Raw genomic sequence first — 72,089 nt, forward strand, 5'->3', positions numbered from 1 at the left:
ACTGCTTTTAATATTCTTTCTTTATTTTGTGCGTTTGGTGTTTTAACTATTATGTGACAGGAGCTGTTTCTTTTCTGGTCCAATCTATTTGGAGTTCTGAAGGCTTCTTGTATGCCTATGGGTATCTCTTTTTTTTTAGGTTAGGGAAGTTTTCTTCTATGATTTTGTTGAAGATATTTACTGGTCCTTTGAGCTGGGAGTCTTCACTCTCTTCTATACCTATTATCCTTAGGTTTGTTCTTCTCATTGAGTCCTGGATTTCCTGTATGTTTTGGACCAGTACCTTTTTCTGCTTTACATTATCTTTGACAGTTGAGTCAATGATGTCTATGGAATCTTCTGCTCCTGAGATTCTCTATTCCATCTCTTGTATTCTGTTGGTGAAGCTTATATCTACAGCTCCTTGTCTCTTCTTTTGGTTTTCTATATCCAGGGTTATTTCCATGTGTTCTTTCTTGATTGCTTCTATTTCCATTTTTAATTCCTTCAACTGTTTGATTGTGTTTTCCTGGAATTCTTTCAGGGATTTTTGTGTCTCCTCTCTTTGGGCTTCTACTTGTTTATTTATGTTTTCCTGGAATTCTTTCAGGGATTTTTGTGTCTCCTCTCTATGGGCTTCTACTTGTTTATTAATGTTTTCCTGTGTTCCTCTAAGGGAGTTCTTCACATCTTTCTTGAAGTCCTCCAGCATCATGATCAAATATGATTTTGAAACTAGATCTTGCTTTTCTGGTGTGTTTGGATATTCCATGTTTATTTTGTTGGGAGAATTGGGCTCCGATGATGCCATGTAGTCTTGGTTTCTGTTGCTTGGGTTCCTGCACTTGCCTCTTGCCATCAGATTATCTCTAGTGTTACTTTGTTGTGCTATTTCTGACAGTGGCTTGACTGTCCTATAAGCCTGTGTGTCAGGAGTGCTGTAGACCTGTTTTCCTGTTTTCTTTCAGCCAGTTATGGGGACAGAGTGTTCTGCTTTTGGGCGTGTAGTTTTTCCTCTGTACAGGTCTTCAGCTGTTCCTGTGGGCCTGTGTCTTGAGTTCACCAGGCAGCTTTCTTGCAGCAGAAAATTTGGTCTTACCTGTGGTCCCGAGGCTCAAGTTCTCTCGTGGGGTGCTGCCCACGGGCTCTCTGCAGCGGCAGCAACCAGGAAGACCTGTGCCGCCCCTTCCAGGAGCTTCAGTGCACCAAGGTTCCAGATGGTCTTTGGCTTTTTCCTCTGGCGTCCGAGATGTGTGTGCAGAGAACAGTCTCTTCTGGTTTCCCAGGCTTGTCTGCCTCTCTGAAGGTTTCGCTCTCCCTCACACGGGATTTGGGTGCAGAGAACTGTTTATCCAGTCTCTTTCCTTCAGGTTCCGGCGGTGTCTCAGGCAGCGGTGCTGCCGCTCCTGGGCCCTCCCCCACGGGAGCCCAGAGGCCTTATACAGTTTCCTCTTGGGCCAGGGATGTGGGCAGGAGTGAGCAGTGTTGGTGGTCTCTTCCGCTCTGCAGCCTCAGGAGTCCCTCCTTCTCTTTCATTCAGTTATTTATAGAACGTATGTGAAGAAGATGGATTTGAGACTCCTGTTGAAGCTAGGGGAGGAAATAGAATTTATTTATTTCAATATGTTCAGAACCCACAAGAGGATACAACCAGAAAAGTGAAACCATCTAACTTGAGATAGGTAATCATGGAACATGTGAGTAGTAATGTTTTTCAGACTCTTCTAGACACCCCTGCCACTTCCATGTAGAATCTAGGAGTTATCAGTCCTATATTGTCATTTTGGTCGAGATTCCAACGTTACATGCAATGATAGACCTCAAATCTTACCAGCATCCCACCATTCTGCTGTGCAATACATTAGTACACAAGGCTGGGTATAAATCATGGCTGCAAATTTGAAGGACTTTGGGGCAACAATACAGGTGAAAGAGTGAGGCTTCATACCATGCACAATATACAGCTCAAGACTAGAGGTCTAGAAATATATAACATACAGCAGTGGATAGGGTCTCAGGTAGGTGTACAACAGGACTTGAAATCAAGCAGTATGTTCCAGGCATAAAGAAGGGGATGGAGTGTTTAGGGTGCTAGATAAATAGTAGTGCACAAGGGTATTTTGCAACAAGATTGGAGGGGTCTAATAAAACCGATAGTGGGGGAAGATCCTGATACTGAGATAATTCTACGCAGGATTATCAAAGAGATATTCTGTAGTGTCTTATGAACACAGCAGTGTGTGTTGTGTGACAACTATAGGAGGATGTCTGGTACCAGGACCACATGACACATAACAATAGCAGTTTATGTGGAACAGTGGTGATGATGTCAATGTTATACAGAGCAATGTGTGTGTGTGTGTGTGTGTGTGTGTGTGTGTGTGTTTGTGTGTGTGTATAACATGCTGACTTGCCTTAACCTGCAGTGAATGTGAAGTCTGGTGTATTGTAGATAGCAGGGCATTTTAGATTACATCAGTGAATTAATTTAGTGTTGTTTATATCCTGATATCAAGAAGTATATCCAAGCTTGGAAAGCAGTTGAATAGACTGTAGTCTGTGTGAATTTAGCTGTGTTTCTATGGAATATGAGCTGTCAAAGCCTGATAACTAGAAATTCATATGTATTTGAAAATACCCACATAAAATGCTAGGTTTCTCACAGCCATATGCATCCAGCACCTGCAGTACTACATTCACTAAGTCATAGGCCCTCCATCACAACAAACCACTGCTAACACATAGTGTTCAGTATAAGCTCCATTTGTCATCTCTGGCACCAATGTGGATATATTACATTGTTCCTTGCTGAACAAATGCATCTCACATCTGTAGAACTTCACATGTAATGGAATGTGGGGGACACACTTAGACTGGACCTTCTAGGTACAGTATTCCCTGCTTGATAAAAGAACATACTGGAAACCACTGGTTGGGACATGTAGGCCCAGACGTAAATAGGTGTCAGTTTTTTCTAGTTGTTCTGTGCCTTAGAGATAAAGCTGCAGATACACTGCAATGGGTCAGGTCATGCTAATGTACCTCCTAAAACCAAGTACTCATACAGGTCTACGTAGCCAATTTCTCTCTGTCTGCCCCAACTCTAGTTAAAGCCACAAACAAATGACTATCAGGTTATCCTATATGTGCTCCTGTATTCAAAGACTTAGATAAACTTCTAGGTATAAGGTACCTTCCACACAGTAAAACACACACACACACACACACACACACACACACACACACACACACACACACACACAAAGACCACATAGGCATCCCTTGCCTTAGTTCTTCGTACCTACTAGGTAGCCTCTTCTCTCTTACAACAAAAGCCCAAAATGCACATACAATTCTGTGTATAAGATACTGCTACAAGATTTTCCCATCTATCTGAAACCCACATATAAATTATCAATCAGGTGTGAGAACCTTCTAACCCCTTCTTGAATATCAATGCTCTCCAAATTCATACAAGACAAAGGTCAGGTTTTGTTATTTCTTTCCTCCATTTTAAACAAAGCTTCACAGTACGGGCATGGTTCTGTGTTTGTTCCTACACAGTAGCCCATACTCTACATCAAAAAATCTATGATCACATAATAAGCCAGTGTCTAGTCCTACTATGTGTCTCCTCAACTACACTGTACCTCTCACTCACAGATGTGTCTGTTCCAGCTAGGAACATACTTCCCTATTATGGAAGCACATATACAGAAATTCTTATGCAGAAGGAGAGATGCTCTTATTGCAAGCTATCAGGTTGTGCTAGACACAAATTTCCTTGTAAGGACACACATACATACCTAAAGACATGATTACCTTTCTGGTCCTGTTTCGTACAAAGGTTTTCATAGACACACACATACCAACAAACAAACAAGTATACACACATACATATTTACAGGGAGGTATCAGTTACTGCTAGATAGATTCCCATTCAATTAATGTTCCACATTGGCATATAGATGGGGTCTAGGTGTCTATTCCTCTGTATCTAAAACTCTCATACAATAAATGTCTCTGTCTGCTTCTCTGTAGTGTTTCCTCCATAACAGCCAAAGACACATATAACATATACAGAGTTCAGGTTCAGCTCCTGCTAGTACCCAATTTTCTTACAGGAAATGCCTATATAACATTGCAATCCTAGTTATCCATTCCTGCTTGGTAGTCTCTACTCTACAGCAAAAAAGGTTAAAAATACAAAAAGCAGTGTCCAGTTGTCAAGTCCTGTTAGTTAGCCCCTCTACTATCTGTTTATCCATATATTATATAAACATCTAATGATTGCTCTCTCTCTCTCTCTCTCTCTCTCTCTCTCTCTCTCTCTCTCTCTCTGTGTGTGTGTGTGTGTGTGTGTGTGTGTGTGTATGCAGAAAATATAAAATATTTATGGTGTTTTTCTGTGTATGTCTCTGCCACCTGAGTTAGTATAACGTTTTCCTCATGTATCCATTTACTGACAACCCTGGCTCACAAACTAAGAGGTTTAATTGGCTGAGTGTCTGAAAATAGGCTAAGAATTTGCAGTTAGTGGAGCGTTATAGGACCCATTGTCTTGATTAATGATTGGGAGATACAAGCCCGCCTTGAGTGGCTCCAACTCTTAAAGTTGGTCCAGAGTTGTATATTTATATGTAAAGCAACCCAGCCATGAATAGAAAGTGAGAAGCCAGCATTTCCTCTATGTTCTCTGCCTTTCCTCCTGCTTAAATCCCTGGCCCAACATCCATTAATGAAGGCATTGATCACCACAGGTAGGACAAATAAAAATAAAATCTTTAAGCCCCCCATTGATTTTTGTTATGATGTACAGATAAGGACAAACAATACCAGTCTCAATTTGGGAATCCTGTGCTCCAACATATGAGTGCTGGTTCACAGCTATATACTATAGCACTACATATATAAATAGAAATCTGAAGATGAAATAGATGTCCTGGTGAAAAATTAAGGTAAGTCAATTTCTTGGGAGAAAAGATTTACAGGGTGAGTATGCTTCTTTATTTCCATGCATTTTTATTTATGTCCTGATGGTTGTTTTCCCTCCCTTTTCTCCTCTCAATCTTACTTCCAAAATCCCTTCTTACCATGCCTACACACATTCTGTTTCTCTCCACAAAAGGCCAGCTTTCCTATATCAACCTGCCATGACAGGTTTCTGGCACTCCAGACAGAGTCACAGTGAGCTCCCCCTCATAGCATGGATATAAAGGTGAACCAGTCAAGGGTTGTTCATTCCCACAATATCTTTACCAACTTTAACCAGCACATTCTTGTAAGCAAGACAAATTGAAGATTGAAGGTTTTATGGCTGGCTTGGTGTTCAATACCTCCACTGCAAATTTTGGCTGGTTATTGGAGATAACCAGTTCAGGGTTTACATACTCATTCCTAAGACTCTTAGACAGAGTTACCCTCATGGATATCTGAGAGTTTCCATTTCCCTAGGATTCAAAATTGTCTCAGAGGTGAGCAAAGCTCCCATTCCAATGGTCTCTTTCAGTACTCTCTCCCTCAGTCCTCCCCACACCTGATCCTCCCTCTTCCCATCCCCAAACCTATACATACGCAGCTCACTTTCCTCATGGACCTGGTCTGTCTATTTTGGTTTCTCTTCTTAGTGAGAATCATGTGTCCCCAGGGGAGTCATCCTTGTTACTTAGGTCCTTTGGGTCTTTGGATATTAATATGGTTATTACTTTAAGGATAATATCCACTTACAAGTGACTAGTACCTTCTTTATTAGTGTTCATTCTTTTGCTGGCAAGTTTCATGTTGGTGTTGTTTTTAACAGTTGACTTATGCATCATTCGGTAAATTTATCATATTTCATTCATCCATCTTTCCATTGAGGGGAAATATAAGTGATTTCCAGTTTCTGGGTATTATGAATAAAGCTGCTTTGAACAAGTTGAACAAGTGTCCTGATGGTATTGTAGAGTGTTATTTGTGTATATACATAGTAATGGTATACCTGGTCTTGAGGTAAATAAATTCCCAATTTTTTGAGAACATGCCATATGATTTCCAAAGCGACAAGCACTAACATATATAGGATCCAATTTTTCTTAATATCCATTAGATGGTTTACCAGAGATTATTATCTTATGCGTATTTTGACTCTGTCCTCTTCCTCCAACCATTTTGAATCTTTATGCCCATAAATTTATTGTTTGTTACAAGTGTTCATATTGAAAATTTTGTGAAACCAGTTTCTCCTTATTTCTATTGATATGTGCTATCTCTGACCTTCAAGTTATAACTAATGCCAGATGAACTTTGATTGTTTCAATTCCTCATAGCAGTTGTGACTGCTATTATCCGTAAGTCTATTATCCATAAGTTGCTGACTGCTGGAACATTTGCTTTTAACATCACCTCTTTGATTTATCAGCTTTCTGCACAAGGTAGTGTTTCTACACTTAGGTTATTTATAGGAATACTTTCCCATCTTTTTTTGCTTCAAAATTAAGTGAAAATTCATTTTTAGATTGAGAGGATGCTTGTTACAATAAAAACTTTGATTTAAATATGGAAATGCTCTCGGGTATATTTATTTCCTTCTATTTTAGAAATTGGTAATTATTTGTATTAATGTATTTGTGATATATCACATATTTAATTGGAGTATGAATTATTGATAAGGCATTTTATTCAAAGCAAAATTATACTATGCCCTCAGTATTGTTTTGAAATGTTTCATGTACTTGAGAATTTGGCAGCTTGCTTTGGATACTTTTGAATTTTTTTTACTAAAAGATGCAGAGATAATATTTGTCTCTGATATAGTTGCATCACAATGAATGCAAAATGGAAGATGCAGCAGTACAAGAGTCTATGTCAGAAAATACACAAATAAAGCAGACACAAATGTTGCAGAATACAAGTGTAGTGGTACAGATGCACTTGGGTAGATCTTACAAGGCAATGGACTGTCAACATTTTCTGAGTCTACTTGGAAATAAATATGAACTAAATATCATGAAGATGCATCTATGTATGAACACATTCAGGCTTATGTTTCCCCTGTGAGAATGAAGGAATATCTTCCCCGACTGTACCTTTCTTCCCTTAGGAAAGATATAAGATTCTGACAGATTTGACTGTGAATATCTGCAGTTGAATACTTACATAAAAACTTTAATACATACATTTTAAAATCCATCTTGAAAAAATTGAAGGTATTTAAATCACTCTTTTAGCAATGTCTTCCAATCCATTTGCGGTGTTTCTAAAGTCTGATGCTTCATCAACAAGAGCCTATTCGTATGCAAGAATAAGCAGCACTCACAACAATACACTACCTTTCAAACATTTAATTAGAAGTCTACTTTAGACAAGATAGTTCCTGTCCAGAAGGCTAAAGCTCATACAAGCTTTATAAATAATAGCCAGAAATTGGAAAAAGCCTACATTTCCCCTCAGTGGAAAGATGGATAAAGAAAATGTGCCAAATTTATAGAAAGAAGCATAAGTCAACTGTGAAAAACAACAACAACAAATTTGCCAGCAAAAGAATGGACACAGATAGATAAAGAACATATTAGTCATTTTTAAATGGATATTACCCTTAAAGAAAAGCACAACCATGATTTGTGTGTAGCAGAGAGGGGGCAGACTTCGCCATTTAAGTGTAAATGAATTTGCCATTAAGGGAAGGACTATATTGCTATATGTGATAGGTAGTGCTGTTTGCAGGTGTGTGTTTTACCTATATGGAGGCGATACCAAACCAGTACTCACAACTCCAAACCTAAAGACATATCCCTCAAACACATATATGACTAAGAGTAAGATGTACTAGATAAATCATCCATTACTCTCATCTAGAGTGAGATGCAGCTTGGGTATTGTGTCCATTTGCTACCTTGTATTTCCAGATCCAAAGGACTGGGGCATACTTCTCAACTTGGACTTCAGTCAGCAGCTGAACAGGGAGGGGTGAGGAGGGCCACTGTTGCATGCTTGAGTGAGAGGCTGTGTTTAGCCTGGTCTTTTTGACTGTGCTGAGACTATCTGCAGAAAGTGGATGGGTCGCGAGAACTCGAGTTTTCCATGGAAACACAATCCTGGGCACAGGTTGCAAAAGATTTCCTGACACCCTCGTGCTACTTGCCACCAGAACTTCCATCCAGATTAAGAGAGAGTGGCTCATGATCCTCCACTTGACCTACTTCCAGCAGTTCATAAAGGAGGAGCTCTGGAGGGACTGAGCGGTTTGCTTGAGTATATGTCTTTGCTTGGCATGGTTCTTCTGGCTGTGCCATTGGGAATGGTGGGATTCTCTGCAGGAGGTGGGCAGTTCACTAGAGCTCGAGTACTCCATGACCATACAACCTGCAGCAGCAAGTGGAAACAAGATATCCTGGGCTGCCTCATGATCCCTGCTACTGAGACCTCCAATGCCATATCCTGCACTGCTGAAGCAGGCAGAACTTGATCTAGAGCTCGGGCATGCCGCGCTCTTCTGTTCTGAAACCATATGTGGATCGTGTCCTCAGGCAAACCTATCCTCTCACACAGCTGCTCCCTGGTAGCAAAGCCTGCTATCCCCATTGCTTCCAGCTTCCATGCTCCTAAGGATTCGATGCCAGGAGTCCTCAAGCTGGAGAATATAGTCAGGACCGCTCCAGAGCAAGCACAAGCTTCAGCAAATGCCAGCCATAGGGCTGGGACCCCTGCCCTTAAATACCTTTGCCTCTGCTCCCGGAGCTCCGCCCACTCGAAAGGAGCCGTGGGCTACAGTCGACTCCAGACCCTTGAATCAAGGTCATACCACGACGCTTTACACCTGCCACACCTCCCACCTCTTCGTGGAAGTGGGGCTGGTCGCTGGAGCTCGAGTTCTCCATGCCCACACCTCCTGAGATAGCCATCGATAACAGGTTGTCCTGTGCTGCTTCATCCCTGCCACTGAGACCTCCAGTTGCCACATCCTGCACTTGTGAAGCAGGCACATCTTGATCTGGAGCGCGGGCTTGCCGCGCTCTTCTGTTCTGAAATCATATGTGGATAGTGTCCTCAGACAAACCTGTCCTCCTGCAGCAGACATCAATAACAGGTTTCTCTCTGGAGAAATTGGTTGGGTCGCTATAAATCGAGGATTCCTTGGAAACACAGTCTGTGGCAGCCAGTTGCAAGATGGTTTCCTGGACACCCACGTGCTCCTTGCCACGAGAATTTCCATCCAGATCCACAGGGAATGGCTGTCACCCTCCACTTGGTCTTTTTCCAGCAGTTCATCAAGGAGGATTTTTAGAGGTCCTGCCTCGTATGCTTGAGTCGCTGGCTGTGATGTGCCAATTGGGGTTGCTGGGACTCTTTGTGGAAGTGGGGCTTGTCGCTGGAGCTCGAGTTCTCCATGCCCACACCTCCTGAGATAGCCATCGATAACAGGTTGTCCTGTGCTGCTTCATCCCGGCCACTGAGACCTCCAGTTGCCACATCCTGCACTTGTGAAGCAGGCTCATCTTGATCTGGAGCGCGGGCTTGCAGCGCTCTTCTGTTCTGAAATCATATGTGGATAGTGTCCTCAGACAAACCTGTCCTCTGGCCCAGCTGCTCCCTGGTAGCAAAGCCTGGCAATGGATTCCTCTCAAAGGCTTGCACTAGGATACTGCGCTGTTGCAAGTTGAGTCGAGTGCGAGGCCTTCTGCTGTCCGAGGGCATGCTGCTACCTTGTGACCTGGAGCCAAACCCTTCCTCGAGCTGTTGGGAGGCTAGCGGAATGGAGCCTCTGCTGGACCGCTTTGGGCCGTGCCTCACCTCTCCAGTGCGACTTCTTTGGTTCTGAAACCACACTCGGATGCGGGACGCAGGGAGCTGTATTTGCCTGGCCAGTTCCTGCCTGTCCCAGAAGCTCGGGTATTGGTTCTTGCTGAAAGCTGATAGCAGGGCCTTCTTTTGCCAGGCCTGCAAAACCGTCTTCCTGCGCCGGGATTCCCGCAGCACACAGCTGCTATCCACATTGCTTCCAGCTTCCATGCTCCTAAGGATTCGATGCCAGGAGTCCTCTGCTGGAGAGTATAGTCAGGACCGCTCCAGAGCAAGCGCAAGCTTCTGCAAATGCCAGCCGTAGGGCTGGGACCCCTGCCCTTAAATACCTCTCTCTCTGCTCCCGGAGCTCCGCCCACTCGAAAGGAGCCGTGGGTTACAGTCGTCCTCCTTGAATCATGGTCATGCCAGGAAGCTCTACACCTGCCACGCCTCCCACCTGAGAACAGGAGACCCGGAACAAGACCTCAAGAAACCTATCAGACTCAGCAAAGTCACTCCCAAAGTCTCGAAGTTCCTTGCATGCCATTCTGGACCCAGAACAAGGAAGCACAAAAAATGTCCTAGGAATCAACCATCCAGCAGACAGATCGTCCAAGGCCGGAGCACCATAGGTCCTTCCTGGCTTTGGGCAGAATATCCAGGAAACCGTGGAGTTGGTAAGACGGCTTCAGAAGAGGAAGGCAGAGTGGACTGTGCCTTAGGTGGTATCACTAACCAAGTTGAATCCGTGCTCATCTCATCCCATCTGGATCCACACAGGTTGGAAAGAGAAGACACCCAACTGAGGATCCCAACCACATGTTCTAAGACCCAAGGACATCACTTCCAGGGGTCATGCAAGTCATGGCACTTCGTTCCTGCTTTTAGGGCTAGGTGGTAGTTGGGAGCAACAGAACAATATTGAACCGAGAGAAGAGAATAGCACATGCAGAAAGAAAGTCTTTTACACAGGCAAATAGGAAGAAAACCACAATAGTTCATGTAGAGGTACGGGAATGCGTATTCATGTATTTACTGTCAGACCAGTTGGGCCAGATTTTCAGGAATTCTCACAATTAACATGTTCCATAAAAACACAGGCGCAGACACACACACACACACACACACACACACACACACAAACAGACACACATATACACACAAATAACACAAATAGAAATAGCACAGACACACAACAAAGCACACACACACGCACACACAAACACACACACATACACACAAAGAGATAACACAAATAAAAATAACACACACACAAAACAAGCACACACACAGACACTCACACATGCACATGCAAACACACACAAATAACACAAATACAAATAACACACACATACACACACACACTCACACACACACACACACACAAGCATACACAAAAACCGGCCAGCAAGTCTGACTTGTGAATGTGGAACAAAAGACCCAAAACCTGTGCTGAAAGACCTGTATAAGCCCTATGCTCCTTGAGGCAATGTGGCTGCATGCACCCAAGGACAACTGCCTACCTCTAGGCAATTGCAGTCTTCAGGTGGGTTCAGAGGGACCTCACATTAGGGAATGCAGAGCCGTGGTAGGCTTGGGAAACTCAAGGATAAAAGACGGATACCTGAGAGTGTGGGAGACACCTCACTGTGGGAGGAGGAAGGTATTCGGCTTGTCTGAATGAATCAGTGTCAATCCTGGAATGAACTGTTCACGATACTTTGGTTGCACTCCATTTCCAGGATGATGTTTATTTACAGTTTTGTGGCCTTACACACATTCTTCTTTAAGTTGACATTTTCCCCGCTTGTTTGCTTTAGCAAACAGTGCCATGTCTGCATTGAACACTGATCAGCTTTTCCTTTTTATTTCCCTTTCAGACCTCTCATCCCGCCTCACTGCCTTCCCAAGTCTTACCACCCTTTGAATTGGAAAGCTCATGCCTAAACCAAACAGCCAATTCACCACCCATACAAACACACAAGCAAACAAGCAAGCAAGCAAACAAACAAACATGCAAATCTTTATTGAAAACAATGGGAGGTAGAACAGAGCAAGACAAAACTAAACAAAAGTAAACTAAACAAATGTGCTAGGAGTACATATAGAATGGGTGGTTTGTTAGTCATCTCACAGCCAAGCATAAGGCATTGGTAAGAAGAGCAACAGTTCTTAGTCCCAAGGAAGAAGTCTTCATAACTCCTTCCTGGTTCAGTGTCCTGAGATGTGTAGCCTATACCTGGTGACTCATGAGATTTCCTGGAGTCTGATGGAGCCAGTCCAATTGTGTGTTCTGTCAGTTGGGCTTTTCATTAGGCCTCCTTGTTGTTTTAGGAGTCCCTGGTGATCTTGCTCTCTGCCCTTTAAGCAGAATCCCATTCTGAGAGCCCATTTCCTCGTCTCAGGGCCCTCAGGTAGGCACTCCATATGGAAAACCCACGTGCATTTCCTCCTTCTAGTAAGCAAGATGCTTTGCATCGAAATCAGCCACTGTAATAGGGGTTTTGATGCATATACTTTTTGGGCTGTCTACATTCTCAATTTTGGATTGTGGGTGTCTTCTGGATAGGAGCTTCCAGGCTGGGACTCAGAGAATATCCAGCAGATCCTCATATTCTTCTTGAGAGAGAGGCAGCTCAGGTGTTGCATCCATTTGCTGCCCTGCACCTTAAAGATGTACAGGGCCTGGTGAGGGGGTCTCCACACGAACTTCCAGCAGCAGTTGATCCAGGAAAAGTTCCAGGGGGCCCGTCTTGCATCCCTGAGTGAGAGCCTGTTCTTGGCCTTGTCTTTCAGGCTGTACCCATTGTGGTAGCTGAGACTCTCTGGAGAAATTGGTTGGGTCGCTATAACTCGAGGATTCCTTGGAAACACAGTCCGTGGCAGCCAGTTGCAAGATGGTTTCCTGGACACCCTCGTGCTCCTTGCCACCAGAATTTCCATCCAGATCCACAGGGAATGGCTGTCACCCTCCACTTGGTCTTTTTCCAGCAGTTCATCAAGGAGGATTTTTAGAGGTCCTGCCGCGTATGCTTGAGTCGCTGTCTGTGATGTGCCACTTGGGGTTGCTGGGACTCTTTGTGGAAGTGGGGCTGGTCGCTGGAGCTCGAGTTCTCCATGCCCACACCTCCTGAGATAGCCATCGATAACAGGTTGTCCTGTGCTGCTTCATCCCTGCCACTGAGACCTCCAGTTGCCACATCCTGCACTTGTGAAGCAGGCTCATCTTGATCTGGAGCGCGGGCTTGCAGCGCTCTTCTGTTCTGAAATCATATGTGGATAGTGTCCTCAGACAAACATGTCCTCTGGCCCAGCTGCTCCCTGGTAGCAAAGCCTGGCAATGGATTCCTCTCAAAGGCTTGCACTAGGATACTGCACTGTTGCAAGGTGAGTCGAGTGCGAGGCCTTCTGCTGTCTGAGGGCATGCTGCTACCTTGTGACCTGGAGCCAAACCCTTCCTCGAGCTGTTGGGAGGCTAGCGGAATGGAGCCTCTGCTGGACCGCTTTGGGCCGTGCCTCACCTCTCCAGTGCGAATTCTTTGGTTCTGAAACCACACTCGGATGTGGGACGCAGGGAGCTGTATTTGCCTGGCCAGTTCCTGCCTGTCCCAGAAGCTCGGGTATTGGTTCTTGCTGAAAGCTGATAGCAGGGCCTTCTTTTGCCAGGCCTGCCAAACCGTCTTCCTGCGCCGGGATTCCCGCAGCACACAGCTGCTATCCACATTGCTTCCAGCTTCCATGCTCCTAAGGATTCGATGCCAGGAGTCCTCATGCTGGAGAATATAGTCAGGACCGCTCCAGAGCAAGCGCAAGCTTCAGCAAATGCCAGCCGTAGGGCTGGGACCCCTGCCCTTAAATACCTCTCTCTCTGCTCCCGGAGCTCCGCCCACTCGAAAGGATCCGTGGGCTACAGTCGTCCACCTTGAATCAAGGTCATGCCAGGAAGCTCTACACCTGCCACGCCTCCCACCTGAGAACAGGAGACCCGGAACAAGACCTCAAGAAACCTATCAGACTCAGCAAAGTCTCTCCCAAAGTCTCGAAGTTCCTTGCATGCCATTTTGGACCCAGAACAAGGAAGCACAAAAAATGTCCTGGAATCAACCATCTAGCAGACAGATCGTCCAAGGCCGGAGCACCATAGGTCCTTCCTGGCTTTGGGCAGAGTATCCAGGAAATCGTGGAGGTGGTAAGCCGGCTTTAGAAGAGGAAGGTAGAGTGGACTGTGCCTTAGGTGGTATCACTAGCCAAGTTGAATCCGTGCTCATCTCATCCCATCTGGATCCACACAGGTTGGAAAGAGAAGACACCCAACTGAGGATCCCAACCACATGTTCTAAGACCCAAGGACATCACTTCCAGGGGTCATGCAAGACATGGCACTTCCTTCCTGCTTGTAGGGCTAGGTGGTAGTTGGGAGCAACAGAACAATATTGAACCGAGAGAAGAGAATAGCACATGCAGAAAGAAAGTCTTTTACACAGGCAAATAGGAAGAAAACCACAATAGTTCATGTAGAGGTACGGGAATGCGTATTCATGTATTTACTGTCAGACCAGTTGGGCCAGATTTTCAGGAATTCTCACAATTAACATGTTCCATAAAAACACAGGCGCAGACACACACACACACACACACACACACACACACACACAAACAGACACACATATACACACAAATAACACAAATAGAAATAGCACAGACACACAACAAAGCACACACACACGCACACACAAACACACACACATACACACACAGAGATAACACAAATAAAAATAACACACACACAAAACAAGCACACACACAGACACTCACACATGCACATGCAAACACACACAAATAACACAAATACAAATAACACACACATACACACACACACTCACACACACACACACACACAAGCATACACAAAAACCGGGCCAGCAAGTCTGACTTGTGAATGTGGAACAAAAGACCCAAAACCTGTGCTGAAAGACCTGTATAAGCCCTATGCTCCTTGAGGCAATGTGGCTGCATGCACCCAAGGACAACTGCCTACCTCTAGGCAATTGCAGTCTTCAGGTGGGTTCAGAGGGACCTCACATTAGGGAATGCAGAGCCGTGGTAGGCTTGGGAAACTCAAGGATAAAAGACGGATACCTGAGAGTGTGGGAGACACCTCACTGTGGGAGGAGGAAGGTATTCGGCTTGTCTGATTGAATCAGTGTCAATCCTGGAATGAACTGTTCACGATACTTTGGTTGCACTCCATTTCCAGGATGATGTTTATTTACAGTTTTGTGGCCTTACACACATTCTTCTTTAAGTTGACATTTTCCCCGCTTGTTTGCTTTAGCAAACAGTGCCATGTCTGCATTGAACACTGATCAGCTTTTCCTTTTTATTTCCCTTTCAGACCTCTCATCCCGCCTCACTGCCTTCCCAAGTCTTACCACCCTTTGAATTGGAAAGCTCATGCCTAAACCAAACAGCCAATTCACCACCCATACAAACACACAAGCAAACAAGCAAGCAAGCAAACAAACAAACATGCAAATCTTTATTGAAAACAATGGGAGGTAGAACAGAGCAAGACAAAACTAAACAAAAGTAAACTAAACAAATGTGCTAGGAGTACATATAGAATGGGTGGTTTGTTAGTCATCTCACAGCCAAGCATAAGGCATTGGTAAGAAGAGCAACAGTTCTTAGTCCCAAGGAAGAAGTCTTCATAACTCCTTCCTGGTTCAGTGTCCTGAGATGTGTAGCCTATACCTGGTGACCCATGAGATTTCCTGGAGTCTGATGGAGCCAGTCCAATTGTGTGTTCTGTCAGTTGGGCTTGTAATTAGGCCTCCTTGTTGTTTTAGGAGTCCCTGGTGATCTTGCCCTCTGCCCTTTAAGCAGAATCCCATTCTGAGAGCCCCTTTCCTCGTCTCAGGGCACTCAGGTACGCACTCCATATGGAAAACCCACGTGCATTTCCTCCTTCTAGTAAGCAAGATGCTTTGAATCGAAATCAGCCACTGTAATAGGGGTTTGGTGCATATACTTTTTGGGCTGTCTACATTCTCAAGTGTGGATTGCGGGTGTCTTCTGGATAGGAGCTTCCAGGCTGGGACTCAGAGAATATCCAGCAGATCCTCATATTCTTCTTGAGAGAGAGGCAGCTCAGGTGTTGCATCCATTTGCTGCCCTGCACTTTAAAGATGTACAGGGCCTGGTGAGTGCGTCTCCACACGAACTTCCAGCAGCAGTTGATCCAGGAAGAGTTCCAGGGGGCCCGTCTTGCATCCCTGAGTGAGAGCCTGTTCTTGGCCTTGTCCTTCAGGCTGTACCCATTGTGGTAGCTGAGACTCTCTGGAGAAATTGGTTGGGTCGCTATAACTCGAGGATTCCTTGGAAACACAGTCCGTGGCAGCCAGTTGCAAGATGGTTTCCTGGACACCCTCGTGCTCCTTGCCACCAGAATTTCCATCCAGATCCACAGGGAATGGCTGTCACCCTCCACTTGGTCTTTTTCCAGCAGTTCATCAAGGAGGATTTTTAGAGGTCCTGCCTCGTATGCTTGAGTCGCTGTCTGTGATGTGCCACTTGGGGTTGCTGGGACTCTTTGTGGAAGTGGGGCTGGTCGCTGGAGCTCGAGTTCTCCATGCCCACACCTCCTGAGATAGCCATCGATAACAGGTTGTCCTGTGCTGCTTCATCCCTGCCACTGAGACCTCCAGTTGCCACATCCTGCACTTGTGAAGCAGGCACATCTTGATCTGGAGCGCAGGCTTGCCGCGCTCTTCTGTTCTGAAATCATATGTGGATAGTGTCCTCAGACAAACCTGTCCTCTGGCCCAGCTGCTCCCTGGTAGCAAAGCCTGGCAATGGATTCCTCTCAAAGGCTTGCACTAGGATACTGCGCTGTTGCAAGGTGAGTCGAGTGCGAGGCCTTCTGCTGTCTGAGGGCATGCTGCTACCTTGTGACCTGGAGCCAAACCCTTCCTCGAGCTGTTGGGAGCCTAGCGGAATGGAGCCTCTGCTGGACCGCTTTGGGCCGTGCCTCACCTCTCCAGTGCGAATTCTTTGGTTCTGAAACCACACTCGGATGCGGGACGCAGGAGCTGTATTTGCCTGGCCAGTTCCTGCCTGTCCCAGAAGCTCGGGTATTGGTTCTTGCTGAAAGCTGATAGCAGGGCCTTCTTTTGCCAGGCCTGCCAAACCGTCTTCCTGCGCCGGGATTCCCGCAGCACACAGCTGCTATCCACATTTCTTCCAGCTTCCATGCTCCTAAGGATTCGATGCCAAGAGTCCTCATGCTGGAGAATATAGTCAGGACCGCTCCAGAGCAAGCGCAAGCTTCAGCAAATGCCAGCCGTAGGGCTGGGACCCCTGCCCTTAAATACCTCTCTCTCTGCTCCCAGAGCTCCGCCCACTCGAAAGGAGCCGTGGGCTACAGTCGTCCACCTTGAATCAAGGTCATGCCAGGAAGCTCTACACCTGCCACGCCTCCCACCTGAGAACTGGAGACCCAGAACAAGACCTCAAGAAACCTATCAGACTCAGCAAAGTCTCTCCCAAAGTCTCGAAGTTCCTTGCATGCCATACTGGACCCAGAACAAGGAAGCACAAAAAATGTCCTAGGAATCAACCATCCAGCAGACAGATCGTCCAAGGCCGGAGCACCATAGGTCCTTCCTGGCCTTGGGCAGAGTATCCAGGAAATCGTGGAGGTGGTAAGCCGGCTTCAGAAGAGGAAGGCAGAGTAGACTGTGCCTTAGGTGGTATCACTAGCCAAGTTGAATCCGTGCTGATCTCATTCCATCTGGATCCACACAGGTTGGAAAGAGAAGACACCCAACTGAGGATCCCAACCACATGTTCTAAGACCCAAGGACATCACTTCCAGGGGTCATGCAAGACGTGGCACTTCCTTCCTGCTTGTAGGGCTAGGTGGTAGTTGGGAGCAACAGAACAATATTGAACCGAGAGAAGAGAATAGCACATGCAGAAAGAAAGTCTTTTACACGGGCAAATAGGAAGAAAACCACAATAGTTCATGTAGAGGTACGGGAATTCGTATTCATGTATTTCCTGTCAGACCAGTTGGGCCAGATTTTCAGAAATTCTCACAATTAACATGTTCCATAAAAACACAGGCGCAAACACACACACACACACACACACACACACACACACACACACACACACAAACAGACACACATATACACACAAATAACACAAATAGAAATAGCACAAACACACAACAAAGCACACACACACGCACACACAAACAAACACACATACACACACAGAGATAACACAAATACAAATAACACACACACAAAACAAGCACACACACAGACACTCACACATGCACATGCAAACACACACAAATAACACAAATACAAATAACACACACATACACACACACACTCACACACACACACACACAAGCATACACAAAAACCGGGCCAGCAAGTCTGACTTGTGAATGTGAAACAAAAGACCCAAAACCTGTGCTGAAAGACCTGTATAATCCCTATGCTCCTTGAGGCAATGTGGCTGCATGCACCCAAGGACAACTGCCTACCTCTAGGCAATTGCAGTCTTCAGGTGGGTTCAGAGGGACCTCACATTAGGGAATGCAGGGCCGTGCTAGGCTTGGGAAACTCAAGGATAAAAGACGGATACCTGAGAGTGTGGGAGACACCTCACTGTGGGAGGAGGAAGGTATTCGGCTTGTCTGATTGAATCAGTGTCAATCCTGGAATGAACTGTTCACGATACTTTGGTTGCACTCCATTTCCAGGATGATGTTTATTTACAGTTTTGTGGCCTTACACACATTCTTCTTTAAGTTGACATTTTCCCCGCTTGTTTGCTTTAGCAAACAGTGCCATGTCTGCATTGAACACTGGTCAGCTTTTCCTTTTTATTTCCCTTTCAGACCTCTCATCCCGCCTCACTGCCTTCCCAAGTCTTACCACCCTTTGAATTGGAAAGCTCATGCCTAAACCAAACAGCCAATTCACCACCCATACAAACACACAAGCAAACAAGCAAGCAAGCAAACAAACAAAAAATGCAAATCTTTATTGAATACAATGGGAGGTAGAACAGAGCAAGACAAAACTAAACAAAAGTAAACTAAACAAATGTGCTAGGAGTACATATAGAATGGGTGGTTTGTTAGTCAACTCACAGCCAAGCATAAGGCATTGGTAAGAAGAGCAACAGTTCTTAGTCCCAAGGAAGAAGTCTTCATAACTCCTTCCTGGTTCAGTGTCCTGAGATGTGTAGCCTATACCTGGTGACCCATGAGATTTCCTGGAGTCTGATGGAGCCAGTCCAATTGTGTGTTCTGTCAGTTGGGCTTTTCATTAGGCCTCCTTGTTGTTTTAGGAGTCCCTGATGATCTTGCCCTCTGCCCTTTAAGCAGAATCCCATTCTGAGAGCCCATTTCCTCGTCTCAGGGCCCTAAGGTAGGCACTCCATATGGAAAACCCACGTGCATTTCCTCCTTCTAGTAAGCAAGATGCTTTGCATCGAAATCAGCCACTGTAATAGGGGTTTTGATGCATATACTTTTTGGGCTGTCTACATTCTCAAGTGTGGATTGTGGGTGTCTTCTGGATAGGAGCTTCCAGGCTGGGACTCAGAGAATATCCAGCAGATCCTCATATTCTTCTTGAGAGAGAGGCAGTTCAGGTGTTGCATCCATTTGCTGCCCTGCAACTTAAAGATGTACAGGGCCTGGTGAGTGCGTCTCCACACGAACTTCCAGCAGCAGTTGATCCAGGAAGAGTTCCAGGGGGCCCGTCTTGCATCCCTGAGTGAGAGCCTGTTCTTGGCCTTGTCCTTCAGGCTGTACCCATTGTGGTAGCTGAGACTCTCTGGAGAAATTTGTTGGGTCGCTATAACTCGAGGATTCCTTGGAAACACAGTCCGTGGCAGCCAGTTGCAAGATGGTTTCCTGGACACCCTCGTGCTCCTTGCCACCAGAATTTCCATCCAGATCCACAGGGAATGGCTGTCACCCTCCACTTGGTCTTTTTCCAGCAGTTCATCAAGGAGGATTTTTAGAGGTCCTGCCTCGTATGCTTGAGTCGCTGTCTGTCATGTACCACTTTGGGTTGCTGGGACTCTTTGTGGAAGTGGGGCTGGTCGCTGGAGCCCGAGTTCTCCATGCCCACACCTCCTGAGATAGCCATCGATAACAGGTTGTCCTGTGCTGCTTCATCCCTGCCACTGAGACCTCCAGTTGCCACATCCTGCCCTTGTGAAGCAGGCACATCTTGATCTGGAGCGCGGGCTTGCCGCGCTCTTCTGTTCTGAAATCATATGTGGATCGTGTCCTCAGACAAACCTGTCCTCTGGCCCAGCTGCTCCCTGGTAGCAAAGCCTGGCAATGGATTCCTCTCAAAGGCTTGCACTATGATACTGCGCTGTTGCAAGGTGAGTCGAGTGCGAGGCCTTCTGCTGTCTGAGGGCATGCTGCTACCTTGTGACCTGGAGCCAAACCCTTCCTCGAGCTTTTGGGAGCCTAGCGGAATGGAGCCTCTGCTGGACCGCTTTGGGCCGTGCCTCACCTCTCCAGTGCGAATTCTTTGGTTCTGAAACCACACTCGGATGCGGGACGCAGGAGCTGTATTTGCCTGGCCAGTTCCTGCCTGTCCCAGAAGCTCGGGTACTGGTTCTTGCTGAAAGCTGATAGCAGGGCCTTCTTTTACCAGGCCTGCCAAACCGTCTTCCTGCGCCGGGATTCCCGCAGCACACAGCTGCTATCCACATTTCTTCCAGCTTCCATGCTCCTAAGGATTCGATGCCAAGAGTCCTCATGCTGGAGAATATAGTCAGGACCGCTCCAGAGCAAGCGCAAGCTTCAGCAAATGCCAGCCGTAGGGCTGGGACCCCTGCCCTTAAATACCTCTCTCTCTGCTCCCAGAGCTCCGCCCACTCGAAAGGAGCCGTGGGCTACAGTCGTCCTCCTTGAATCAAGGTCATGCCAGGAAGCTCTACACCTGCCACGCCTCCCACCTGAGAACTGGAGACCCGGAACAAGACCTCAAGAAACCTATCAGACTCAGCAAAGTCTCTCCCAAAGTCTCGAAGTTCCTTGCATGCCATTCTGGACCCAGAACAAGGAAGCACAAAAAATGTCCTAGGAATCAACCATCCAGCAGACAGATCGTCCAAGGCCGGAGCACCATAGGTCCTTCCTGGCCTTGGGCAGAGTATCCAGGAAATCGTGGAGGTGGTAAGCCGGCTTCAGAAGAGGAAGGCAGAGTAGACTGTGCCTTAGGTGGTATCACTAGCCAAGTTGAATCCGTGCTGATCTCATTCCATCTGGATCCACACAGGTTGGAAAGAGAAGACACCCAACTGAGGATCCCAACCACATGTTCTAAGACCCAAGGACATCACTTCCAGGGGTCATGCAAGACATGGCACTTCCTTCCTGCTTGTAGGGCTAGGTGGTAGTTGGGAGCAACAGAACAATATTGAACCGAGAGAAGAGAATAGCACATGCAGAAAGAAAGTCTTTTACACGGGCAAATAGGAAGAAAACCACAATAGTTCATGTAGAGGTACGGGAATTCGTATTCATGTATTTCCTGTCAGACCAGTTGGGCCAGATTTTCAGAAATTCTCACAATTAACATGTTCCATAAAAACACAGGCGCAAACACACACACACACACACACACACACACACACACACAAACAGACACACATATACACACAAATAACACAAATAGAAATAGCAGAAACACACAACAAAGCACACACACACGCACACACAAACAAACACACATACACACACAGAGATAACACAAATACAAATAACACACACACAAAACAAGCACACACACAGACACTCACACATGCACATGCAAACACACACAAATAACACAAATACAAATAACACACACATACACACACACACTCACACACACACACACACAAGCATACACAAAAACCGGGCCAGCAAGTCTGACTTGTGAATGTGAAACAAAAGACCCAAAACCTGTGCTGAAAGACCTGTATAATCCCTATGCTCCTTGAGGCAAAGTGGCTGCATGCACCCAAGGACAACTGCCTACCTCTAGGCAATTGCAGTCTTCAGGTGGGTTCAGAGGGACCTCACATTAGGGAATGCAGGGCCGTGCTAGGCTTGGGAAACTCAAGGATAAAAGACGGATACCTGAGAGTGTGGGAGACACCTCACTGTGGGAGGAGGAAGGTATTCGGCTTGTCTGATTGAATCAGTGTCAATCCTGGAATGAACTGTTCACGATACTTTGGTTGCACTCCATTTCCAGGATGATGTTTATTTACAGTTTTGTGGCCTTACACACATTCTTCTTTAAGTTGACATTTTCCCCGCTTGTTTGCTTTAGCAAACAGTGCCATGTCTGCATTGAACACTGGTCAGCTTTTCCTTTTTATTTCCCTTTCAGACCTCTCATCCCTCCTCACTGCCTTCCCAAGATTACCACCCTTTGAATTGGAAAGCTCATGCCTAAACCAAACAGCCAATTCACCACCCATACAAACACACAAGCAAACAAGCAAGCAAGCAAACAAACAAAAAATGCAAATCTTTATTGAATACAATGGGAGGTAGAACAGAGCAAGACAAAACTAAACAAAAGTAAACTAAACAAATGTGCTAGGAGTACATATAGAATGGGTGGTTTGTTAGTCAACTCACAGCTAAGCATAAGGCATTGGTAAGAAGAGCAACAGTTCTTAGTCCCAAGGAAGAAGTCTTCATAACTCCTTCCTGGTTCAGTGTCCTGAGATGTGTAGCCTATACCTGGTGACCCATGAGATTTCCTGGAGTCTGATGGAGCCAGTCCAATTGTGTGTTCTGTCAGTTGGGCTTTTCATTAGGCCTCCTTGTTGTTTTAGGAGTCCCTGATGATCTTGCCCTCTGCCCTTTAAGCAGAATCCCATTCTGAGAGCCCATTTCCTCGTCTCAGGGCCCTGAGGTAGGCACTCCATATGGAAAACCCACGTGCATTTCCTCCTTCTAGTAAGCAAGATGCTTTGCATCGAAATCAGCCACTGTAATAGGGGTTTTGATGCATATACTTTTTGGGCTGTCTACATTCTCAAGTGTGGATTGTGGGTGTCTTCTGGATAGGAGCTTCCAGGCTGGGACTCAGAGAATATCCAGCAGATCCTCATATTCTTCTTGAGAGAGAGGCAGCTCAGGTGTTGCATCCATTTGCTGCCCTGCAACTTAAAGATGTACAGGGCCTGGTGAGTGCGTCTCCACACGAACTTCCAGCAGCAGTTGATCCAGGAAGAGTTCCAGGGGGCCCGTCTTGCATCCCTGAGTGAGAGCCTGTTCTTGGCCTTGTCCTTCAGGCTGTACCCATTGTGGTAGCTGAGACTCTCTGGAGAAATTGGTTGGGTCGCTATAACTCGAGGATTCCTTGGAAACACAGTCCGTGGCAGCCAGTTGCAAGATGGTTTCCTGGACACCCTCGTGCTCCTTGCCACCAGAATTTCCATCCAGATCCACAGGGAATGGCTGTCACCCTCCACTTGGTCTTTTTCCAGCAGTTCATCAAGGAGGATTTTTAGAGGTCCTGCCTCGTATGCTTGAGTCGCTGTCTGTGATGTACCACTTTGGGTTGCTGGGACTCTTTGTGGAAGTGGGGCTGGTCGCTGGAGCCCGAGTTCTCCATGCCCACACCTCCTGAGATAGCCATCGATAAAAGGTTGTCCTGTGCTGCTTCATCCCTGCCACTGAGACCTCCAGTTGCCACATCCTGCCCTTGTGAAGCAGGCACATCTTGATCTGGAGCGCGGGCTTGCCGCGCTCTTCTGTTCTGAAATCATATGTGGATAGTGTCCTCAGACAAACCTCTCCTCTGGCCCAGCTGCTCCCTGGTAGCAAAGCCTGGCAATGGATTCCTCTCAAAGGCTTGCACTAGGATACTGCGCTGTTGCAAGGTGAGTCGAGTGCGAGGCCTTCTGCTGTCTGAGGGCATGCTGCTACCTTGTGACCTGGAGCCAAACCCTTCCTCGAGCTGTTGGGAGGCTAGCGGAATGGAGCCTCTGCTGGACCGCTTTGGGCCGTGCCTCACCTCTCCAGTGCGACTTCTTTGGTTCTGAAACCACACTCGGATGCGGGACGCAGGGAGCTGTATTTGCCTGGCCAGTTCCTGCCTGTCCCAGAAGCTCGGGTACTGGTTCTTGCTGAAAGCTGATAGCAGGGCCTTCTTTTGCCAGGCCTGCCAAACCGTCTTCCTGCGCCGGGATTCCCGCAGCACACAGCTGCTATCCACATTGCTTCCAGCTTCCATGCTCCTAAGGATTCGATGCCAGGAGTCCTCAAGCTGGAGAATATAATCAGGACCGCTCCAGAGCAAGCGCAAGCTTCAGGAAATGCCAGCCTTAGGGCTGGGACTCCTGCCCTTCAATACCTCTCTCTCTGCTCCCGGAGCTCAGCCCACTCGAAAGGAGCCGTGGGCTCCTGTCGTCCTCCTTGAATCAAGGTCATGCCAGGAAGCTCTACACCTGCCATGCCTCCCACCTGGGAACGGGAGACCCGTAACAAGACCTCAAGAAACCTATCAGACTCAGCAAAGTCTCTCCCAAAGTCTCGAAGTTCCTTGCATGCCATTCTGGACCCAGAACAAGGAAGCACAAAAAATGTCCTAGGAATCAACCATCCAGCAGACAGATCGTCCAAGGCCGGAGCACCATAGGTCCTTCCTGGCTTTGGGCAGAGTATCCAGGAAATCGTGGAGGTGGTAAGCCGGCTTCAGAAGAGGAAGGCAGAGTAGACTGTGCCTTAGGTGGTATCACTAGCCAAGTTGAATCCGTGCTGATCTCATTCCATCTGGATCCACACAGGTTGGAAAGAGAAGACACCCAACTGAGGATCCCAACCACATGTTCTAAGACCCAAGGACATCACTTCCAGGGGTCATGCAAGACATGGCACTTCCTTCCTGCTTGTAGGGCTAGGTGGTAGTTGGGAGCAACAGAACAATATTGAACCGAGAGAAGAGAATAGCACATGCAGAAAGAAAGTCTTTTACACGGGCAAATAGGAAGAAAACCACAATAGTTCATGTAGAGGTACGGGAATTCGTATTCATGTATTTCCTGTCAGACCAGTTGGGCCAGATTTTCAGAAATTCTCACAATTAACATGTTCCATAAAAACACAGGCGCAAACACACACACACACACACACACACACACACACACACACACACACAAACAGACACACATATACACACAAATAACACAAATAGAAATAGCACAAACACACAACAAAGCACACACACACGCACACACAAACAAACACACATACACACACAGAGATAACACAAATACAAATAACACACACACAAAACAAGCACACACACAGACACTCACACATGCACATGCAAACACACACAAATAACACAAATACAAATAACACACACATACACACACACACTCACACACACACACACACAAGCATACACAAAAACCGGGCCAGCAAGTCTGACTTGTGAATGTGAAACAAAAGACCCAAAACCTGTGCTGAAAGACCTGTATAATCCCTATGCTCCTTGAGGCAATGTGGCTGCATGCACCCAAGGACAACTGCCTACCTCTAGGCAATTGCAGTCTTCAGGTGGGTTCAGAGGGACCTCACATTAGGGAATGCAGGGCCGTGCTAGGCTTGGGAAACTCAAGGATAAAAGACGGATACCTGAGAGTGTGGGAGACACCTCACTGTGGGAGGAGGAAGGTATTCGGCTTGTCTGATTGAATCAGTGTCAATCCTGGAATGAACTGTTCACGATACTTTGGTTGCACTCCATTTCCAGGATGATGTTTATTTACAGTTTTGTGGCCTTACACACATTCTTCTTTAAGTTGACATTTTCCCCGCTTGTTTGCTTTAGCAAACAGTGCCATGTCTGCATTGAACACTGGTCAGCTTTTCCTTTTTATTTCCCTTTCAGACCTCTCATCCCGCCTCACTGCCTTCCCAAGTCTTACCACCCTTTGAATTGGAAAGCTCATGCCTAAACCAAACAGCCAATTCACCACCCATACAAACACACAAGCAAACAAGCAAGCAAGCAAACAAACAAAAAATGCAAATCTTTATTGAATACAATGGGAGGTAGAACAGAGCAAGACAAAACTAAACAAAAGTAAACTAAACAAATGTGCTAGGAGTACATATAGAATGGGTGGTTTGTTAGTCAACTCACAGCTAAGCATAAGGCATTGGTAAGAAGAGCAACAGTTCTTAGTCCCAAGGAAGAAGTCTTCATAACTCCTTCCTGGTTCAGTGTCCTGAGATGTGTAGCCTATACCTGGTGACCCATGAGATTTCCTGGAGTCTGATGGAGCCAGTCCAATTGTGTGTTCTGTCAGTTGGGCTTTTCATTAGGCCTCCTTGTTGTTTTAGGAGTCCCTGATGATCTTGCCCTCTGCCCTTTAAGCAGAATCCCATTCTGAGAGCCCATTTCCTCGTCTCAGGGCCCTGAGGTAGGCACTCCATATGGAAAACCCACGTGCATTTCCTCCTTCTAGTAAGCAAGATGCTTTGCATCGAAATCAGCCACTGTAATAGGGGTTTTGATGCATATACTTTTTGGGCTGTCTACATTCTCAAGTGTGGATTGTGGGTGTCTTCTGGATAGGAGCTTCCAGGCTGGGACTCAGAGAATATCCAGCAGATCCTCATATTCTTCTTGAGAGAGAGGCAGCTCAGGTGTTGCATCCATTTGCTGCCCTGCAACTTAAAGATGTACAGGGCCTGGTGAGTGCGTCTCCACACGAACTTCCAGCAGCAGTTGATCCAGGAAGAGTTCCAGGGGGCCCGTCTTGCATCCCTGAGTGAGAGCCTGTTCTTGGCCTTGTCCTTCAGGCTGTACCCATTGTGGTAGCTGAGACTCTCTGGAGAAATTGGTTGGGTCGCTATAACTCGAGGATTCCTTGGAAACACAGTCCGTGGCAGCCAGTTGCAAGATGGTTTCCTGGACACCCTCGTGCTCCTTGCCACCAGAATTTCCATCCAGATCCACAGGGAATGGCTGTCACCCTCCACTTGGTCTTTTTCCAGCAGTTCATCAAGGAGGATTTTTAGAGGTCCTGCCTCGTATGCTTGAGTCGCTGTCTGTGATGTACCACTTTGGGTTGCTGGGACTCTTTGTGGAAGTGGGGCTGGTCGCTGGAGCCCGAGTTCTCCATGCCCACACCTCCTGAGATAGCCATCGATAAAAGGTTGTCCTGTGCTGCTTCATCCCTGCCACTGAGACCTCCAGTTGCCACATCCTGCCCTTGTGAAGCAGGCACATCTTGATCTGGAGCGCGGGCTTGCCGCGCTCTTCTGTTCTGAAATCATATGTGGATAGTGTCCTCAGACAAACCTCTCCTCTGGCCCAGCTGCTCCCTGGTAGCAAAGCCTGGCAATGGATTCCTCTCAAAGGCTTGCACTAGGATACTGCGCTGTTGCAAGGTGAGTCGAGTGCGAGGCCTTCTGCTGTCTGAGGGCATGCTGCTACCTTGTGACCTGGAGCCAAACCCTTCCTCGAGCTGTTGGGAGGCTAGCGGAATGGAGCCTCTGCTGGACCGCTTTGGGCCGTGCCTCACCTCTCCAGTGCGACTTCTTTGGTTCTGAAACCACACTCGGATGCGGGACGCAGGGAGCTGTATTTGCCTGGCCAGTTCCTGCCTGTCCCAGAAGCTCGGGTACTGGTTCTTGCTGAAAGCTGATAGCAGGGCCTTCTTTTGCCAGGCCTGCCAAACCGTCTTCCTGCGCCGGGATTCCCGCAGCACACAGCTGCTATCCACATTTCTTCCAGCTTCCATGCTCCTAAGGATTCGATGCCAGGAGTCCTCATGCTGGAGAATATAGTCAGGACCGCTCCAGAGCAAGCGCAAGCTTCAGCAAATGCCAGCCGTAGGGCTGGGACCCCTGGCCTTAAATACCTCTCTCTCTGCTCCCAGAGCTCCGCCCACTCGAAAGGAGCCGGGGGCTACAGTCGTCCTCCTTGAATCAAGGTCATGCCAGGAAGCTCTACACCTGCCATGCCTCCCACCAGAGAACTGGAGACCCGGAACAAGACCTCAAGAAACCTATCAGACTCAGCAAAGTCTCTCCCAAAGTCTCGAAGTTCCTTGCATGCCATTCTGGACCCAGAACAAGGAAGCACAAAAAATGTCCTAGGAATCATCCATCCAGCAGACAGATCGTCCAAGGCCGGAGCACCATAGGTCCTTCCTGGCTTTGGGCAGAGTTCCAGGAAATCTTGGAGGTGGTAAGCCGGCTTCAGAAGAGGAAGGCAGAGTGGAGTGTGCCTTAGGTGGTATCACTAGCCAAGTTGAATCCGTGCTCATCTCATCCCATCTGGATCCACACATGTTGGAAAGATAAGACACCCAACTGAGGATCCCAACCACATGTTCTAAGACCCAGGGACATCACTTCCAGGGGTCATGCAAGTCATGGCACTTCCTTCCTGCTTGTAGGGTTAGGTGGTAGTTGGGACCAACAGAACAATATTGAACCGAGAGAAGAGAATAGCACATGCAGAAAGAAAGTCTTTTACACGGGCAAATAGGAAGAAAACCACAATAGTTCATGTAGAGGTACGGGAATTCGTATTCATGTATTTCCTGTCAGACCAGTTGGGCCAGATTTTCAGAAATTCTCACAATTAACATGTTCCATAAAAACACAGGCGCAAACACACACACACACACACACACACACACACACACAAACAGAAACACATATACACACAAATAACACAAATAGAAATAGCACAAACACACAACAAAGCACACACACACGCACACACAAACAAACACACATACACACACAGAGATAACACAAATACAAATAACACACACACAAAACAAGCACACACACAGACACTCACACATGCACATGCAAACACACACAAATAACACAAATACAAATAACACACACATACACACACACACTCTACACACACACACACACAAGCATACACAAAAACCGGGCCAGCAAGTCTGACTTGTGAATGTGAAACAAAAGACCCAAAACCTGTGCTGAAAGACCTGTATAATCCCTATGCTCCTTGAGGCAATGTGGCTGCATGCACCCAAGGACAACTGCCTACCTCTAGGCAATTGCAGTCTTCAGGTGGGTTCAGAGGGACCTCACATTAGGGAATGCAGGGCCGTGCTAGGCTTGGGAAACTCAAGGATAAAAGACGGATAGCTGAGAGTGTGGGAGACAACTCACTGTGGGAGGAGGAAGGTATTCGGCTTGTCTGATTGAATCAGTGTCAATCCTGGAATGAATTGTTCACGATACTTTGGTTGCACTCCATTTCCAGGATGATGTTTATTTACAGTTTTGTGGCCTTACACACATTCTTCTTTAAGTTGACATTTTCCCCGCTTGTTTGCTTTAGCAAACAGGGCCATGTCTGCATTGAACACTGGTCAGCTTTTCCTTTTTATTTCCCTTTCAGACCTCTCATCCCGCCTCTCTGCCTTCGAAAGTCTTACCACCCTTTGAATTGGAAAGCTCATGCCTAAACCAAACAGCCAATTCACCACCCATACAAACACACAAGCAAACAAGCAAGCAAGCAAACAAACAAACAATGCAAATCTTTATTGAATACAATGGGAGGTAGAACAGAGCAAGACAAAACTAAACAAAAGTAAACTAAACAAATGTGCTAGGAGTACATATAGAATGGGTGGTTTGTTATTCATCTCACAGCCAAGCATAAGGCATTGGTAAGAAGAGCAACAGTTCTTAGTCCCAAGGAAGAAGTCTTCATAACTCCTTCCTGGTTCAGTGTCCTGAGATGTGTAGCCTATACCTGGTGACTCATGAGATTTCCTGGAGTCTGATGGAGCCAGTCCAATTGTGTGTTCTGTCAGTTGGGCTTTTCATTAGGCCTCCTTGTTGTTTTAGGAGTCCCTGGTGATCTTGCCCTCTGCCCTTTAAGCAGAATCCCATTCTGAGAGCCCATTTCCTCGTCTCAGGGCCCTCAGGTAGGCACTCCATATGGAAAACCCACGTGCATTTCCTCCTTCTAGTAAGCAAGATGCTTTGCATCGAAATCAGCCACTGTAATAGGGGTTTTGATGCATATACTTTTTGGGCTGTCTACATTCTCAATTTTGGATTGCGGGTGTCTTCTGGATAGGAGCTTCCAGGCAGGGACTCAGAGAATATCCAGCAGATCCTCATATTCTTCTTGAGAGAGAGGCAGCTCAGGTGTTGCATCCATTTGCTGCCCTGCACCTTAAAGATGTACAGGGCCTGGTGAGTGCGTCTCCACACGAACTTCCAGTAGCAGTTGATCCAGGAAGAGTTCCAGGGGGTCCGTTTTGCATCCCTGAGTGAGAGCCTGTTCTTGGCCTTGTCCTTCAGGCTGTACCCATTTTGGTAGCTGAGAGTCTCTGGAGAAATTGGTTGGGTCGCTATAACTCGAGGATTCCTTGGAAACACAGTCCGTGGCAGCCAGTTGCAAGATGGTTTCCTGGACACCCTCGTGCTCCTTGCCACCAGAATTTCCATCCAGATCCACAGGGAATGGCTGTCACCCTCCACTTGGTCTTTTTCCAGCAGTTCATCAAGGAGGATTTTTAGAGGTCCTGCCTCTTATGCTTGAGTCGCTGTCTGTGATGTGCCACTTGGGGTGGCTGGGACTCTTTGTGGAAGTGGGGCTGGTCGCTGGAGCTCGAGTTCTCCATGCCCACACCTCCTGAGATAGCCATCGATAACAGGTTGTCCTGTGCTGCTTCATCCCTGCCACTGAGACCTCCAGTTGCCACATCCTGCACTTGTGAAGCAGGCACATCTTGATCTGGAGCGCGGGCTTGCCGCGCTCTTCTGTTCTGAAATCATATGTGGATAGTGTCGTCAGACAAACCTGTCCTCTGGCCCAGCTGCTCCCTGGTAGCAAAGCCTGGCAATGGATACCTCTCAAAGGCTTGCACTAGGATACTGCGCTGTTGCAAGGTGAGTCGAGTGCGAGGCCTTCTGCTGTCCGAGGGCATGCTGCTACCTTGTGACCTGGAGCCAAACCCTTCCTCGAGCTGTTGGGAGGCTAGCAGAATGGAGCCTCTGCTGGACCGCTTTGGGCCGTGCCTCACCACTCCAGTGCGACTTCTTTGGTTCTGAAACCACACTCGGATGCGGGACGCAGGGAGCTGTATTTGCCTGGCCAGTTCCTGCCTGTCCCAGAAGCTCTGGTATTGGTTCTTGCTGAAAGCTGATAGCAGGGCCTTCTTTTTCCAGGCCTGCCAAACCGTCTTCCTGCGCCGGGATTCCCGCAGCACACAGCTGCTATCCACATTGCTTCCAGCTTCCATGCTCCTAAGGATTCGATGCCAGGAGTCCTCAAGCTGGAGAATATAATCAGGACCGCTCCAGAGCAAGCGCAAGCTTCAGGAAATGCCAGCCTTAGGGCTGGGACTCCTGCCCTTCAATACCTCTCTCTCTGCTCCCGGAGCTCAGCCCACTCGAAAGGAGCCGTGGGCTCCTGTCGTCCTCCTTGAATCAAGGTCATGCCAGGAAGCTCTACACCTGCCATGCCTCCCACCTGGGAACGGGAGACCCGTAACAAGACCTCAAGAAACCTATCAGACTCAGCAAAGTCTCTCCCAAAGTCTCGAAGTTCCTTGCATGCCATTCTGGACCCAGAACAAGGAAGCACAAAAAATGTCCTAGGAATCAACCATCCAGCAGACAGATCGTCCAAGGCCGGAGCACCATAGGTCCTTCCTGGCTTTGGGCAGAGTATCCAGGAAATCGTGGAGGTGGTAAGCCGGCTTCAGAAGAGGAAGGCAGAGTGGACTGTGCCTTAGGTGGTATCACTAGCCAAGTTGAATCCATGCTGATCTCATCACATCTGGATCCACACAGGTTGGAAAGAGAAGACACCCAACTGAGGATCCCAACCACATGTTCTAAGACCCAAGGACATCACTTCCAGGGGTCATGCAAGTCATGGCACTTCCTTCCTGCTTGTAGGGCTAGGTGGTAGTTGGGAGCAACAGAACAATATTGAACCGAGAGAAGAGAATAGCACATGCAGAAAGAAAGTCTTTTACACAGGCAAATAGGACGAAAACCACAATAGTTCATGTAGAGATACGGGAATGCGTATTCATGTATTACCTGTCAGATCCAGTTGGGCCAGATTTTCAGGAATTCTCACAATTAACATGTTCCATAAAAACACAGGCGCAAACACACACACACACACACACACACAAACAGACACACATATACACACAAATAACACAAATAGAAATAGCACAAACACACAACAAAGCACACACACACGCACACACAAACACACACACATACACACACAGAGATAACACAAATACAAATAACACACACACAAAACAAGCACACACACACAGACACTCACACATGCACATGCAAACACACACAAATAACACAAATACAAAGAACACACATACACACACACTCACACACACACACACACACACAAGCATACACAAAAACCGGGCCAGCAAGTCTGACTTGTGAATGTGGAACAAAAGACCCAAAACCTGTGCTGAAAGACCTGTATAAGCCCTATGCTCCTTGAGGCAATGTGGCTGCATGCACCCAAGGACAACTGCCTACCTTAGGCAATTGCAGTCTTCAGGTGGGTTCAGAGGGACCTCACATTAGGGAATGCAGGGCCGTGCTAGGCTTGGGAAACTCAAGGATAAAAGACGGATACCTGAGAGTGTGGGAGACACCTCACTGTGGGAGGAGGAAGGTATTCGGCTTGTCTGATTGAATCAGTGTCAATCCTGGAATGAATTGTTCACGATACTTTGGTTGCACTCCATTTCCAGGGTGATGTTCATTTACAGTTTTGTGGCCTTACACACATTCTTCTTTAAGTTGACATTTTCCCCGCTTGTTTGCTTTAGCAAACAGTGCCATGTCTGCATTGAACACTGGTGAGCTTTTCCTTTTTATTTCCCTTTCAGACCTCTCATCCCGCCTCACTGCCTTCGAAAGTCTTACCACCCTTTGAATTGGAAAGCTCATGCCTAAACCAAACAGCCAATTCACCACCCATACAAACACACAAGCAAACAAGCAAGCAAGCAAACAAACAAACAATGCAAATCTTTATTGAATACAATGGGAGGTAGAACAGAGCAAGACAAAACTAAACAAAAGTAAATTAAACAAATGTGCTAGGAGTACATATAGAATGGGTGGTTTGTTATTCATCTCACAGCCAAGCATAAGGCATTGGTAAGAAGAGCAACAGTTCTTAGTCCCAAGGAAGAAGTCTTCATAACTCCTTCCTGGTTCAGTGTCCTGAGATGTGTAGCCTATACCTGGTGACCCATGAGATTTCCTAGAGTCTGATGGAGCCAGTACAATTGTGTGTTCTGTCAGTTGGGCTTTTCATTAGGCCTCCTTGTTTTTTTTAGGAGTCCCTGGTGATCTTGCCCTCTGCCCTTTAAGCAGAATCCCATTCTGAGAGCCCATTTCCTCGTCTCAGGGCCCTAAGGTAGGCACTCCATATGGAAAACCCACGTGCATTTCCTCTTTCTAGTAAGCAAGATGCTTTGCATCGAAATCAGCCACTGTAATAGGGGTTTTGATGCATATACTTTTTGGGCTGTCTACATTCTCAAGGGTGGATTGCGGGTGTCTTCTGGATAGGAGCTTCCAGGCTGGGACTCAGAGAATATCCAGCAGATCCTCATATTCTTCTTGAGAGAGAGGCAGCTCAGGTGTTGCATCCATTTGCTGAACTGCACCTTCCAGATGTACAGGGCCTGGGGAGAGCGTCTCCACTCGAACATCCATCAGCAGTTGATCCAGGAAGAGTTCCAGGGGGCCCGTGTTGCATCCCTGAGTGAGAGCCTGTTCTTGGCCTTGTCCTTCAGGCTGTACCCATTTTGGTAGCTGAGAGTCTCTGGAGAAATTGGTTGGGTCGCTATAACTCGAGGATTCCTTGGAAACACAGTCCGTGGCAGCAAGTTGCAAGATGGTTTCCTGGACACCCTCGTGCTCCTTGCCACCAGAATTTCCATCCAGATCCACAGGGAATGGCTGTAACCCTCCACTTGGTCTTTTTCCAGCAGTTCATCAAGTAGGATTTTTAGAGGTCCTGCCGCGTATGCTTGAGTCGCTGTCTGTGATGTGCCACTTCGGGTTGCTGGGACTCTTTGTGGAAGTGGGGCTGGTCGCTGGAGCTCGAGTTCTCCATGCCCACACCTCCTGAGATAGCCATCGATAACAGGTTGTCCTGTGCTGCTTCATCCCTGCCACTGAGACCTCCAGTTGCCACATCCTGCACTCATGAAGCAGGCACATCTTGATCTGGAGCGCGGGCTTGCCGCGCTCTTCTGTTCTGAAATCATATGTGGATCGTGTCCTCAGACAAACCTGTCCTCAGGCCCAGCTGCTCCCTGGTAGCAAAGCCTGGCAATGGATTCCTCTCAAAGGCTTGCACTAGAATACTGCGCTGTTGCAAGGTGAGTCGAGTGCGAGGCCTTCTGCTGTCCGAGGGCATGCTGCTTCCTTGTGACCTGGAGCCAAACCCTTCCTCGAGCTGTTGGGAGGCTAGCGGAATGGAGCCTCTGCTGGACTGCTTTGGGCCGTGCCTCACCTCTCCAGTGCGACTTCTTCGGTTCTGAAACCACACTCGGATGCGGGACGCAGGGAGCTGTATTTCCCTGGCCATTTCCTGCCTGTCCCAGAAGCTCGGGTATTGGTTCTTGCTGAAAGCTGATAGCAGGACCTTCTTTTGCCAGGCCTGCCAAACCGTCTTCCTGCGCCGGGATTCCTGCAGCACACAGCTGCTATCCACATTGCTTCCAGCTTCCATGCTCCTAAGGATTCGATGCCAGGAGTCCTCAAGCTGGAGAATATAGTCAGGACCGCTCCAGAGCAAGCGCAAGCTTCAGCAAATGCCAGCCGTAGGGCTGGGACCCCTGCCCTTAAATACCTCTCTCTCTGCTCCCGGAGCTCCGCCCACTCGAAAGGAGCCGTGGGCTTCAGTCGTACTCCAGACCCTTGAATCAAGGTCATGCCAGGAAGCTCTACACCTGCCACGCCTCCCACCTGAGAACAGGAGACCCGGAACAAGACCTCAAGATTACTATCAGACTCAGCATAGTATCTCCCAAAGTCTCCCAGTCCCTTGCATGCCATTCTGGACACAGAACAAGGAAGCACAAAAAATGTCCTAGGAATCAACCATCCAGCAGACAGATCGTCCAAGGCCCGAGCAACATAGGTCCTTCCTGGCTTTGGGCAGAGTATCCAGGAAATCGTGGAGGTGGTAAGCCGGCTTCAGAAGAGGAAGGCAGAGTGGAGTGTGCCTTAGGTGGTATCACTAGCCAAGTTGAATCGGTGCTGATCTCATCCCATCTGGATCCACACAGGTTGGAAAGAGAAGACCCCCCAACTGAGGTTCCAACCACATGTTCTAAGACCCAAGGACATCACTTCCAGGGGTCATGCAAGTCATGGCACTTCCTTCCTGCTTGTAGGGCTAGGTGGTAGTTGGGAGCAACAGAACAATATTGAACCGAGAGAAGAGAATAGCACATGCAGAAAGAAAGTCTTTTACACAGGCAAATAGGACGAAAACCACAATAGTTCATGTAGAGATACGGGAATGCGTATTCATGTAATTCCTATCGGACCAGTTGAGCCAGATTTTCTGGAATTCTCACAATTAACATGGTCCATGCAAAAACAGGCACAAACACACACAGACACACAGACACACACAACACACACACACGCAAACACACACACATACCCATATAAATAACACAAATAGAAATACCACACACACAACAAAGCACACACACAGACACACACAAACATACACACATACACACACACAAATAACACAAATACAAATAATACACACATAACACAAGCACACACACACAGACACTCACACACTCACATGCAAACACACACCACACATATAACACAAATACAAATAACACACACCACACAAGCACACACACACAGACACTCACACACGCACATGCAAACACACACCACACATATAACACAAATCAAATAACACACACATACACACACACACACTCACACACACACACACATACACACACACAAGCATACACAAAAACCCCTCCAGCAAGTCTGACCTGTGAATGTGGAACAAAAGACCCAAAACTTGTGCTGAAAGAACTGTATAAGCCCTATACTCCTTGAGGAAATGTGGCTGCATGCACCCAAGGCCAACTGCCTACCTCTAGGCAATTTGAGTCTTCAGGTGGGTTCAGAGGGACCTCACATTAGGGAATGCAGGGCCGTGCTAGGCTTGGGAAACTTAAGGTTAAAAGACGGAAACGGGAGTGTGCGGGAAACACCTCACTGTGGGAGGAGGAAGGTATTCGGCTTGTCTGATTGAATCAGTGTCAATCCTGGAATGAATTGTTCATGATACTTTGGTTGCACTCCATTTCCAGGATGATGTTTATTTACAGATTTGTGGCCTTACATACATTCTTCTTTAAGTTGACGTTTTTCCCGCTTGTTTGCTTTAGCTAACACTGCCATGTCTGCATTGAACACTGATCAGCTTTCCTTGTTATTTCCCTTTCAGACCTCTCATCCCGCCTCACAGCCTTCCCAAGTCTTACCACCCTTTGAATTGGAAAGCTCATGCCTAAACCAAACAGCCTATTCAAACACCCATAGAAACACACAAGAACACAAGCAAGAAAAACAAACAAACAAACAATGCAAATCTTTATTGAATACAATGGGAAGTAGAACAGAGCAAGACAAAACAAAATGAAAGTAAACTAAACAAATGTGCTAGGAGTACATGTAGAATGGGTGGTTTGTTAGTCATCTCACAGCTGAGCATAAGGCATTGGTAAGAAGAGCAGCAGTTCTTAGTCCCAAGGAAGATGTCTTCATAACTCCTTCTTGGTTTAGTGTCCTGAGATGTGTAGCCTATACCTGGTGACCCATGAGATTTCCTGGAGTCTGATGGAGCCAGTCCAATGGTGTGTTCTGTCAGTTGTGCTTTTCATTAGGCCTCCTTGTTGTTTTAGGAGTCCCTGGTGATCTTGCCCTCTGCCGCTTCAGCAGAATCCCATTCTGAGAGCCCATTTCCTCGACTCAGGGCCCTCAGGTAGGCACTCCACATGGAAAACCCACGTGCATTTCCTCCTTCTAGTAAGCAAGATGCTTTGCATCGAAATCAGCCACTGTAATAGGGGTTTTGATGCATATACTTTTTGGGCTGTCTACATTCTCAAGTGTGGATTGCAGGTGTATTCTAGATAGGAGCTTCCAGGCTGTGACTCAGAGAATATCCAGCAGAGCCTCATATTCTTCTTGAGAGAGGGGCAGCTCAGGTGTTGCATCCATTTGCTGCCCTGCACCTTCCAGATGTACAGGACCTGGGGAGTGCGTCTCCACTCGAAATTCCATCAGCAGTTGATCCAGGAAGAGTTCCAGGGGGCCCGTATTGCATCCCTGAGTGAGAGCCTGTTCTTGGCATTGTCCTTCAGGCTGTGCCCATTGTGGTAGCTGAGACTCTCTGAAGAAATTGGTTGGGCCGCTATAACTCGTGATTCCTTGGAAACACAGTCGGTGGCAGCCAGTTGCAAGATGGTTTCCTGGACACCCTCGTGCTCCCTGCCACCAGAATTTCCATCCAGATCCACAGGGAATGGCCTGTCACCCTCCACTTGGTCTTCTTCCAGCAGTTTATCAAGGAGGAGTTCCAGAGGTCCTGCCTCGTATGCTTGAGTCGCTGTCTGTGATTGGCCTCGTCCTTCCGGCAGTGCCAATTGGGGTTGCTGGGACTCTTTGTGGAAGTGGGGCTGGTCGCTGGAGCTCGAGTTCTCCATGCCAACACCTCCTGCAGCAGCCATCGGTAACAGGTTGTCCTGTGCTGCCTCATCCCTGCCACTGAGACCTCCAGTTGCCACATCCTGCTCTCGTGAAGCAGGCACATCTTGATCTGGAGGGCGGGCTTGCCGCGCTCTTCTGTTCTGAAATCATATGTGGATAGTGTCCTCAGACAAACCTGTCCTCTGGCCCAGCTGCTCCCTGGTAGCAAAGCCTGGCAATGGATTCCTCTCAAAGGCTTGCACTAGGATACTGCGCTGTTGCAAGTTGAGTCGAGTGCGAGGCCTTCTGCTGTCCGAGGGCATGCTGCTACCTTGTGACCTGGAGCCAAACCCTTCCTCGAGCTGTTGGGAGGCTAGCTGAATGGAGCCTCTGCTGGACCGCTTTGGGCCATGACTCACCTCTCCAGTGCGACATCTTCGGTTCTGAAACCACACGCGGATGCGGGACGCAGAGAGCTGTATTTGCCTGGCCAGTTCCTGCCTGTCCCAGAAGTTCCGGTATTGGTTCTTGCTGAAAGCTGATAGCAGGGCCTTCTTTTGCCAGGCCTGCCAAACCGTCTTCCTGCGCCGGGATTCCCGCAGCACACAGCTGCTATCCACATTGCTTCCAGCTTCCATGCTCCTAAGGATTCGATGCCAGGAGTCCTCAAGCTGGAGAATATAGTCAGGACCCCTCCAGAGCAAGCGCAAGCTTCATCAAATGCCAGCCGTAGGGCTGGGACACCTGCCCTTAAATACCTCTGCCTCTGCTCCCGGAGCTCTGCCCACTCGAAAGGAGCGGTGGGCTACTGCAGACCCTTGAATCAAGGTCATGCCACGACGCTTTACACCTGCCATGCCTCCCATCTGAGAACAGGAGACCCGGAACAAGACCTCAAGAAACCTATCAGACTCAGCAAAGTATCTCCCAAAGTCTCCCAGTCCCTTGCATGCCATTCTGGACATAGAACAAGGAAGCACAAAAAATTTCCTAGGAATCAACCATCCAGCAGACAGATCGTCCAAGGAGGTACACCATAGGTCCTTCCTGGCTTTGGACAGAGTATCCAGGAAATCGTGGAGGTAGTAAGCAGGCTTCAGAAGAGGAAGGCAGAGTGGAGTGTGCCTTAGGTGGTATCACTAGCCAAGTTGAATCGGTGCTGATCTCATCCCATCTGGATCCACACAGGTTGGAAAGAGAAGACCCCCCAACTGAGGATCCCAACCACTTGTCCTGAGACCCAAGGACATCACTTCCAGGAGTCATGCAATTCATGGCACTTCTTTCATCCTTGTAGGGCTAGGTGGTAGTTGGGAGCAACAGAACTCTAGTAAACCGAGAGAAGAGAATAGCCCATGCAGAAAGAAAGTCTTTTACACAGGCAAATAGGCCAAAACCCACAATAGTTCAGGTAGAGATTCGGGAATGCACATTCATGCATTTCCTGTCAGAAGAGTTGGGCCAGATTTTCAGGAATTCTCACCATTAACATGTTCCATGCAAATACAGGCGCAAACACACACACACACTCACACACACTCACACACACACACACACACGCAAACACTTACACATACACATACAAATAACACAAATAGAAATAGCACACACACACAACAAAACACACACACACGCAAACACAAACACACACACATACACACACACATAACACAAATACAAATAACACACACAACACAAGCACACACACACAGACACTCACAGACGCACATGCAAACACACATCACACATATGACACAAATACAAATAATACACACACATACACACACACACACACACACACACACACACATACACACACACAAGCATACACAAAAACCTGGCCAGCAAGTCTGACCTGTGAATGTGGAACAAAAGACCCAAAACCTGTGCTGAAAGAACTGTATAAGCCCTATGCTCCTTGAGGAAATGTGGCTGCATGCACCCAAGGCCAACTGCCTACGTCTAGGCAATTGCAGTCTTCAGGTGGCTTCAGAGGAACCTCACATTAGGGAATGCAGGGCCGTGCTAGGCTTGGGAAACTCAAGGTTAAAAGACGGATAGGGGAGACTGTGGGAATTACCTCACTGTGGGAGGAGGAAGGTATTCGGCTTGTCTGATTGAATCAGTGTCAATCCTGGAATGAATTGTTTACATTACTTTGGTTGCACTCCATTTCCAGGATGATGTTTATTTACAGTTTTGTGGCCTTACACACATTCTTCTTTAAGTTGACATTTTCCCTGCTTTTTGCTTTAAAAACACTGCCATGTCTGCATTGAACACTGATCAGCTTTCCTTGTTATTTCACTTTCAGACCTCTCATGCCGCCTCACTGCCTTCCAAAGTCTTACCACCCTTTGAATGGGAAAGCTCATGCCTAAACCAAACAGCCAATTCAACCACCTTTACAAACACACAAGCAAGGAAGCAAGCAAACAAACAAACAAACAATGCAAATCTTTATTGAACGCAATAGGAGGTAGAACAAAGCAAGAAAAAGTAAAACAAAAGTAAACTAAACAAATGTGCTAGGAGTACATATAGAATGGGTAGTTTGTTAGTCATCTCACAGCTAAGCATAAGGCATTGGTAAGAAGAGCAGCAGTTCTTAGTCCCAAGTTAGAAGTCTTCATAACTCCTTCCTGGTTTAGTGTCCTGAGATGTGTAGCCTATACCTGGTGACCCATGAGATTTCCTGGAGTCTGATGGAGCCAGTCCAATGGTGTGTTCTGTCAGTTGGGCTTTTCATTAGGCCTCCTTGTTGTTTTAGGAGTCCCTGGTGATCTTGCCCTCTGCCCCTTCAGTAAAGTCCCATTCTCAGAGCTCATTTCCTCGTCTCAGGATCCTCACTAAGGCACTCCACATGGAAAACCCACGTGCATTTCCTCCTTCTAATAAGCAAGATGCCTTCCATCGAAAGCAGCCACTGTAATAGGGGTTTTGATGCATATACTTTTTGGGCTGTCTACATTCTCATGTAGATTGCGGGTGTCTTCTGGATATGAGCTTCAAGTCTGGGACTCAGAGAATATCCAGCAGAGCCTCATATTCTTCTTGAGAGAGAGGCAGCTCAGGTGTTGCATCCATTTGCTGCCCTCCACCTTACAGATGTACAGGGCCTGGGGAGTGCGTCTCCACTCGAACTTCCATCAGCAGTTGATCCAGGAAGAGTTCAAGAGGTCCCGTGTTGCATCCCTGAGTGAGAGCCTGTTCTTGGCATTGTCCTTCAGGCTGTGCCCATTGTGGTAGCTGAGACTCTCTGGAGAAATTGGTTGGGTCGCTATAACTCGAGGATTCCTTGGAAACACAGTCCGTGGCAGCCAGTTGCAAGATGGTTTCCTGGACACCCACGTGCTCCTTGCCCCGAGAATTTCCATCCAGATCCACAGGGAATGGCCTGTCACCCTCCACTTGGTCTTCTTCCAGCAGTTTATCAAGGAGGAGTTCCAGAGATCCTGGCTCGTATGCTTGAGTGGCTGTCTGTGATTGGCCTCGTCCTTCGGGCAGTGCCACTTGGGGATGCTGAGAATTTTTGTGGATGTGGGGCTGGTCGCTGGAGCTCGAGTTCTCCATGCCCACACCTCCTGCAGTAGCCATCGTTAACAGGTTGTCCTGTACTGCCTCATCCCTGCCACTGAGTCCTCCAGTTGCCACAATCTCCACTTGTGAAGGAGGCACATCTTGATCCGGAGCGAGGGCTTGCCTCGATCTTCTGTTCTGAAACCATATGTGGATCGTGTCCTCAGACAAACCTGTCCTCTGGCCCTGCTGCTCCCTGGTAGCAAAGCCTGGCAACGGGTTCCTCTCAAAGGCTTGCACTAGAATCCTGAGCTGTTGCAAGTTGAGTCGAGTGCAAGGCCTTCTGCTGTCCGAGGGCATGCTGCTACCCTGTGACCTGGAGCCAAACACTTCCTCCAGCTGTTGGGAGGCTAGCGGAATGGAGCCTCTGCTGGACCGCTTTGGGCCGTGCCTCACCTCTCCAGTGCGACTTCTTTGGTTCTGAAACCACACTCGGATGCGGGACGCAGGGAGCTGTATTTGCCTGGCCAGTTCCTGCCTGTCCCAGAAGCTCGGGTATTGGTTCTTGCTGAAAGCTGTTAGCAGGGCCTTCTTTTGCCAGGCCTGCCAAACGGTCTTCCTGCGGCGGGATTCCCGCAGCACACAGCTGCTATCCACATTGCTTCCAGCTTCCATGCTCCTAAGGATTCGATGCCAGGAGTCCTCATGCTGGAGAATATGGTCAGGACCGCTCCAGAGCAAGCGCAAGCTTCAGCAAATGCCAGCCGTAGGGCTGGGACCCCTGCCCTTAAATACCTCTGCCTCTGCTCCCGGAGCTCTGCCCACTCGAAAGGAGCTGTCGGCTATAGTCGTCCTCCAGATCCTTGAATCAAGGTCATGCCACGAACCTCTACTCCTGCAACGCCTCCCACCTGAGAATAGGAGACCCGGAACAAGACCTCAAGAAACCTATCAGACTCAGCAAACTCTCTCCCAAAGTCTCGCAGTCCCTTGCATGCCAATCTGTACACAGAACAAGGAAGCACAAAAAATGTCCTAGGATTCAAGCATCCAGCAGACAGATGGTCCAAGGACGGAGCACCATAGGTCCTTCCTGGCTTTGGGCAGAGTATCCAGGAAATCGTGGAGGTGGTAAGCCGGCTTCAGAAGAGGAAGTCAGAGTGGACTGTGCCTTAGGTGGTATCCCCAGCCAAGTGGAATCCGTACTGATCTCATCCCATCTGGATCCACACAGGTTGGAAAGAGAAGACACCCAGCTGAAGATCCCAACCACTTGTCCTGAGACCCAAGGACATCACTTCCAGGGGTCATGCAAGTCATGGCACTTCGTTCCAGCTTGTAGGGCTAGGTGGTAGTTGGGAGCAGTAGAACTCTATTGAACCGAGAGAAGAGAATAGCACACGCAGAAAGAAAGTCTTTTACACAGGCACATAGGCGGAAAACCACAATAGTTCATGTAGAGTTTCAGGAATGCATATTCATGCATTTCCTGTCAATCTTCAACACCCAATTCTCGTCAATAGACAGATCATAGAAACAGAAACTAAACAGAGACACAGTACAACTAACCACAGTTATGAACCAAATGGCCTTAATAGATTCTTATAGAACATTTCATCTTAAAACAAAAGAATATACCTTCTTTTCAGTACCTCATGTTTCCTTCTCCAAAACTGGCCATATACTCAGTCATAAAACTGGCTTCAACAGATACAAGAAGATGGAAATAATCCCATGCATCCTATCAGATCACCATAGACTTCAATAACAGCAAAAATCACAGAGAGCACACATACACATGGAAGTTGAACAACTCTTTACTCAATGCTAACGTGGTCAAGGAAGAAATAAAGAAAGAAATTAAAGACTATTTAGAATGTAATGAAAATGAAGGCACAACATAACCAATCTTATGGGACACAATGAAAGCAGTGCTAAGTGGAAAACTCATAGTTCTGAGTGCTTCGAAAAAGAAACCAGAGAGAACATACACTACTATCTTAACAGCATACCTATAAGCTCTAGAACAAAAGATGCAAATACATCCAAGAGGAGTAGATCGCAGGATGTAATCAAACTCATGGCTGAATTCAACCAAGTAGAAACAAAAAGATCTATACAAAGTTCTTTGTTGATTAACAAAACCAGGAACTGGTTCTTTGAGAAAATCAACAAGATAGGTAAACCCTTAGCCCGTCTAACCAGAGGGCATAGAGTATCTAAACTAGAGAAATTAGAAATGAAAAGGGAGACATACCAACAGATTCTGAGGAAATTAGTGCAAAAGCCTATATTCAGCAAAACTGGAAAATCTGGAAGAAATGGACAATTTTCTAGACAGATACCAGATTTCCAAGTTAAATCAGGATCAGATAAACCATCTAAACAGCCGCATAACTCCTAAAGAAATAGAAGCTGTTCTTAAAAGTCTCCCAAACAACAAAAGCACAGTAACAGATCAGTTTAGTGAAGAATTATATTAGACCTTCGTAGAAGACCTAGTACTAATAGTGTCCAAAGTTTTTCACAAAGTAGAAACAGAAGAAACACTACCAAATTCCTCCTATAAAGTCACAATTCAGCTTGTACCAGACCATACAAAAAAGAGAACTTCAGGCCATTGTGCCAAAAGCAAACTACAGATTCGTTGCAATCTCCATCAAAATTCCAATTCTTCATGGTGTGAGAGCAATTTGCAAATTCATATGGAATAACACAAAAGCCAGGAGAGTGAAAACTATCCTCAAAAATAAAAGAACTTCTGGTGGAATCACTATCCCTGACCTCAAGCATTATTGCAGAGCAATAGTGATAAAACCGGTATGGCAACGGTACAGAGACAGGCAGGAAGATCAATTGGATAAAATTGTAGACCCAGAAATGAATCCGCACACCTATGGTCACTTGATCTTCGAGCTAAAACCATCTAGTGGAAAAGAGATAGCATTTTCAAGTAATGGAGCTGGTTCAACTGGAGGTCTGCAGGTAGAAGAATGCAAATGGATCCATTCTTGATATTTTTTTTTGGAGCTGGGGACCGAACCCAGGGCCTTGTGCTTGCTAGGCAAGCGCTCTACCACTGAGCTAAATCCCCAACCCTTGGATCCATTCTTATTGCCTCATACAAGTGCAAGTGCAAGTGGATCAAGGACATTCACATAAAAACAGATACAGTGATACTAGTAAAAGAGAAAGTGGGGGAAAAGCCTAAAACACATGGGCACAGGGGAAGATTTCCTGAAGAGAACATGAATGGCTTAAGGTCAAGAATTGACAAATATGTCCCCCTAAAATTACAAAGTTTCTGGAAGGCAAAGGACACTGGCATTAGGACAAAATGGCAACCAGAAGATTGAGAAAATATCTTTACCCATGCTACATCCAATAGAGGGCTAATATCCAATATGTACATAGAACTCAAGAAGTTAGACTCCAGAAAATCACATAACCCTATTAAAAATGAGGTACCGAACTGAACAAAGAATTCTCAGCTGAGGAATATCAAATGACTGAGAAGCACCTAAGGAAATGCTCAACATCCTTAGTCAAAAGTGAAATGCAAATCAAAACAACCCAGAGATTACACCTCATTTAAGTCAGAATGACTAAGATAAAAACTCAGGTGACAACAGATGCTGGTGAGGATGTGAAGAAAGAGGAACACTCCTCCATTGTTGGTGGGATTACAAGCTGGTACAACCACTCTGGAAGTCAGTCTGGAGGTTCCTCAGAAAACTTGACATCGTAGTACCTGAGTAACCAGCTATTTCACTCCTGGGCATATAACCAAGATATGCTCCAACATATAACAAGGACACATGTTCCACTATGTTCATAGCAGCCTTATTTATAATAGCCAGAACCTGGAAAGGTCCCAGATGCCCTTCAACAAAGGAATTAATACAGAAATTGTGATATATCTACATAATGGAGTACTATTCAGCTATTAAAAACAATGACTTCATGAGATTTTTAGGTAAATGGATAGAACTAGAAAATATACTGAGTGAGGTAATCCAATCACAAAGACACATGGAATGCACTCACTGATAAATAGATATTAGCTCAAAACCTCAAATTACCCAAGATACAATCCCCAGACCACATCAAGCTCAAGAAGAAGGATGACCAAAGTTTTGATTCTTCAGTCTTTCTTAAAAGGGGGAATAAAATATTTGTAGGAGGAGATATGGGACAAAGTTTGGACTAGAGACCACAGGAATGGCCCTTCAGAGCCTGCCCCACCTGGGATTCCAACACATATACATAGCCACCAAACTCAGAAAATATTGTTGATGCCAAGAAATGCATGCTGAAAGGAGCCTGATATAGTTGTCTCCTGAGAGGCTCTATGAGAGCATGACAAATACAGGGGCAAATGTTCACAGCCAATCATTAAACTGAGAATGGGGTCCCTATTGGAGGAGTTACAGAAAGGATTGAAGGAGCTGAAAGGGTTTGCAATGCCATAAGTACAACAATACCAACCAACCAGAGATCCCAGGGCCTAACCCCCCTCCAAAGTGTACACACGAATAGATCCATGGCTCCAGCATATGTAGTAGATGATGATCTTGCTGGGTACCAAGGGGAGGAGAAGCCGTTGGTCCTGCTAAGGCTGGACACCCCCCCACCCCCAGTGTAGGGGAATGTCAGGGCAGAGAGTTGGGAAGCGGTGGGTTGTTGGGTGGGGGAACACCCTCATAGAGGAAGGTGAGAAAGGGTTGAAATAGGGGGGTTATGGATCAGAATTCAGGAAAGGGGATAACATTTAAAATATAAATAAATAATATCCAATAAAAATTAGGGTTAAGTTAGTTATGTTCAGGGTTAGTTTTGTATTAATATTTTTAATAAATCCTTTCATGGATTTGTTTCCAGTTTTAATGATTCATGTTCCCAAATAAAAAACACATATTCAGGGTTTATATTTAATATGCCTTAGGTATCACAATAGCTGGGAAACTGCCAAGCTTCCATGTTGCTAGAATCTATCTCCTACTAATAATTTGAAGTTATTACTTACTAATGTCTACGTCCCATCTTGGCTGCTTCTGGCACAGTCGAGCAGCCATCTGTGCTGCACTCTCCTGGACCCTTTTCATCGGGGCTCTATGTCTCTGTTCTGCATGTTCCTTAGGCATGGTGCCTCTCCTTTCTGTCCTCTCCCTCATGTTCCCAAACAAAGGAACCCTAAATCTTGCCACTCTCTTTCCTCCCCAGCTATTGGCTGTTGGCATCTTTATTTATGAATCAGAATTTGCAGGTTCCCATATAGCAGACCCTCTTGTGAAAAATAATTTGTTAGATCCAATTGCATTAGAAAAAAACCAGCTTCTTTTTGTCCAATTAAAAAGGCTCTTTACTCTCATATATACATTGAACACATTTATAATAATTATACAAATTGTAAGGTATGATAGAACTTATAACATCTAATCCATGATATTTGACAATTTAAATAAAATGTTCATCATCTTTTCTAACCTAAAGAGTTTATAATTTTGTACCTCAGTTATGTTTAATTTTTAACTTACATTACCATCCTTTCAAACCTGGAACACCTTCCTTAATGTTAAACAGCTTAAGTTAAATTATAGAATTAGAATTAGTCTTAAACCCCATCAAAGATCTGAGAGAATTAAATATTGGTTGAAAATGTAGGGAGTACAAAAACAAAGCTTGCAAAACTTGTACAATTTTTAGAGATAGCTGACTTCCTTGAGAGTTCCCAATATTCCTGATACCGTTGAAGCATCAGTCTTCAACCTCTGGCCCATAATGATCTGACATACCTTAAGAGAAGCAGGAATTCTGAAGGACTAGATGACCCTCTATTGGCAGAGCTTAGCATGTGTCCTTTAGTTTTTTTCTAAAACAGTATTTTGTCCAAAGATGAAATTAGGGTATTTCTTACCCAGTGCCTTGCTTGCCACAATTTAAACAACTCCACCTGGAGGTAATGTTACTCAATATCTTCTTTGCAGTCGGATGGGGGTACTGGCAGGAGGAGACATATCTCCTACTCAACAGATATGTTAATAATAAAATGTTTTTAAAAGTCATATTTTGTGGCTCTCTGATGTTTTTGAAGACTGTTCATAGATATATAGTATAACTAAATTGTTAAATATTGATTATTCTTAGCTATTTACTATATGAATAATCTTGAAAACATTTTATTGTAATTAATTCAAATTCTAATATGACCATGAGTTTATTATCTGAACATTAGCTTAATTTAATTATTCCAAATAGTTTTTAATAGCAGCTATTAGAAGGACTGGGTATAAGCTTAGTATTCTTTTTTTTAAAATTTATTTAATACTTAATAATAATTCTTTGGTTTCCCGGCAAACATCCCCCTCCCCCCTCCCCTTCCTTATGGGTGTTCCCCTCCCAAACCTCCCCCCATTGCCGCCCTCCCCCCAACAGTCTAGTTCACTGGGGGTTCATTCTTAGCAGGACACAGGGCTTCCCCTTCCACTGGTGCTCTTACTAGGATATTCATTGCTACCTATGAGGTCAGAGTCCAGGGTCAGTCCAGGTATAGTCTTTAGGTAGTGGCTCAGTCCCTGGAAGCTCTGGTTGCTTGGCATTGTTGTACATATGGGGTCTCGAGCTCCTTCAAGCTCTTCCAGTTCTTTCTCTGATTCCTTCAACGGGGGTCCTATTCTCAGTTCAGTGGTTTGCTGCTGGCATTCGCCTCTGTATTTGCTGTATTCTGGCTGTGTCTCTCAGGAGCGATCTACATCCGGCTCCTGTCAGTCTGCACTATTTTGCTTCATCCATCTTGTCGAATTGGGTGGCTGTATATGTATGGGCCACATGTGGGGCAGGCTCCGAATGGGTGTTCCTTCAGTCTCTGTTTTAATCTTTGCCTCTCTATTCCCTGCCAAGGGTATTCTTGTTCCCCTTTTAGAGAAGGAGTGAAGCATTCACATTTTGATCATCTGTCTTGAGTTTCATTTGTTCTAGGCATCAAGGGTAATTCAAGCATTTGGGCTAATAGCCACTTATCAGTGAGTGCATACCATGTATGTCTTTCTGTGATAGGGTTAGCTCACCCAGGATGATATTTTCCAGTTCCAACCATTTTCCTACGAATTACATAAAGCCGTTGTTTTTGATAGCTGAGTAATATTCCATTGTTTAGATGTACCATATTTTCTGTATCCATTCCTCTGTTGAAGGGCATCTGGGTTCTTTACAGCTTCTGGCTATTATGAATAAGGCTGAGATGAATATAGTGGAGCACGTGTCTTTTTTATATGTTGGGGCATCTTTTGGGTATATGCCCAAGAGAGGTATAGCTGGATCCTCAGGCAGTTCAATGTCCAATTTTCTGAGGAACCTCCAGACTGATTTCCAGAATGGTTGTACAAGTCTGCAATCCCACCACCAATGGAGGAGTGTTCCTCTTTCTTCGCATCCTCGCCAGCATCTGCTGTCACCTGAGTTTTTGATCTTAGCCATTCGAACTGGTGTGAGGTGAAATCTCAGGGTTGTTTTGATTTGCATTTCCCTTATGACTAAAGATGTTCAACATTCCTTTAGGTGTTTCTCAGCCATTCGGCATTCCTCAGCTGTGAATTCTTTGTTTAGCTCTGAACCCCATTTTTTAATAGGGTTATTTGTCTCCCTGCCGTCTAACTTCTTGAGTTCTTTGTATATTTTGGATATAAGGCCTCTATCTGTTGTAGGATTGGTAAAGATCTTGTCCCAATCTGTTGGTTTCCGATTTGTCCTAACCACAGTGTCCTTTGCCTTATAGAAGCTTTGCAGTTTTATGAGATCCCATTTGTCGATTCTTGATCTTAGGGCATAAGCCATTGGTGTTTTGTTCAGGAAAATTTTTCCAGTGCTCATGTGTTCCAGATGCTTCCCTAGTTTTTATCTATTAGTTTGAGTGTGTCTGGTTTGATGTGGAGGTCCTTGATCCACTTGGACTTAAGCTTTGTACAGGGTGAAAAGCATGGATCGATCTGCATTCTGCTATATGTTGACCTCCAGTTGAACCAGCACCATTTGCTGAAAATGCTATCTTTTTTCCATTGGATGGTTTTGGCTCCTTTGTCAAAAATCAAGTGACCATAGGTGTGTGGGTTCATTTCTGGGTCTTCAGTTCTATTCCATTGGTCTATCTGTCTGTCTCTCTACCAATACCATGCAGTTTTTATCACTATTGCTCTGTAATACTGCTTGAGTTCAGGGATAGTGATTCCCCCTGAAGTCCTTTTATTGTTGTGGATAGTTTTAGCTATCCTGGGTTTTTTGTTATTCCAGATGAATTTGCAAATTGTTCTGTCTAACTCTTTGAAGAATTGGATTGGTATTTTGATGGGGATTGCATTGAATCTGTAGATCGCTTTTGGTAAAATGGCCATTTTTACTATATTAATCCTGCCAATCCATGAGCATGGGAGATCTTTCCATCTTCTGAGGTCTTCTTCAATTTCTTTCTTCAGTGTCTTGAAGTTCTTATTGTACAGATCTTTTACTTGCTTGGTTAAAGTCACACCGAGGTACTTTATATTATTTGGGTCTATTATGAAGGGTGTCGTTTCCCTAATTTCTTTCTCGGCTTGTTTCTCTTTTGTGTAGAGGAAGGCTACTGATTTATTTGAGTCAATTTTATACCCAGCCACTTTGCTGAAGTTGTTTATCAGGTTTAGTAGTTCTCTGGTGGAACTTTTGGGATCACTTAAATAAACTATCATATCATCTGCAAATAGTGATATTTTGACCTCTTCTTTTCTGATCTGTAATCCCTTGACCTCCTTTTGTTGTCTGATTGCTCTGGCTAGAACTTCAAGAACTATATTGAATAAGTAGGGAGAGAGTGGGCAGCCTTGTCTAGTCCCTGATTTTAGTGGGATTGCTTCAAGTTTCTCTCCATTTAGTTTAATGTTAGCAACTGGTTTGCTGTATATGGCTTTTACTATGTTTAGGTATGGGCCTTGAATTCCTATTCTTTCCAGGACTTTAATCATGAAGGGGTGTTGAATTTTGTCAAATGCTTTCTCAGCATCTAATGAAATGATCATGTGGTTTTGTTCTTTCAGTTTGTTTATATAATGGATCACGTTGATGGTTTTCCGTATATTAAACCATCCCTGCATGCTTGGGATGAAGCCTACTTGATCATGGTGGGTGATTGTTTTGATGTGCTCTTGGATTCGGTTTGCCAGAATTTTATTGAGTATTTTTGCGTCGATATTCATAAGGGAAATTGGTCTGAAGTTCTCTTTCTTTGTTGGGTCTTTGTGTGGTTTAGGTATAAGAGTAATTGTGGCTTCATAGAAGAAATTCGGGAGTGATCCATCTGTTTCAATTTTGTGGAATAGTTTGGATAATATTGGTATGAGGTCTTCTATGAAGGTTTGATAGAATTCTGCACTAAACCCGTCTGGACCTGGGCTCTTTTTGGTTGGGAGACCTTTAATGACTGCTTCTATTTCCTTAGGAGTTATGGGGTTGTTTAACTGGTTTATCTGTTCCTGATTTAACTTCGGTACCTGGTATCTGTCTCGGATATCGTCCATTTCCTGTAGATTTTCAAGTTTTGTTGAATATAGGCTTTTATAGTAAGATCTGAAGATTTTTTGAATTTCCTCTGAATCTGTAGTTATGTCTCCCTTTTCATTTCTGATTTTGTTAATTTGGACACACTCTCTGGGTCCTCTCCTTAGTCTGGCTAAGGGTTTATCTATCTTGTTGATTTTCTCAAAGAACCAACTTTTGGTTCTGTTGATTCTTTCTATGGTCCTTTTTGTTTCTACTTGGTTGATTTCAGCTCTGAGTTTGATTATTTCCTGCCCTCTACTCCCTGGGTGTATTTGCTTCTTTTTGCTCTAGAGCTTTTAGGTGTGCTGCCAAGCTGCTGACATATGCTCTTTCCTGTTTCTTTGTGCAGGCACACAACACTAAGAGTTTTCGTCTTAGCACAGCTTTCATTGTGTCCCATAATTTTGGGTATGTTGTACATTCATTTTCATTAAATTCTAAAAAGTTTTTAATTTCTTACTTTATTTCTTCCTTGACTAGGTTATCATTGTGTAGAGCATTGTTCAATTTCCACGTATATGTGGGCATTCTTCCCTTATTGTTATTGAAGACCAGTTTTAGGCCGTTGTGGTCTGATAGCATGCATGGGATTATTTCTATCTTTCTGTACCTGTTGAGGCCCGTTTTTTGACCAACTATATGGTCAATTTTGGAGAAAGTACCATGAGGAGCTGAGAAGAAGGTATATCCTTTTGCTTTTGGATAGAATGTTCTGTAAATATCCGTTAAGTCCATTTGGCTCATGACTTCTCTTAGTCTGTCTGCGTCTCTGTTTAATTTCTGTTTCCATGATCTGTCCATTGATGAGAGTGGGGTGTTGAAATCTCCCACTATCATTGTGTGAGGTGAAATGTGTGTTTTGAGCTTTAGTAAGGTTTCTTTTACGTATGTAGGTGCCCTTGTATTTGGGGCATAGATATTTAGGATTGAAAGTTCATCTTGGTGGATTTTTCCTTGATGAATATGAAGTGTCCTTCCTTATCTTTTTTGATGACTTTTAATTGAAAATTGATTTTATTTGATATTAGAATGGCTACTCCAGCTTGCTTCTTCTGACCATTTGCTTGGAAAGTTGTTTTCCAGCCTTTCACTCTGAGGTAGTGTCTGTCTTTGTCTCTGAGGTGTGTTTCCTGTAGGCAGCAGAATGCAGGGTCCTCCTTGCATATCCAGTTTGTTAATCTATGTCTTTTTATTGGGGAGTTGAGGCCATTGATGTTGAGAGATATTAAGGAATAGTGATTATTGCTTCCTGTTATATTCATGTATAGATGTGAAGTTATGTTTGTGTGCTTTTCTTCTCTTTGTTTTGTTGCCAAGACGATTAGTTTCTTGCTTCTTCTAGGGTATAGCTTGCCTCCTTATGTTGGGCTTTACCCTTTATTATCCTTTGTAGTGCTGTATTTGTAGAAAGATATTGTGTGGATTTGGTTTTGTCATGGAATATCTTGGTTTCTCCATCTATGTTAGTTGAGAGTTTTGCAGGATACAGTAACCTGGGCTGGCATTTGTGTTCTCTTAGTGTCTGTATGACATCTGTCCAGGATCTTCTGGCCTTCATAGTTTCTGGTGAAAAGTCTGGTGTGATTCTAATAGGTCTGCCTTAATATTTTACTTGACCTTTTTCCCTTACTGCTCTTAATATTCTTTCTTTATTTTGTGCGTTTGGTGTTTTGACTATGATGTGACAGGAGGTGTTTCTTTTCTGGTCCAATCTATTTGGAGTTTTGTAGGCTTCTTATATGCCTATGGGTATCTCTTTTTTAGGTTAGGGGAGTTTTCTTCTATGATTTTGTTGAAGATATTTACTGGTCCTTTGAGCTGGGAGTCTTTACTCTCTTCTATACATATTATCCTTAGGTTTGATCTTCTCATTGAGTCCTGGATTTCCTGTATGTTTTGGACCAGTTGCTTTTTCCGCTTTACATTATCTTTGAGAGTTGAGTCAATTATTTCTATGGAATCTTCTGCTTCCGAGTTTCTCTCTTCCATCTATTGTATTCTGTTTGTGAAGCTTGTATCTACAGCTCCTTGTCTCTTCTTCTGGTTTTCTATATCCAGGATTGTTTCCATGTGTTCTTTCTTGATTGCTTCTATTTCCATTTTTAATTCCTTCAACTGTTTGATTGTGTTTTCCTGGAATGCTTTCAGGGATTTTTGCGATTCCTCTCTGTAGGCTTCCACTTGTTTATTAATGTTTTCCTGTGTTCCTCTAAGGGAGTTCGTCACATCTTTCTTGAAGTCCTCCAGCATCATGATCAAATATGATTTTGAAACTAGATCTTGCTTTTCTGGTGTGTTTGGATATTCCATGTTTATTTTGGTGGGAGAATTGGGCTCCGATGATGCCATGTAGTCTTGGTTTCTGTTGCTTGGGTTCCTGCACTTGCCTCTCGCCATCAGATTATCTCTAGTGTTACTTTGTTCTGCTATTTCTGACAGTGGCTAGACTGTCCTATAAGCCTGTGTGTGAGGAGTGCTGTAGACCTGTTTTCCTGTATTCTTTCAGCCAGTTATGGGGACAGAGTGTTCTGCTTTCGGGCGTGTAGTTTTTCCTCTCTACAGGTCTTCAGCTGTTCCTGTGGGCCTGTGTCTTTAGTTCACCAGGCAGGTCACATGCAGTAGAAAAGTTGGTCTTACGTGTGGTCCCGAGGCTCAAGTTTGCTCTCGGGGTGCTGCCCACGAGCTCTCTGCAGCGGCAGCAACCAGGAAGATCTGCGCCCTCCTTTCCCTGAGCTTTCGTGCACTAGGGTTCCAGATGGTGTTTGGTGTTTTCCTCTGGCGTCCGAGATGTGTGTGCAGAGTGCAGTCTCTTCTGGTTTCCCAGGCGTGTCTGCCTCTCTGAAGGTTTAGCTCTCCCTCCCACGGGATTTGGGTGCAGAGAACTGTTTATCCAGTCTGTTTCCTTCAGGTTCCAGCGGTGTCTCAGGCGCAGGGATCCTGCCGTTCCTGGGCCCTCCTCTACGGGAACCCAGAGTTATACAGTTTCCTCTTGGGCCAAGGATGGGGGCAGGGGTGGGCAGTGTTGGTGGTCTTCTCTGCTCTGCAGCCTCGGGAGTGCCCTCCTGGACAGGCGGTGAGGTCTCTCTCCCACGGTGTTTGGGAGCAGAGAGCTGCTGCGGGCCGGGATCCGCAGGTGTGATCCACAGGTGTGGGACTTCCGGTAAACACAGGAAGTGCCCGGTCCTAGAGGAATTTTGCCTCTGTGTGTGCTGAGTTCACCAGGCAGGTTTCTTGCACCAGAAAAGTTGGTCTTACCTGTGTTTCCGAGGCTCAAGTTTGCTCATGGGGTACTGCCTAAGTCCTCTCTGCGGCAGGAGCAACCAGGAAGATCTGCGCTGCTCTTTCCGGGAGCCTCCGTGCACCAGGGTTCCAGATGGCATTTGGTGTTTTCCTCTGGCGTCTGGATGTGTGCAGAGTGCAGTCTCTTCTGGTTTCCCAGGCGTGTCTGCCTCTCTGTAGGTTTAGCTCTCCCTCCCACGAGATTTGGGTGCAGAGAACTGTTTATCCAGTCTGTTTCCTTCAGGTTCCGGCGGTGTCTCAGGCGCAGGGATCCTGCCGCTCCTGGGCCCTCCCCTACGGGAACTCAGAGGCCTTATACAGTTTCCTCTTGGGCCAGGGATGTGGGCAGGGGTGGGCAGTGTTGGTGGTCTCCTCCGCTCTGCAGCCTCAGGAGTGCCCACCTGACCAGGTGGTGACGTCTCTCTCCCACCGCTTTGTATTCTTAAATGAAGTGCATACATATTACACCTATCTAAAAGTAACAAAATTAGTATTGAATTTTGTATCATTATACAAATGTTTATGTCAATGAAAATCTTAAATCTGTAAGAATATCTAAATTTTGTACCAATGTAAGAAAATACTTTAATTCTGCATCAAAATATAAAGATTTCTATCAGTAGAATGTATAAACGTAAAAACATTTAAGAATAAATTTAGCAATCCATCTCTCTCTATATATATATATGTATATATATATATATATATAATTTTGTATAATTCAAACCTCATTTTTTTCTTTTCAACCACTTTCCTTTACTAAAGAAAGAAAGCCTAAAATAGAGGAAAGGAAATATAGAAATACCCCAAGTTTAAGGTCTATAGTTTCCTCCCTGTCCGAAATTATGACTTTCTTCCTAATTATCTGTTGAATGACAACCTATCTGTAATTTATACAATATAATCAGATACCCCAAATCCAAGAGATATTCAAAATTTTTTCCTGTTGAATTGGAGCAAAGAATTCCTTTTGAGAGACTCAAAAGAAAGCAGGAAAGACTGGAACTGTCTGAAAGGCTAGGTAAACTGAGGTCATTGGGAATCAACAACCATTCCTGAAGCTGCTCTCAGAGCAAGTCTGTGAGAACAGCATCAGCTGAGGCAGGGAGCTGGCAGAACAGGTGTTACAGTATCCCCAAGGATGAATCTTGTCAGAGCCCCATGTTGGTGTTTCATTCTGTAATGTAGGAATCTTATGACCAAATTTTTAGTTCTATAAAGATATTTGTACGGACTGTGCAAGGTCGACAGATCCATTAATGATGAATTTGTTTTTCTTCGTTTATTTGAGCATGTAAAAGACAATTCTCTTTTTTATGCTTTAGTTTAATCAATAACCAAATTGTAATAAATTTCATTCATGCCATATGAAGGAAGGCATGATGAATTTTAAAGATTCTGTAACCAGTAAGATCTATTGGCTAAACTTAGCTAAGATTTTGGCTAGAGATATTCGTTTATTTCTAAGCCAGTTTTAGGATTATTCCCATGTGGAGTGATCAGCAATTCATTTTACTTCTTCTGTTTGGTCTTCTTGAATTTTTCTTTCCTGTATGTAGATAATATCTTTAGGATATTTTCTTCTATCATATGTGATCATATTACTTTGGAAGGGGTCCAAAGCCTTCTCTCCTCTCTTGTTAACATAAATTTAGAGCCTCTCTCATAAAGTATCATCTCCTTAATCTGGCATTCTGAAATCAATAGATTCAATTTAGCAGCTTCTTATTTATTAGGGCCTGTCCTACTCTGACATTGCCTCTAGAGGATTAGTAATGTCACTAATACCACCAAACTTATAACCACTTTCATTTTGATATTTAAAACTGTCAAAACAATTAACACAATTTTTAATAATTATTATTATTTATTGGGATAGAGTTTCAGATACCTGCAGTACACTGATGGAGAAATGCAGCAACATCATACTCTGATAAGGACAACTCATTCATCAGTCTCTGCCTCCTGATAGCCATTCAGAATTAAATTAAGGAGTAGCAAGACACTAATCAGCAAGCTCAATTAATCCTTGCTCTCTGCCAAACCAATCATCAGAAATCCTTGACTCTGGGTTTGCTATTTAGAAGCCATGGAATTAGGACAGGTCTAGGAAGTAGAGGTCTGCCTTAACCAGGGACATAGGTGAGACCCTTGCCCTAATACCCAGGAACTGTTAGTGTACATGTTTAAGGACTTGGCCCATTATATAGAAGAGAAGGTTTACTTTAGACACATTATAAAGCTGGTAGAAAGTTTAATTCACCTGCCAAAACCTGTGGCCTTTCCTATAACAGCAAGTTAATTTATTGTGGAAGTCAGTACCTAATAGGACTGGGACAAAGCCCATTTTCTCCTAATGTTAGCTTCCTGAGAAAGAACTCAGTGGGGACTTTTCAGGAAACCCTGCCTATAGGTTTTGCTGTCACCTGGCTGCCCTGCTACTGCCTCACAAACAGGCTTTAGCAACAAGCAGGAGAAACAGTCTCCCACCAACTTCTCTACTGGGGCACTATGCTTTCTGTACCCCAACTCCCTTAACATTTGCTTATATGAGACAGGATTCATAGATGGCAAAAATGAGCATCTCCGACAGGACATGTCCAACAGAACCTATAGAACCGAGGAGAGAAAGGATGGCCAGTGAGCATTCTGGGGGTGTCCACTGAGAGTACAAGGGACCCAGCCTGTTTCCGTAATGGTTATTATATCTGAGTTAAAGATCTGGGATGGAATGTCAACCCAGTCCCAACCACTCATGCTCTGGTCAAAATAGCAAGCTATTGAGCATCTCTGGGACTCGGTTTTCTTTTCTAGGAGATGAATACTAGTACCAATGTTGGATGGATACTTTTATAGATCCTGGCACAAATAGTTGGTGTTGCCTGAACTTATGCAGATGTCTCCATCAGGCAAGATGTGTGGGAAGGATAGTGCTGAGTCTGTGAAGCTGACTATAAGAAGTTAACTTCTCTTTTCTTAGGTACAGATTAAAGACAGAAAAATGCTCCCACAAGTGCTTGGAACTTAAAATGTCCACATTGTACTCTTCAGGCCTCTTGGGTTTCAACTCTATCTACACTGTGAGATTCACATTCTTGGAAAAAAATCACACGTGTTTGGAGCACATGGAAAGGATAACATATACTTTTTCTCCTGGGATTCCCTAATATGGCTACAGCAATCAAGTCTCCTTTATACCAGTCCTGCTTTCAGGAAAGTGCATCAGAATTAAAGCCTGCCTTATTGGCCACAAACTGAGCAAGGAGACCAGCTATAGGCTCAGAAACAAGTGGCTAACTGTCTCTGGGATTGCTCCTTATGGTAGGTTATGTGAAATCTCATGGTCATGACTCTGGAACCTAATACAAGCTAAGTACTAGCCGATGACAAAATGAATGTCAAGACATAGATGTTAATGTATATGTTTATCCTCTTTGATTCAAACTGTTCCTTATCAACTGCTTTAGGACAAAGAATCACCTATATACTAAGTTTATCTTATGTTCTCTCTGAAGACATTAATTAGGGGGTCTTTTTCTTGCTCTCTTTCTCCTTTTCATCTTCTGAAATAAGATATCAATGCCCACTTTTGGGGGATTGAGGGAGGTCTGCCTGTGCAACCTAATGGTCCCTGACCTGTAAGTAGGTAGGTGTCAAGTTTAAACTAGATTAAAAGAACTTCTGTTCTACTTCTACTTACAGTATATTCTAGGCTAGTTAAGTCCTATTCACCTTCCAAAGGGGAGACACATTCCAGCATTCCATGCAAAGTGATATCCATTTCCCTCCAGATTGCTTTCACTTTTCTGTTAGGAGACAGTTAAGGTTCTGGAAAGAACTCCCCACAGTGAAGCCCCTTAACACTGAGTTTAAACTGGGCTGGCATTCAGTGGACTATGACATTTGTAATGGAAGGGACTAAGGAATTAAGACGGGCTTTATCAATATCAGAAAGAGGACATAGAGGAAAGACAGGATGGACATTTTCTGTCCTCATATGGGAGACATTACACTAGGAACAGAAACCTAAAGAGCAAGACAGATACATAGGGATTGCTGTGCTGTTTCTCTACAGCCTTGCCCATAGGGTCTGAGCATTCATGGGGAGCTTAGACATGGGATTGGATCACGGTCTCCTCTGACAATGAGATGAAAGCTCAGGCTTTGATCATATTTCTTTGTTAACTGTGGTTTCCTGTGGAAAAACATTTTGTAAATAGTTTGCCTTCTCCTGTGCTGGACAGAGAGCTCTATACTGAGTAAATGGTTAAACTGCTGTGTAGTAATATTTTAAATATATAAATCCTAATGACACGTTCCTGGTATTGTCCTCAAAGGACACACACACACACAGACACACAGACACACAGACACACAGACACACACACACACACACACACACACACAGTCTTTATATTTTGATATGCCTTAATCAGCACAATGGCTGAGGCACTTCCTCACTTACCTCCTATCAAAAACCCCGAGTTATTATGAACTAAATTCTATGTTTTATTATTCATCATTCTATTTGTTTACATCAAATGAGATCCCACTTTTCAATTACCCCTTCCACCAACCCTCGTTATCCCATGCTATCCCACTTCCTGGTTACCGCTCTTCCAGCCCCACCAACATCCACCCTCCCCCTTTTCTCAGCCTGTATGAGAATGCTACCCCAAATATCCACACTCTTCCACCCCACTGCTCCAGCATCACCCTATACTGGGGCATCAAGTCTCCCCAAGACCAAAGACCTCTCCTCCCATTGCTGTTAGGCAAGGTCATCCTCTGCGATCTATGTATCTGGAGCCATGGATTCCTCCAGGTATACTCCTTGGTTGGTGGTCTAGACTTTGTGAGAACTGGGTGGAAATGCCAGACTGTGTTGTTCTTCCAATGGGGTTGTAATTCCCATTTTCTCCCGCAGTCCTTCTGCCAGCTCCTCCACCAGGTTGCCTGAGCTTTGTCTAATGATTGGCTGCAAGCATCCATATGTACATTCGTCAGTTGCTGGCCAGACTTCCTGAGGAACCACCACATTAGGTTCCTGTCAGCAAGTACCTCTTGACCACTGCAACAGTTTGGTGTCTGCACAGATGATGGATCCCCAGGCGGGACAGTCCCCGTTTGTCCCTTTCTTCACTCTCTGTTCCATATTTTTCCCTGTTCTTCCTTTGAACAGGCACAGTTCTCGGTTAAAAATTTTGAGATGGATGAGTATCCCCATCCCTTGACCCAGGTCCATGCCTATATGCTGGAAGGGGTCACTATAGGATCTACCTCCCCTATCTCTGTGCATTCTGGCTAAAGAAATCCTTCTTGCGTCCTTGGAACATCAGTGTTTCCCTGGTGTGGGGGACACTCTGGGGGGGTATCCCCACTTCCTCATCCCCCAACTATATATTTTTGTTCAGTTTCCTGACCTTCTGTACCTCTCTCACTTCTCTTCCTGATCCTGATGCTACCACCCTTATTTCCTCCCCTTCTCTCCCTAGCTCCCCTTTCCAACCACATCCGACAATCATCCTGTTCTCCACTCAGTGCAGGACTGAAGCATCCACACAATGTTCTTCCTTTGTTATATGCTCCATATGGTCTGTGGATTTTATTATGGCCACTGAACACCAATGGCTTATGCTTTAAGAGCAACAATCAACGAATGGGACCTCATAAAATTTAAACACTTTCGTAAAGCAAAGGAAACTATCATTCGACAAAACAGAACCCACAGATTGAGAAAAGATATTTACCAACCCTACATCTAATAGAGGGCTAATATACAAAAATATACAAGGCACACAAGAAGTTAGACTACAGAGAAGCAAATAACCCTCTTAAAATGTGGATTGCAGATGTAAATAGAGAATGGTCAACTAAGGAATCTTGAATGGATAAGAAGCACGTAAGGAAATGTTCAACATCTGGGACATGCAAATCAAAATGATTCTGAGATTCCATTTCACGCCAGTCAAAATGGCTAAGATAAAAAAATGCAGGTGACAGATGTTGGCAAGGATGTGGAAAAAGAGGAACACTCCTCCACTGCTAGTGAAACTGGAAGTTGGTAAAACCACTTTGGAAATCACTATTACAGTTCCTGAGAAAATTGGAAATAGTTCTACCTGAGAACCCAGCTATACCACTCCTGGGCATATGCCCAAACAATGCTCCAAAATATAACAAGGACACATGCTCCACCAGGTTTGTTGCAGCCTTATTTCTAATAGCCAGAACTGGAAACAACTCAAATGTCCCTCAACAGAATGGATAGGGAAAATGTGGTACATATACACAAGAGAGTACTACTCAGATATTAAAAACAATGACTTTATGAAATTCCCAGGGAAATTATTGAACTAGAAAATATAATCCTGAGTGAGGTAACCCAGACACTGAAGAACAAACATGATATGTACTTACTAAGAAGCAGATATTAGCCCAAAAGCCCACAATGCCCATAAATTCTATGTTCTATCTTGGCCACACTTGACCCAGAGAGGTGCCCAACTGGGCTGCACTCTCCCAGCTGCCGCACATGTTGGCCACACCTCCCTGTCCTCCACTCCTCTCAGGCAAGGTATCTCCTCACCTCCACCTCTCCTGGCTCCCCTGGCATTGTGGATCTCCTACTTCTTTCTCTACATCCCAAGCCCAGGAATGCAAAAAGTTCTTCCACTGTCTTCCTTTTCCAGCCATTGGCTGCCTGCATCTTTATTTACCAATCATAACCATATAGGGGACAGGGTCCCTCTGTGTCTTACATTTGGACATGTGAACTCTCTCCAGCAAACAATTTTTGGGACCCAAATTAACATAATACAAGCAGCATTGGGTCAAACCCCCTAAATTGAAATCTGGATTTCCTACCGGATTATTCATTTGGCTCTGTCTACCATCACACTCCAGTACTGTGTTGCATGATGGATAGATCTTATCCCTTACAAGAAGAACATTAAAAAGGATCTATCTAAGGCAGTGGTTCTCAACATACCTAATAGTGCAAACTTTAATAATATTCCTCATGTTGGAGTGACCACAAAACATAAAATTACATTTGTTACTTCACAACTCTCATTTTGCTAATACAATGTATGGTATTATAAACATTTGATATGCACATGGTCTTATGGACCCCTGTGAGAGGGTCATTTGATTCTCTGTGGAGTCACAATTCATAAATTGTGAAATGCTGCTCTAATGGCCTTTTTATTTTATTAATTATTTTATTCATTTACATCATCAATGCTGTTCCCACTTCTTGGTGCTCCCTACATAGTTCTTCCCTCCATTTCCCCTCTGCTTCACCTCTAAGGGGATGCTTCCCCATTATCTCCAACCCTGAGGCATCAAGTATTTACAGGATTAGGTGCATGCTCTCCTACTGAAGAAATCCCCTCCAGTTACTTCAACCCTCCACTAACTCTTCCGTAGGGGCCCCTGAACTCTGTCTTGATCTGCTTTGCTGTGAGTATTTACTGTTTTGATCAGCTGTTGGTAGGGCCTTTCAGAGATCAGCTGTGACAGATTCCTGTCTGCAAACACAATATAAGATTGGTAATAGTGTCAGTAATTAATGTCTGCCTATGGGATGAATCCCAACTTGGGTGAGTCTGTGGTTAGAAATTCCCTCAGTCTCTGTTCCAGTTTTGTCCCTGCATTTTTTTTTCAGACAGGAGTAATTTTTGTTCAAAAGTTTTGTAGGTAGATTGGTGTCCCCATCCCTCCACTGGGGGTCCTTTCTGGCTACTGGTGGTGGTATCTTCAGGTTCCATACTTCAAATGTTGAACATTTTGGCTAAGGTCACTCACATTGAGTCCTACGAGCTTCCCCATCCAAAGTCTCTGGGACTGTTGAGAGGTTCCCTGATCCTTACCCCTGAGAGCTGCACCTTTCCATTCATTCTTCTGGTCCTCTGGAACCCTCTCCTATCTCTCCTCATAACTGATCCTGTCCCTACCACTCTCCCTCCTCCCTCCTACTCAGGTTCCACACTTCTTCTTTCTCCCATGAGCATTTTTTTCTTCTTTTTAATTGGGATATAAACATCCTGACTGGATCCTTCCTTCTTTTTTGACTTCTTAGGGTCTGTGGGGTGTATCATGGGTCTGTACTTTTTAGCTAATATTCACTTTCAGTGAGTACATACAATGCTTGTCCTTTAGCTCTGGGTTACTTCACTCAAGATATTTTCTATGGCTCTCCATTTTCCTGCAAAATTCATTTTTTTATATCTGAATAGTATTCAATTGTGTAAATGAACCACAAGTTCTGTAGATATCATTTGGTATGTAACCTCAATTAGTTTCACTGTGTCTCTCTTTAGTCTTTGTTTCAGTGACATGCCTATTGGACAGTGTGTGGTGTTGAAGTCTGCCACTAATATTTGTGGCATTCAGTGTGTGCTTTGAGGTTTAGTAACATATTTTTACAAATATGGGTGCCCTTGCATTTGAGGCATAGATGACCATATTTCTCATGGTGAATTTTTTCTTTTGTGAATATAAAGTTCCTTTCCAATCTCCCTTGATAACTTTTGATTGAAAGTCTGATTTATTGAATGTTAAGATGCCAACTCCAGCTTCTTTCTTGGGAACATTTGCTTGGATGATTTTCTCTAGCAATTTACTCTGAGGTGCTGTTTGTCTTTGTTATTGAGGTGTGTTTCTTGTATGCAGCAGAATGCTAGACCCTGTTTGTGCATCCAGTCTGATAGCTTATGTCTTTTTATTAGGGAATTGAATCCGTTGATATTTAGAGACATTGAAGACAGATGATTGTTAGTTCTTTTTATGTTTATTGTAGGTGGTATTATGTGTATGGGATTCTCCCCTTTGTTGTGAGGCTGTTAATATTTTGGTTCTTTCTTCAATATGGGTACCCTGCTTGTGTTGGAGTTTTCATTATAGAATCCTATGTAGGAGTGGATTCTAGATAATGTTTAAATTTGGTTTGTCCTGGAATATTTTGGTTTTTCCATCTTTGATGATTGAGAGTTTTACTGGGTATAAGAGCCTGGGATGACATTTGTGTTCTCTTTGAGTTTGCATGATCTCTGTCCAGTACTGCTTTTATATGTGACTTAGCCATTTTGCCTTGCATCTTTTAATAATCTTTCTTTGTTCTGTGCATTTAGTGTTTTTACCATCATGTGTCAAAAGTACTTCTTTGTTGTTCTATTTTTTATACTAAGGATTCGTGTACATCTTTAGGTTGGGAATCTTCAGTCTTTTCTATTTCTAGTATTCTTATATTTGGTCTTTCCATTGTGTCATGAATTTCCTGGATGTTTTGAGTTAGGAATTTTTAATGTTTAGAAATTTTTTTTGACCCAGTGTCAATATTTTCTACACCTGAGATTCTCCTTTCTATGTCTTGTATTCTGTTCATTATACTTACATCTGTAATTCTGGATCTCTTTGCTAGGTTTTCCATTTTAATGATTGCCTCCATTTGTGTTTTCTTTTTTTGTTTCTACTTCCTCTTTTTGTCCTTTGACTGCTTTGTTTAATTATTTCACCGGTTGGATTGTGTTTTCTTGTATTTCTTTAAGGGATTTATTGGTTTCCTCTTTACGTGCTTCTACCTGTTTGCCTGCGTTTTCCTGTATTTTGTCATTTGAGTTATTTATATCCTTCTTAAAGGATTCTATTATCTTCATGAGTTAGGATTTTAGCTCAGCATCCTTGTTTTTAGGGTGCTGGTACATCCAGGGCTTGCAGTGATGGAAGTACTGCTTTCTGATGATGCCAAAATATGTTAACTTCTCTTGTTTATCTCTGGATATCTACTTACATCTGGTGCTAGCTGGTCTGGGTGTCTCTTTCTGAAGCCTGCCTCCCATGTCTCTAGGTTGCTCCAGGTCTCCTGGGAAGCCTGTGACTCTGGCTATAGTAGTCTGTCCCTAGAGAAGGCACGGGTTGGATAGGGCATGGATTTTGAGCTGGGGAGGGCATTGGGATGGGTCCCAAGTCCCCCAGGCTCCTCAGGGTTTCCAGGTACTGGTGTAGTTTGGGAGGGTGTCTTACGTGTTGTCCTACATGCAGCAGAACTGTGAAATTTTATACTGTGGGGCCTTCAGAGGAGCAGGCAAGGTGATGATCTGCCCTGCGGAAGTTGCAGACAGGAAGAAGGCTGTGTATGTGCTTTTAAAAACTATATCATCTTCATAGAACCTCTTTGGCAATTGGCATTTTTTTTTGGTACTTGAAGTTGTCTAACCTTGCCTACTTTCACAGGATCTCTCAATGAAACAGACACATTAAATATTTTTCATAGATGGGTATGCAAACTTAAAAATCTGATTTTAAAATCTCAGTTCTACAGAAGTCCTCACTTCTATGAGAAACATAATACTTGAGCCAGAGTTAGACAGCAGAAGAAGTGAACCAGGAGTTGACGAGTCAGGGGAAAAGGATTCAATAAAACAGGATTTCAGAGCAGATAGAAAAGATATTGGGGAGGTGTAATGGGGAGGGGATGCACCAGACGGTAAGTATAATCAAGTCTAAGTGCTGTGTATTTCAAAATCTCTTAGAACAGCAGTTCTCGACCAGGGACTTGCAAATTCACTGAGGATAAAGTCATGATTTGGCAGGGGTACTATAAAAACATATGCACATCTAATATTTAAAATACAATATATGACAGTACCAAAGTGACAGGTATAAAACAGCAAATATAATTTTATGTTTAGTGGTTACATCAACATACAAAACATTATTAAGGCTTGTAGCACTTGGAAGGCTAAGAGCTGCTGTCTTACATAATCCCTTTCACATATCCTTATTCTTTTAAGAGATGAAGTTTTAGAGAGAGAAGATTGAGGAGTCCTGTAAGAAATCCAGATAGTAGTATTTATCCTGAATAGAGCCTCTGTCTGGGATAGGAGGAAGTAAACCATGTAAAAAGTGTTTCTTTACAGGAAACCATAGTCAACAAGGAAATATAGCTTAGCCCTGGCTTTCACAGCATTGTTGTCAGGAGACGACTTGAGCCAAAATCATCTCAAAGCTTCCCATGAATGTGTTGACTCTGTGGGCAAGGATATAGAAAAATACCTTGATGATTCACATTTATATGTCTTTCTCTTCATGTTTCTGGTGCTAGTGAAATATCTCCAACATGAGGGCGGAGAACTCATTCTCCTTTCTACTGTTGTTTCTGCATCCCTTCCATGTGCTCAAACTGGGTGTAAGAATGCGAATCTCACAATGCAGAGTTGATACCTCAAAGGCCAGAAGAGAATAATGTGGACATTTTATGTTCCAGCCACTGGATGGAGCATTTTGCTACTTTTATCCTGAACCCGTTAAAGAAGAAGTCATCATTTTATGATCAGCTTCACTGACTAAGCACCCTCCTAACCACACAGTTTGCCCAATGGAGACAACTGAACAGGAGTAGTCAACACCAGCTATTGGTATCAGGACTAACAGGCAGCAGGTCTGCCTTGCTGCTGTGCTACTTGGATTCTTAGTGTCATGCTGCTCATAGAAGGAAGAATGCTGTCCATAATGGGGTCCACAGTCAGTGTTCTCCCAGGTGGGACAAGGTGGAGTATGATACTCTTGCTGTGGTTCACAAACTCCTGTGTACTCAGAGGATGGTGGTGTATATATGGTATTTGGATCAGGGTCCTTGGCCCATGCTTTCTCCCAGGGTATCCACATGTGAGGCAGAAAGGGGAAGACAAAACCCAAGAATGGCCATAAATGATGTGATTTTGAGTGAGTGTCAAGAGTATGGAGAGGCTGTAAGAGGGAAGGCTTTCTCTGGGAAATATAGACAAGACTCTTGAAGACAAAGTACACCCCCTTGCTCCTTCAAGGTGATCTTTGATGAAGAGACAATTCTTGTTTGCTGAAAATGCTTTATAAGATATAGCCTGTGAATGCAAAGGCCCTATTCAGTATGCTTAAATACTTTTTGCTGGAAAATGCCCAGGAAGAAGAACTCATTGGCTGAATGCTTGGGGGTATATCTACATACCTCATTAGCATAGAATTTTATGCTATTTGACTGATTGCTATGGTCCTCGGTAAGGTATTATGGTTATGTATTCCAGAGTAGGTAGAGTTAGGCTGGGAATTGGTCCTCCTCCTACCATTCCGAATTCTGAGATTTACAGGGTTTGGGCCCAAACTTCTCAGTTCTTCTATCTGCTGTCAAGGTCCAATTGCTACATAGACGACCTATACAAATATCCTTCCAGGTGTTGGGGATTCAGCTCAGTGGTAGAGTGCTTGCCTAGCAAGCACAAGGCCCTGGGTTCGGTCCTCAGCTCAACAACAACAACAAAAAATACCCAAAACCAAAAAGAAAACCTAAAAAACAAAAACCAAACCACCATATATCCTTGCATAGTTGGTCAGCAATATTCACCTCCCAGAGGAGAAAACTAAGTTCCAGAGATGCTAAATTGCTTGCTGTTATAGCCAGAGCATGAGTGTTGGGGAAAATCTTTCTATTCCAACCCAAAACTTATACTCAGATAGGATGACTGTTGTGCTAACAGGCTAGGTCTCTTGTAGTCATTTGTTGTAGGCAATTCTAGAATGTTCACTTACCATCACAGCTCTCCTCAGCTCTGCATGTTTTATTGGACATGTCCTGTGTCAGATGCTCATTTTTACCATATATTAATCCTGTCTCATATAGGCAAACGTGAGTTGGGGTACAGGAAGGCAAAGTGCCCTGACATGAAAAAGTTGGTGGGAAATTGTTTCTCCTTGTTGCTAGAACTTGTTTATGGGACAGTAGCAGGGCAGTCAGGAAACAGCAGTTTCCTGAAACTTCTGACAGAATTTCCCGGAAAGACCCCACTGAGTTCTTTTCAGTAAGGTTAAACAAGGAGAAAATGGACCTTGTCCCTTCCTCATTAGGTACTGAGTTTCACAATAAACCTGCTTTTATTGGAAAGGCCACAAGTTTTGGGCAGGTGAAGGAAACTTTCTGACAACATCATAATGAGTCTAAAATAAGCCTTTTCTTTTACATGTCTGGCCATATTCTTAAACAGGTACCCAACAATTCCTGTCCTGAATATGTGTATACTTGGCCTAAGTGATAATGTAGGGGGAGAGTATCCCCCACCACCTCATTTCGAATGAAAGACTTGCATGTCATTGCCTGAGCTCTAGAGGAGCTCATAAGCTGAAAACAGTATCAGGAGGATGTTCTTTAGAAGACAACGAAATGGTTTCTCTTCTAGAATTCATTACCAGACAACTATACCAAATTGTAGTATCAACAATATTTGGGCACTCAATAGTAAGATGTCTTGGTAAAAGCCACCTAGTGTGTAGATACTGTTGACTCTTGCAGAAAATGAATACTGTTTGCATTTTTTCAGTACACAAACCTAACCTGTGCCTCTCTTCTCACAGATGTCCAAGGAAACCTGCCTGTACAGATAAAGAAAGTATCTCAGCAGTGTCAAGGGATGTAAATCTGGATCTCTTTCTGGCCTCTATACTTGACCTCTTTAGAAGGAAAATGGACATGGGCAGAAAGTCCGGGGCTACTGTTAAAATAAATAAAGTAAAGTTAAGGTCATCCTATTGGACAATCTCTTAGTGATATTGAATAGATAGTATTTACAAAAATCTTGGAGAACTTATTTAGAATTTCAGCATAATGTACTTAAAGTTTAATTCAGAAACTTCAATACATGACTGAGAGAAATCCAAATATGTATGAGGTCTTGGATGCCCACATTCCTTTTTTTGATATAAACAGTATTTACACTTTATCTATAGACTCAGTACAACCATTTTGATAGCCACACACCACTTTTAACAATCAACTGGGGATAAACCAAAAGGAGAAGAGAACAGTGGAGATTCCTAGAGGTCCTGCATTTCATTTTTTCAGTACATCCCACAAAGCCTCAGATATACAGAAAGTGCTATGGGAAAGTACAGAAAATGCACATATGAAATGGAACACAAAGCCCAGCAAGATATGTACCACAATCAGGTTAGATGATTTGGTCAAAGGCACCCAGGGAAAACAAAGAGAAAATCGTCTATCCACAAAGAAGACAGAAGCAGTATAGACAGGAAACAATAGGGAACCAACTGAAAAAGAGAACACAGTCAACATTGTTACAAGTGACTCCAAACCAAAATTCTATGATTTTCATGTAATAGTTACATAAGAGGTCTACAAGAGTTTATGTCTCATAAGGAGGAAGATCAGAAAGAAAATGGAGAAGATGAACATTGAAAACAGAAGCCCTGATGCCACTAGCAATAAAATGCTGAAGCTAGACAGTTGCTGGAGCAGAAATCTCCCTAGTGACATCTAGAGGGAGTCTGGCACACAATATAACCCAGGAGACAACAAATCTGTGTTCTACCAGAGATTATGGTCCACTGTTTAGCAGCAGTAGAGGAATATCCTCTGACACTCATGCTTGTTCACCCATGCAACTGCAGATTACTCCATGAAAAGGCTATGGAAAAAGAAGGAACACTATTCAAGACTGGGTGATCAATGTCCATTTTGTTCTTGACTACAAAATTTCTCAGATCAATAGAGGGAAGAGGTTGAAAATGGAAAAGATATAGGACTTGATGGAGCTGAAGAGTCTCCATGCTGCTGCTCTTGGAGACTAGAAAGTTTAGAGCTGCAAGTGCCCATGAGTGCTTCACATAAGCTGCTAGATCTAAGTCCATGAAGAACCTACCACCTCATGCTGCTCCATGATCCATGCAAGGGAACACTATGTACTCTCCATATGCCTCCAGGCTACTGAATGTGAGGAACTGAGAAAGATTTGCCTCCTGCACACCCCATATACTCCTAGTTAATTAGCCTTGCCCTCACACTTTTATTCATTTCCTATACATACGTATACCAATGCGCCATATACAATGTTACCTCTCAGTTCTGTATGCTTCTCTCCCATTACCCTAGTCAACCCACACCAGTACGATTCAAGACCTGACAGATGTTTCCTCCTCAGATGCTGTGCTCAAACACCATTGCTAGTAATTGGAAAACCAGACACTCCACCCATGACATCACCACCCCAAAATCATGACCAAGAAACAGAAACAATGTAATTCCCCTCTCCCATAAAGCTCCATTTACCACCATCCATCTCAGGCCCTGTTGGTAACAAACATGCAGCCCTACACACCTCATTTTCCTATTAATCAAATTATTTATTCTCTTTGCTTCATGAATGCAGCACTGCCTCTCCTCCCAGTACCTTCCTTACAGAGCCCTTTTTCCTCAGACTGCCCCATCTATGAAAAAGGGAGGCCCTCTTGGTTTTCAACCCATTGTGGCACATCAAGTCACTGCAGGACTAGGCTCATTCTCTCCCACTGAGGCCAGACAAGGGGCTGCCTCAGTCCTACATATATTTTGTATCAAATCTTGATAGACCACCATCCACACACCTCATATGCAGAGAAACTTCACAGTTCCTACTAACAAAATGGACCCTCATTTCCACTCAACCGTCATTGGACAGGCCATGTAGAATGCACCTCTACTTCTATTTCTGCTTTTTACTTCAAGTTGTGTGGGACCAGAGTAAAATGTGCTGAAGAGTCGGAAGCCTAGCAGTGTATGTGGTGCAGAGAATACACAGTGCAGTGTATCTTGTGTGCAGTGTCAAGTATAAGCTGAAAACTCACACTGTAAGCATAGTTTGAGCTCTAGACATGACTAGCCACAATATTGGATAGCCTAGAAGATTACATGGGAAGCAGGGGTAGTAACTGGGTGTATCCAATAAGGATTGAGAAATAGCAGTGTGTACTGAGTGACAGTGGTATCTAGTATTGATTGATGCATAGCCTTTTATGTTGAATGAAATAAATGTCTAAATAACCCTTCATTTACACCAAACATGCCACACACTTTCCCATATTCATATGGGGAAAATGTCACGTTCTTGTATTTATCTCTTCTATTACAACTATATATGACCTACTAGCTAGGTGTTGTGGCCTGCTAGGTAAGCTTTCCCCCACAGCAAAAGCCCAAGTTCACACACAACATGAACACACACACACACACACACACACACACACACACACACTCATATAAAATAAATCATGAATTCAAGTCTGCAGGAACCCTCACTGGGCTTTGAGGTTCCACCTGATTTCCTCTAGTTCTGTGCCTGGAACTTTGTCTTTAGCGGAGGAGGGACAGACATAGCAGGCCACACCTAGCCATTTAAGTGTATAGGAATTTGACTCTAAGGGAAGGCCTATATTGCTATACATGGTACATAGTCTTGTTTGAATGTGGATGCTTTTACCTATGTGTATGTACTTATAGCTCCAAACCTAAAGCCAAATCCCTTATATACATATATGACTAAAAGTAATGTCTGCTAGATAAATTCTCCCTTACTCTGAAAGCCATACCTAAACAACTCCCAGAACCTGCTAGCTATATTCCTCTATATTCAAAGGCCTCCATACATAACTAAGTTTTATATCATCCTTAGTAACATCTTTCTTTCAGTAATATGCCAAACATACTCACGTGGCTGTGTATCACCTTATGCTATGTTCCCCTTCCACAACAGTCAATGTTACACATAAACACTGAGATGGTGTTATGATGTGATGTCTGTCCTCCCACCTACAGAGTTCTCCATCTGTCCCTGTCACCCTCCTTCTCTTTCATTCAGTTATTTATAGATCGTATGTCAAGAAGATAGATTTGAGACTCCTGTTGAAGCTAGGGGAGGAAATAGAATTTATTTTCAGTTTGTTCAGAACCCACAAGTGGATACAACCAGAAAAGTGAAACCATCTAACTTGATAGGTAATCATGGAACATGTGAGTAGTAATGTTTTTCAGGCTCTTCTAGACACCTCTGCCACTTCCATGTAGAATCTAGGAGTTATCAGTCCTATATTGTCATTTTGGTCGAGATTCCAACGTTACATGCAATGATAGACCTCAAATCTTACCAGCATCCCACCATTCTGCTGTGCAATACATTAGTACACAAGGCTGGGTATAAATCATGGCTGCAAATTTGAAGGACTTTGGGGCAACAATACAGGTGAAAGAGTGAGGCTTCATACCATGCACAATATACAGCTCAAGACTAGAGGGTCTAGAAATATATAACATACAGCAGTGGATAGGGTCTCAGGTAGGTGTACAACAGGACTTGAAATCAAGCAGTATGTTCCAGGCATAAAGAAGGGGATGGAATGTTTAGGGTGCTAGATAAATAGTAGTGCACAAGGGTATTTTGCAACAAGATTGGAGGGGTCTAATAAAACCTATAGTGGGGGAAGATCCTGATACTGAGATAATTCTACGCAGGATTATCAAAGAGATATTCTGTAGTGTCTTATGAACACAGCAGTGTGTGTTGTGTGACAACTATAGGAGGATGTCTGGTTCCAGGACCACATGACACATAACAATAGCAGTTTATGTGGAACAGTGGTGATGATGTCAATGTTATACAGAGCAATGTGTGTGTGTGTGTGTGTGTGTGTGTGTGTGTGTGTGTGTGTGTGTATAACATGCTGACTTGCCTTCACCTGCAGTGAACGTGAAGTCTGGTGTATTGTAGATAGCAGGGCATTTTAGATTACATCAGTGAATTAATTTAGTGTTGTTTATATCCTGATATCAAGAAGTATATCCAAGCTTGGAAAGCAGTTGAATAGACTGTAGTCTGTGTGAATTTAGCTGTGTTTCTATGGAATATGAGCTGTCAAAGCCTGATAACTAGAAATTCATATGTATTTGAAAATACCCACATAAATTGCTAGGTTTCTCACAGCCATATGCATCCAGCACCTGCAATACTACATTCACTAAGTCATAGGCCCTCCGTCACAACAAACCACTGCTAAACCATAGTGTTCAGTATAAGCTCCATTTGTCATCTCTGGCACCAATGTGGATATATTACATTGTTTCCTGCTGAACAAATGCATCTCACATCTGTAGAACTTCACATGTAATGGAATGTGGGGGACACACTTAGACTGGACTTTCTAGGTCCAGTATTCCCTGCTAGATAAAAGAACATACTGGAAACCACTGGTTGGCACATGTAGGCCCAGACGTAAATAGGTGTCAGTTTTTTCTAGTTGATCTGTGCCTTAGAGGTAAAGCTGCAGATACACTGCAATGGGTCAG

At 44.7% G+C, this 72,089-nt stretch overlaps 1 pseudogene; it reads right to left on the reverse strand.

Moving 5' to 3' along the window:
• Positions 1–23,197: 23,197 nt before the first annotated feature.
• On the reverse strand, positions 23,198–24,023 carry Dux4-ps6 (double homeobox 4, pseudogene 6; annotated as a pseudogene).
• Positions 24,024–72,089: the final 48,066 nt, after the last annotated feature.

Source organism: Rattus norvegicus, chromosome 20, assembly GCF_036323735.1.
Source record: "Rattus norvegicus strain BN/NHsdMcwi chromosome 20, GRCr8, whole genome shotgun sequence".
NCBI classification, from domain to species: Eukaryota; Metazoa; Chordata; class Mammalia; order Rodentia; family Muridae; genus Rattus; species Rattus norvegicus.